This window comes from Trifolium pratense, linkage group LG2 (assembly GCF_020283565.1).
Source record: "Trifolium pratense cultivar HEN17-A07 linkage group LG2, ARS_RC_1.1, whole genome shotgun sequence".
In the NCBI taxonomy this organism is placed as follows: domain Eukaryota; kingdom Viridiplantae; phylum Streptophyta; class Magnoliopsida; order Fabales; family Fabaceae; genus Trifolium; species Trifolium pratense.
Window position 1 is genome coordinate 29,401,805 of NC_060060.1, and position 72,089 is coordinate 29,473,893.

General features: G+C 35.5%; 5 protein-coding genes, 1 long non-coding RNA gene and 1 other non-coding gene across 9 annotated transcripts; 3 read left to right on the plus strand and 4 right to left on the minus strand.

Moving 5' to 3' along the window:
* The first annotated feature begins 6,143 nt into the window (after window positions 1-6,143).
* On the plus strand, window positions 6,144-12,807 carry LOC123907143 (callose synthase 11). 2 transcript variants are annotated; one of them, XM_045957260.1, is made up of 5 exons: window positions 6,144-8,183; window positions 8,280-11,650; window positions 11,931-12,013; window positions 12,113-12,280; window positions 12,498-12,807. In XM_045957260.1, the coding sequence occupies exons 1-2, from the start codon at window positions 6,307-6,309 to the stop codon at window positions 11,635-11,637; spliced, it is 5,235 nt and encodes a 1,744-aa protein (XP_045813216.1). In that variant the 5' UTR covers window positions 6,144-6,306; the 3' UTR covers window positions 11,638-11,650; window positions 11,931-12,013; window positions 12,113-12,280; window positions 12,498-12,807. The 2 variants fall into 2 exon arrangements, with proteins under 2 accessions (XP_045813216.1, XP_045813215.1); XM_045957259.1 differs by having other exon boundaries at window positions 6,144-11,650.
* On the plus strand, window positions 9,275-9,357 carry LOC123912033. The gene has a single exon (XR_006810890.1). It is a non-coding gene; the product is annotated as a small nucleolar RNA J33 (small nucleolar RNA).
* A 540-nt stretch (window positions 12,808-13,347) lies between the features above and the next one.
* Window positions 13,348-16,847, minus strand: LOC123908263. The gene has a single exon (XM_045958846.1). The coding sequence runs from the start codon at window positions 16,642-16,644 to the stop codon at window positions 13,879-13,881; it is 2,766 nt and encodes a 921-aa protein (XP_045814802.1). The 5' UTR covers window positions 16,645-16,847; the 3' UTR covers window positions 13,348-13,878.
* Window positions 16,848-18,588: 1,741 nt separating this feature from the next.
* LOC123908015 (probable ubiquitin-conjugating enzyme E2 24) lies at window positions 18,589-24,990 on the minus strand. Of its 2 annotated transcripts, XM_045958516.1 has the most exons (9): window positions 24,406-24,990; window positions 22,738-23,574; window positions 20,885-22,372; window positions 20,650-20,787; window positions 20,092-20,526; window positions 19,939-20,002; window positions 19,588-19,727; window positions 19,169-19,480; window positions 18,589-19,051 (listed from the first exon to the last, which is right to left on the minus strand). In XM_045958516.1, exons 3-9 carry the CDS (start codon window positions 22,343-22,345, stop codon window positions 18,818-18,820), a joined length of 2,784 nt encoding a protein of 927 aa, XP_045814472.1. In that variant the 5' UTR covers window positions 22,346-22,372; window positions 22,738-23,574; window positions 24,406-24,990; the 3' UTR covers window positions 18,589-18,817. The 2 variants fall into 2 exon arrangements, with proteins under 2 accessions (XP_045814472.1, XP_045814470.1); XM_045958514.1 differs by having other exon boundaries at window positions 20,885-23,574; window positions 24,406-24,884.
* A 6,339-nt stretch (window positions 24,991-31,329) lies between these two features.
* Window positions 31,330-34,654, plus strand: LOC123908883. The gene is made up of 3 exons (XR_006809778.1): window positions 31,330-31,727; window positions 32,296-32,748; window positions 34,427-34,654. It is a non-coding gene; the product is annotated as an uncharacterized LOC123908883 (long non-coding RNA).
* A 13,540-nt stretch (window positions 34,655-48,194) lies between these two features.
* On the minus strand, window positions 48,195-49,006 carry LOC123910974. The gene has a single exon (XM_045962270.1). The coding sequence runs from the start codon at window positions 48,838-48,840 to the stop codon at window positions 48,403-48,405; it is 438 nt and encodes a 145-aa protein (XP_045818226.1). The 5' UTR covers window positions 48,841-49,006; the 3' UTR covers window positions 48,195-48,402.
* A 2,771-nt stretch (window positions 49,007-51,777) lies between these two features.
* On the minus strand, window positions 51,778-56,842 carry LOC123907317 (probable hexosyltransferase MUCI70). The gene is made up of 9 exons (XM_045957519.1): window positions 56,017-56,842; window positions 55,336-55,575; window positions 54,902-55,115; window positions 54,621-54,730; window positions 54,344-54,543; window positions 53,903-54,006; window positions 52,707-52,894; window positions 52,418-52,617; window positions 51,778-52,270 (listed from the first exon to the last, which is right to left on the minus strand). The coding sequence occupies exons 1-9, from the start codon at window positions 56,246-56,248 to the stop codon at window positions 52,034-52,036; spliced, it is 1,725 nt and encodes a 574-aa protein (XP_045813475.1). The 5' UTR covers window positions 56,249-56,842; the 3' UTR covers window positions 51,778-52,033.
* Between the last annotated feature and the right edge of the window lie 15,247 nt (window positions 56,843-72,089).

A 72,089-nucleotide genomic window follows, 5' to 3' on the forward strand; every position in this document is an offset into this window, starting at 1 on the left:
CTCGAACTTTCTTTTTACTGAGCCGAGGGTGATCTTGTTGAGCCCTCCCCCTGTTATCACCAGTGCTTTTGGGAAGTTTTCCCATGAGCCATTCAGATGGGCGTTGAAATGCCTCATGAGCGCTCCCTCGTCCGATCCCGAGGATGGGAGTGGAATTTCAGGTGCTGAGATGGCAAGTGCCTGAGGGACGATGCCTCTGCTTTCCTGCTCGGGAACATCAATGGCCATTGCGACCTCTTGAGGCTCCCGCCGTTGTTGTTGTTGTCCTTGTTCGTCGTTCTGAACATATCTTCGAGCATAGCCCTTTTGAATCAGAATCTCGATGGCGTCTTTTAAGTGGACACAGTCCTCAGTAACGTGTCCATGGCTTTTATGATAGCGACAAAATTTCGTCCTATCAGTATTTGCCTTCATGGGTTGCTGTCTCGGGAAGTGGATCCCAGCCTTTTTGAAGTCCGCAGCGGAGACTTCGGCGAAAATGCGATCTCTTGACGCATTTAGTGGAGTGTATGTTGTAAACTTTCCTCGAGGAGGTTTGGAATCTTTAATCCTTTCCTCCTTCCCTTTTTCATTACCTCTTCGCGAGGTTCCAGCTTCATCTTTTTCGTGGTTCCTGGTTTTTTCTTGATTTTTAGGCCTCCTCAAATCTATGGCCTTCTGCTTCTCCTCGTAGGCGATGTACTTTTTTGCCTTTTCGAAGAATGCATCCAGCGTCTTCGGTTCTTCGATCCCGACAGCTTTAGCAAAGTCGCTGTCCCGATGTAGTCCCCTGTCGAGGAGATACAGCTTCATGCTCTCTTCGACCTTTACTTCTACGGCTGCTTTGTTGAACCGTTCGAGGTAGGACCTTAGAGGCTCGTTTTCGCCTTGAATGATGGCCTCGAGGGTTGCTTCAGTCTTTGGATGACGCCTCGAGGAGGTGAAATGAGCTCGGAAGCGGGCGCATAGGTCCGACCAGGAGTCTACGGATCCTGGTGCCAAGCTCTTGTACCAAGCCATAGCGCCTTTCCTCAGAGTCGTGGGAAAGAGCTTACACTTGATAGAGCCTCGTACATTTCTGTACTCGAGGAGAGCTTCTAGATTTTCGATGTGCTCGTCTGGGTCTGTCGAGCCATCGTAGGTATCCATTGCCGGTGGTTTCTCGAGTCCGACCGGTAGGGGGAGTTCGCGTATCCTTCGGGAGAGGGGGCCTTGGTGGCTGTCCCTTTCTTCCGGGGATCGGTTCCTTTGGCGGCGAGGAGGGTTGTCCCTTCTAGGGGAATGCCTCCTCGGTGGGGTGGAGTTTCGAGATATTGCCTCGTTTCTCCTTGGGCTCGACCTTCTCTCGCTCCTATGGCGAGGTGGTGATCGTGACCTGGAGTAGGTTCTGCTCCTCACAAGTGTGGGTGAACGGCGAGCTGGGCGAGCTTGCGCCGTTACCCTTGATTCAGCAATTGCGTCGATGCGACGGCTTTGTTGTTCGAGCCTTTGACTTTGCTGCTCGAATCGCTGGTTCTGCTGTAGGATGAGGTCTGACTGGCGATTGATTGCGTTCACCAGCGCAGCCATGATGTCCTGAACGGCAGCACCCGGGGGAACGACCATTGCCGGAGTCGCCTGTGGCGGGGTAGCCACAGGGATCTGCGGTTCTTCTGGATTGTAGGGCTCGTCATGCACGTTTTGCCCCTCTTGGCCATCTTCCGTTACGGAGGCGAACTGGCCGTCCAACGGGTGGTACGACGCGTAGTCCATTGGTTGAGCGTTGTTCTCCGCCACGTGCTCCGGGATTTGATGGTTGTTAACGCCAGCCATTGGTCGTGAAGAAGGTGTTTTGAAGGAAGTTTAGTTTTTGGTTTGGTTAAACAGGGAAACTATCGTCCCCACAGTCGGCGCCACTGATCGTGTTGACCAGAATGAAGCGACCTCGCCGGCGTTTGCGGTGGTTGAGAGCGTTTGAGACCCCTGTTGAAGCGGAGGGGGGTTGTGTACCTGCAGGCACTCCGACGCTCAAGTCAGTTTGTGTGTAAGGTTTTCTTGGCTAAAATAATGCGTACCTTGCAAATGAAGTGGAGTCACATATATATAGCCCCCAGCGCAGGGCCAAGGCTCTTGATGGCATTAATGGCCATCAAGTGGCTGCCGGAAAACGGCTAAGGAGCCATGATGTGCAGTTAATGCTCATCATTCCGGCTTACGGCCGTTATAATACGTAAGAGTATCAGACCGTTGGAGTCTTGCTCGGATCGTGTATGTTCGACACCTTCTGATGCTCGAGCTCGATGCTCGGCCCAGAACAGTACTCAACTGCAAGTTTGAACATTTAATTTAACTTTGAACAAATTTAAATTAAAATCATTACTCTTTTCGGTCATTAGTATAGTCAAAAAATCATAATATCTTTATATTCCAACTTAATAGTACTACCTTTATTAGTCATTACCAACCTAAACGTCCATTAAAGGCAATACCTTTATTTTGAAGTCTGATGAAGACCAAAACTTGTGTAAGTAGTACAGGATAAGCACAAGTGGAAGTACAAAAAAACAATAACACAACACTACTGTGTCTCTGTGATGAGGTAAACTAGTATTATGGATACGGCCATTTGGGACACGTGCTACACGTGCCAGTGTAGTAGTGTACAACAACAAACCATTTACATAAATACTGTAGTACAACTTTACTACCCATCATCGTCCTACGTAGTAGTGAAAGTGATCATCAATTAATTCTAAAATATTCCAGGCAGAGATTCCCTCATCCCTCTTTTTCTGTTCATTTTTTTAGAGAAATGATATTCTAACATCTAATTTTTTGACAACATTTGACAACAATAATAAAAAAGTATTATTTTCACATGACAACAGGTTAATTTTGTAATTTTTGTATGTTGGCAAGGGTAACTTGATAATTTCAAGGACAAAATATTCTCTCTCTCTTATTTCTTCACAACCCATCGTCTTCCTCCTTCTTTTCTTCACCATTGTCGCACTGCTCTCTCTCATTCCATAAAAATCGGACACACATCAATATTGAAGAAACTGACTGTGAACATGATATATCCGACCATGTTCTGTTTTGTTGAAGACGACAACGATGACAGTGGCGGCCGGAAGAGAATGTATGTTTCACAACGGCGACCGACGGGGGCTTCGGTGACGGTGATGCTCTGATCTGAATGAGAGGGAAACAAAACCCATTGTTCTTCAACAACAACAATCCAGAGATGTGTTTCCTCAATCATAGTACAAATTTTGATGGGGCTTATTTCAATATTTCAATTGAAGAGTAAGTGAATTTGGGAGGAGTCATTATGCTTTCAATGTTGCTCACTGCTATTGTTATATTCTTTTGTGTTGGTGTTGGGTTGTGTTTTAATTTTGTTGAATCTTGCTTATTTGGATGTCATTATGCAGGTTCACTTGGGAAATGGAAGAACAATGACATTTGTCAAAGGAAAGTATTAGTATGTGCATCATAAGTGAAGAATGTTTGGATTGGTTTTGATTCACATAGCTTGATAATCTTCTGCATAATTTTTAACAGACCAAGATTTCACAAGACAAAAGAGATATGCTTTGACACCACTATGAAGAATTTGAAGTTCTTTCATTGGCAAAGGACAAATACACCACTATGGAGCATTTGAAGTTTTCCCATTGGCAAATGACAAATTTTGAAATTAGTTCATTGTGTTTAAGATTGTTAGGGAAGCAAGATAAATATATGGCAGGAACCATGGCTAAGACATTGACACAAATACAATGATTCATATACAATACTAACCTCTTGCATCAAAGTTACACTTCAAGTCTTCAACATCTTCAATATGCTAACATCAACTGAGATTTTTCACTGAACATAGTTCTTCACTAAAAGCTATAGGTGAATAGAGTGGAACATAGTTGACAGATCTATGAGAGATGAGTTAAATGAGAGAGCAAAGAGCTGATTAGGAAAGGGGAAAAATGGGTGAGCGGGAACAAAGAGAGGGAATGCTTAACACATTGGGATTTTTTTACTTAAAGAAAATGAAAACTCAAACAAAAAAATGAGAGAGAAAATAATATTTTTTATTATTGTTGTCCAATGTTGTTCAAAAAATGTTGTCCATATATCATTTCTCTTTTTTTATGTTTCAAGATCAAATATGCCTTTAATACAAGAGTAAACCGTCAAATACTTCTGAAATTTTAAAATTTATTAAATACTCCTGAAATTTGGAAATTGGCAAATACCCCTCTGAAATTTTAAAAAGTCAATTAAATTGTCTCCTGACACTGCCAGTCTTGATTGACTTTTAGAAAATTCTCATGTCGGGAGGCAATTTGACCTTTAGAGTGGTGGTTCATAGTAACAAAAGTACTACAAAACAGTTACGTTCTGACATTCAAGTTGGTATGTGATTAAGGTGAGATGAAAGACGAAAAAAATGAATCATACCTTTGCGCGAAAGCCTCCACGCTTATATAAAAGGAACAATTGTAGCCATCAAGCCTCCACGCTTATATAAGAGGAACAATTGTAATCGTCAACTTGATACTCGACGTGGAGTGTGGAGAGTTGTTGGGATCAATCTAGCAGTCTACATGAACCGTGAGGAACGTATTTCGACGTACTGCATAAGTGACATGTGTACCACACCATTGATGCAGTGTGGATATAGACTAAAAATATCAAACCCATTTTTTAGGAAAATGTTAACATGTGCACCAAAGGCACATGTTAAGGAAGTAAAAGTAGAAATAATATATTGAAATTTGTGCATTTAATTTCTTAAACATTAAATTAGTTTTCTAACATTAAATGCAAATTTATATATTTAAAACCTTAACATATGTCTTTGATGTACATGCTAACCTGACCCAATATTTTAAGTGAAAATTTTACCTGAAATCAAATTATTAATCTCTATAATTGTGCGCGATGACATTAATAAGTTCACAACAAAAATAGAATAAAACTAAAACCAACACGACGTCGTTTGGTAGAATCAAACCGTTGCATTGATTACAAGAAGATTTTTAATTAATGGTGTTATTGGTGGGTCCCGCCACTAGGAGCGTGTCTCTCAACCCACCTAACAGCGCGTGGTGTTGAAACTGAACATTGAAATAAAAGTTTCAGTTCTTTTTTCGTGTACTTTTCTACTTCTTCAAACTTCACTCTATTATTCTATTTTCTTCCGCCATAGCTAACAGTGAGAAGAAACTAAGTCTATGTTTGGTTACGCGTTTCCACTCCTCAAACTCACGTTTTGACCGCTAAACGTGATTCTTGTCTTTTGCCAACATGTTTGGTTTTGTCTTCAACAATTGATTCTAACTTCTAAACGCGAGTCTACCAGAAGCCAGGAATCCTAGCTTTCACGGTGACTCAAAATCAATTCTTGATTTGTTGTTGGGTTACAGAGTCATAATTTTTATTATTCCATCACTACCCTTAACCACTATCATCAGTTACTCAACACATATTCACAACAACACAAATCCTGATGATGTTACCTTTCCTCTCTGAAATTCACAGCAACACATATTCATCTCCCAAATATAGAAACGGTGATGATGGTCCTATTAAAAGCGAGCAAAGACGAGCACAAATCCTGGATCTTGAAATTAGAGAATTGTGAAAGTGAAAATGGTGACTTATTGAGAAATATCATTCATTGATTTGGAAGAGAGATTGAGGGTTTGTATTGAAGGAAAAAGGAGGTGAGAAATGAATATGTTGAAAGCGTATTGAGAGATGAGGGAAGAAGATAATGGAAATGGTAAAGGGAAGGTACTAGAGAAATGGAGATAGTTGGAGTATTTTTTGTTGACAAATTTTTTAAATTGATTTTAATTAATTAGATAAACTCAAAGCGGTTGTCACATTTAATCAAATTAAACATTATATAATTTCGCTTATAAAAAAAAAATTATATAATTTCACTTGGTCTTCATATTTATCTTGATATTGTATATTATACCCTTTTGGTAATTTTCACATCTAAAAGCAATTTTAATTTCAAATTACCAAACAACATTAAAAGTTGAGAATCACTTTTGAATAATATATCCAAACATAAATCAATTCTAACCAACTCACTTTTAACTAAAATCAATTCTGTTAAACTCAATTCTACCAAACTCAATTTTAGCCAACACTAAACCAAACACACCCTAAAACAAAAAACCGAAACACAACAACAACGAGAAACTGAAGAGAAAATGAAAAATCAAAACTAACTCACGAAACAACAAAATGCATTCAATTTCATAAACCGTTTATTTTTAGTAACAAACTCTCAACTTCTCACTTTCTGTTAAACGGTTACTAATCACCATGCATCTCAGACAGCGTCCGACCACCGCGCGTGGCGCCGCCGTGAACCAACCACGTCCACCACCGCTAAACTCCGTCTTCAACATTATACCAGTTCACGACCTCCTCACAGACCATCCTTCTCTCCGGTATCCCGAAGTACGCGCCGCCGCCGCCGCACTTCGCACCGTCGGAGACTTACCGAAGCACCGATTCATGGCGTGGCAACCGGATATGGACCTTCTCGACTGGCTCCGGTTACTGTTCGGTTTTCAAAACGACAACGCAAGGAATCAGAGAGAGCATTTGGTTCTTCACCTTGCAAACGCTCAGATGCGCCTTGAACCTCCTCCGGCTATCGTCGACGCGCTTGACGCCGGAGTTTTGCATCGGTTCCGGAAAAAGCTTCTTCATAATTACACTGCATGGTGTTCTTATCTAGGTTTGAAATCCAGTGTGGTCTTCTCACGCCGCCGCAGTGACCCGTCGGATCTTCGCCGTGAGTTGCTTTACGTTTCGCTTTATCTTCTAATTTGGGGTGAAGCTGGTAACCTTCGTTTTGTTCCTGAATGTCTTTGTTATGTTTATCATTTCATGGCCAAGGAGCTTAATTTGGTTCTTGATGAGTCTATAGACCCTAATACTGGTAGTCCTTTTTTGCCAACAGTTTCTGGTGATTATGGTTTTTTGAAATCTGTTGTTATGCCGATTTATAATACTATTAAGGTTGAAGTTGATAGTAGTAGAAATGGAAAAGCACCACATTCTGCTTGGAGGAATTATGATGATATTAATGAGTATTTTTGGAGTAGGAGGTGTTTGAAGAAACTAAGATGGCCTTTGAATTTTGAGTCTAGTTTTTTTGGGACTACGCCGAAGGATAAGCGTGTAGGGAAAACTGGGTATGTTGAACAGAGGTCATTTTGGAATATCTATAAGAGTTTTGATAGGCTTTGGGTTATGCTGATTTTGTTCATGCAGGGTGCTATTATTGTTGCTTGGGAGGGTACTCAGTATCCATGGCAAGCATTGGAGAGAAAGGATGTTCTAGTCAAATTGTTGACTTTGTTTATCACTTGGGGTGGTTTAAGGATACTTCAATCTGTGCTTGATGCCGGAACTCAATATAGTTTGGTTACTAAAGAGACTGCTTGGCGTGGAGTAAGGATGGTGCTCAAGACTATGGTTGCTATAACATGGACTGTTTTGTTTGGGGTCTTTTATGGATTAATTTGGCTTGAGAAGGGTTCTCGTCGGAATTGGTCTGATGCGGCAAATCAGAGGATTATTACATTTCTTAAGATTGTTTTCTGCTTTCTTATACCAGAAATGTTGTCTTGTGTGTTATTTGTGCTGCCGTGTGTGCAGAACTTCATTGAGGAATCGGACTGGAGTATAGTATACTTGTTGACATGGTGGTTTCATACCCGGATTTTTGTGGGTCGGGGTGTGAGACAAGGGCTTCTAGATAATATGAAGTATACTATTTTCTGGATAGGAGTATTAGCTTCAAAATTTTCATTCAGTTATTTTCTTCAGTTCAAACCTCTAATTGCCCCCACAAAGGCTTTATTGAAACTTAAGGGTGTTAACTATAGATGGCATGAGTTTTTCAATAACACCAACAGAGTGGCAGTTGTTTTGCTATGGTTACCTGTTGTGTTGATATACTTCATGGATTTGCAAATATGGTATTCGATTTTCTCTTCCTTTATTGGTGCGACGATTGGTCTGTTCTCGCATTTGGGTGAAATTCGGAATATCTCACAACTCAGGCTCCGATTCCAGTTCTTTGCCAGTGCAATGCAGTTCAATCTCATGCCAGAGGAGAAGTTGCTAAGCCAGCAAGCTACGATGCTGAAGAAGGTTCGTGATGCCATCCGTCGGTTGAAATTACGGTACGGACTTGGTCAACCCTTCACAAAAATTGAATCAAGCCAAGTGGACGCTACCAGGTTTGCCTTAATATGGAATGAGATTATCATTAATTTCAGGGATGAAGATATAATCAGTGATCGAGAACTAGAGCTCCTGGAACTGCCGCAAAATTGCTGGAACATTAGGGTAATTCGATGGCCGTGTTTCCTTCTCTGCAACGAGCTACTACGTGCTCTTAGTCAGGCAAAAGAGCTGGAAAATGAGTCTGACACGTCACTTTGGTTGAAGATGTGCAAGAATGAGTATCGCCGGTGTGCTGTCATTGAGGCTTATGATAGCATCAAGTACTTATTTCATAAGATTCTTAAAGTTGATAAGGTCGAGTCCTCCATTGTGACTAATATATTCAGGGACATAGACTCCTACATTCAAGCGGGGAAGTTAACAGAAGCGTACAAGATGTCTCTGCTACCAGAGCTACATGTTAAGGTGACTGAACTTGTTAAACTTTCGATACAGCCAAAAAAAGATTTGAATAAGGCTGTAAATTTGTTGCAAGCCTTGTATGAGTTGTGTGTTCGAAGATTTCCAAGGGTTAAGAGGTCCGCCACCCAGCTGGTTGAGGAAGGTCTGGCGCTGGAAGGTCCAACAACTGAAGGGGGACTGCTCTTTGAGAATGCTATTGAGTTTCCTGATGCCGGAGATGAAGTCTTCACTAGGCAGCTCAGAAGGTTGTCTACAATTCTTACTTCAAGAGACTCTATGCATAATGTTCCATTGAATCTTGAGGCTCGACGGCGGATTGCTTTCTTTAGCAATTCTTTGTTTATGAACATGCCCCGTGCTCCCTATGTTGAAAAAATGATGGCTTTCAGTGTTTTGACCCCGTATTATGATGAGGAAGTTTTGTATAGCAAAGAATCTCTTCGAAAGGAGAATGAGGATGGCATTACTACTCTGTTTTATTTGCAGAGGATTTATGAAGATGAATGGAATAACTTTATGGAAAGGATGCATAGAGAGGGCTTGAAAGATGAGGATGATATCTGGACAACAAAATCATTGGACCTCCGCCTTTGGGTGTCTTATAGAGGTCAAACATTGTCCCGCACAGTCAGGGGGATGATGTATTACTATAGCGCCCTTAAGATGCTCTCCTTTCTTGATTCAGCATCTGAGATGGACGTAAGACAGGGATCCGAGCATATTATTTCATCATATGGTTCAACTAATGAAAACAACAATTTGAATACTCTACGCTCAGACGGGCATCCATCTTTACGGAGATTGAGAAGGGCAGATAGCAGTGTGTCATTGTTATTCAAGGGACATGAATATGGTAGTGCGATGATGAAGTTCTCGTATGTAGTGGCATGCCAGATGTATGGACGTCACAAGGCAGAGAAGAATCCCCGAGCTGATGATGTACTGTATTTGATGAAAAATAATGAGGCCCTTCGAGTGGCTTATGTTGATGAGGTTTCTTTGGGGAGGGAAGAGACTGAATACTACTCTGTTCTTGTGAAGTTTGATCAGCAACTGCAGAGCGAGGTTGAGATTTATCGCGTCAGGTTGCCCGGTCCTTTAAAACTTGGGGAAGGGAAACCAGAAAACCAAAATCATGCAATGATCTTTACGCGGGGTGATGCAGTTCAGACAATAGATATGAATCAAGACAATTATTTTGAGGAAGCTCTCAAAATGCGAAATCTGTTGGAGGAGTTCAATGTGTACCATGGTATCAAGAAGCCAACCATTTTGGGTGTTCGAGAGAATATCTTCACAGGATCTGTTTCTTCGCTTGCTTGGTTCATGTCATCACAAGAGACAAGTTTTGTGACACTGGGCCAGCGAGTTCTCGCAAACCCTTTGAAAGTACGGATGCACTATGGTCATCCGGATGTGTTTGACAGATTCTGGTTCTTGTGTCGGGGTGGAGTAAGCAAGGCATCCAGAGTGATCAATATCAGTGAAGATATTTTTGCTGGTTTCAATTGTACATTGCGAGGCGGCAATGTGACACATCATGAATATATACAGGTAGGTAAAGGAAGAGATGTTGGCTTGAATCAGATATCCATGTTTGAGGCCAAGGTCGCAAGTGGCAATGGCGAGCAGGTCTTGAGCAGAGACGTCTACCGGCTAGGTCATAGATTAGACTTCTTTCGCATGCTTTCAGTGTTCTACTCAACTATAGGATTTTACTTTAACTCCATGGTAGTTGTACTGACAGTCTATGCCTATCTTTGGGGCCGCCTTTATATGGCCCTCAGTGGCATTGAAAAGGAAGCCCAGAGAAGTGTTAGCAACAATAAAGCCCTCGGTGCAATCATAGATCAACAGTTTATAATCCAGCTTGGTATTTTCACTGCACTCCCAATGGTTGTTGAAAATACACTTGAGCACGGCTTCCTTCCTGCAGTCTGGGACTTCTTGACAATGCAGTTGGAGCTCGGATCACTATTCTTTACATTCTCTTTGGGCACTCGTACCCATTTCTTTGGCCGGACTATACTTCATGGGGGTGCGAAGTACCGAGCCACAGGTCGCGGTTTTGTGGTGGAGCACAAGAGTTTTGCTGAGAATTATCGGCTATATGCTAGAAGCCACTTTGTTAAGGCTATTGAACTTGGAATTATTTTAATTGTGTATGCTTCTCATAGTCCCTTGCCTAAGGGTACTTTTGTGTACATAGCTATGACAATCTCAAACTGGTTTCTTGTAGTTTCATGGATTATGTCTCCTTTTGTCTTCAATCCCTCTGGGTTTGATTGGTTGAAGACTGTATATGACTTTGAAGACTTTGTGAATTGGATTTGGTATCCGGGCGGGCCATTCAGAAAGGCAGAATACAGCTGGGAAACATGGTGGTATGAGGAGCAAGATCATCTAAAAACAACTGGTATATGGGGAAAGCTGTTGGAAATCATTTTAGACCTTCGGTTTTTCTTTTTTCAGTATGGTATTGTTTATCAGCTGGGTATTGCAAATAAGAATACTAGTATAGCTGTTTACTTGCTGTCTTGGATATTCATGGTTGCTGTTGTTGCGATTTATATCAGCATAGCATATGCTCGGGATAAATATGCTACAAATGAGCACGTATATTATCGACTAGTGCAGCTTCTTGTGACTATGGTCACAGTTCTAGTAATTGTGCTCTTACTGGAGTTCACCCGCTTCAGTTTTGTTGATCTTCTAACAAGCTCGCTTGCATTCGTTCCCACAGGATGGGGAATGATTTTAATAGCCCAGGTGCTTAGGCCTTTTCTGCAATCAACTATAGTGTGGGAAACTGTGGTTTCCTTGGCACGACTCTATGATTTACTGTTTGGGATTATTGTTATGGCCCCCATGGCAGTTTTCTCATGGTTACCTGGATTCCAATCCATGCAAACTAGGCTTCTCTTTAATGAAGCTTTCAGCAGGGGTCTCCAGATATCTCGAATAGTTAGTGGCAAGAAATCTGCTTAAGATGTTATTGGAGGTAATTTATGCTTCATGTTCTTAGCAATATTATATAGTTATTCGTTAATTGAATATGAAAACATCAAGATATCTCTCCTTGCTATGCAATTAATTTGAAGCTGAATTTTACCTAGTAAACTGCAATGAACCATGGTGTATATAGCTAACGGATTTGCTTCTAGAAGCATTTTCCTATCGAGTCAGCTTGGACCGTGCGATTCTGGAATCTTTGTCCAATTTAAATTGTAAATGTGTACTGTGCTTATTTACAATAACATTCTATAATAATTTATGTGCAGGTCTCAAAACAAAAGGTGTTATCATCGAGACATGTTTTTGTATCTTCCCATGTAGGAGTATCAACTTAGTGTACCAGTCCAAGGTACTAATTTTATGCATAACCTTGGTTCAATTTAAATTGTAAATGTGTGCTGTGCTTATTTGCAGTGACATTCTCTAATAATTTGCATTGCATGTGCAGGTCATACCTAAAACAAAGCGCATGTTCATTGACCCGGAGAGAGATATGCGTTTCTGTATTTTCCCATGTAGGAGTATATCAACTTGTTAGTACCACTTGAGGCAAGATCACTTGTGGCAAGTCCTGCCTCGATGTTTTGCCATGGTTAATGGATGCCTACAGATTAATGTATGCACTAATCAGAGCCAAAACATTGTTTTGTTAACTTCATTTCCAAACAATTCTTTTTTTAGCCACAATCTCAAGTATAATGAATCTGTGTACCTCAGTAACCATAAAGATTAATGATATTTTGTAACAACTCACATGCATGTCCTGTTTATATCATATATATGTTTTTATCAGATTTTTTCAATTCTAATTCATACTTGGTACTGATTTTCAGGCTATGACAGTTATGGCTTATGTACTTACATGACAATAAGGGAGGAGGAGGGTGATTGTCATTGTCTCTCATAACAGTAAATTACCATGCTTCCCATTGACGATCTTGTTGTATGTATATATTGTTCATATCTAGTACAATCTTAGATATTAGCTGATAAAGATGAACTCGAGGCAGCTATGCTTTCTAGATAGTTTTCAGTTAGATGGTGTATATCTACATGTTAGTTGTGCACTAGTTATTTGATCACGCTCTCTAAACACATTGTGTATTGTTCCTTAGATGTTAAGAAGGTTCATTCTGCAATTTACTTATTTTTACTTAGATGTTAAGAAGGTTCAGTCTGCAATTTTTTTATTTGATCACGCTCTTCTTATTAGTCTATTTTCACATGATTCCATTGAAAAAGTACTCGGAATGAGCGGTTTGCTACAATTATTTTCATTAAAAAAAATACTTTTTAAAAAAATAGTCACTTTTAAAAGTTTTAATTACTGAGATTAATCACGGTTTGCTACAAATGAGATGTTATTTATATTAGTTTCTAAAAAAAAAAGTTGATTTTTTTAATTACTGATTTTTTTGTTATAAAAGAAAGAAGTAATTTTCATATTGGTAAATAAACACAAAAAAATTTCTATTTTTTTAATTTTATTTTTAGAAAATTCTAAAAATTAATCTCTAAATTATTTAACATCCGTACATGGTGAGTAAAATTGATCCCAACTAAAATTGAAAGTAAAGTGGTTTATTTTATGGTGAAAATAAAGTGGTTTACGTTTGAATATATATATTCATTTAAAAGTGAATTGAACAATAAATATTTAAGTATAAAAATCAATTCTAAAATAAAAAATTGCAATTTCTATTCAAGTAGAATAAATTATGGAGGCAAAAGTAATTTTACTCTAAAAAATTAAACTAGTCAAAATCAATTCAACACCTCTAGAAATAATTTTCTCCACTCTAAAAGTGGAACCAAACATACACAGTTGATTTTATTTTTTCGAAAAAAGCTATATGTGATTGATTTATAACTTGACAAAATTCTTATAAATACAAATACAATGATACTTTGTTAAATGCACCTCAAGTTTTAACTTGCATCAAGTTTTTTAACTTGCCAACTGCTCAAATGAACAGCGTTTTGTCTCATAGCAGGAAACTTTGAGCAAAACTTATATGACCGAAGCAGAAATAACAAGTCCTCATCAACATGTTAGCTTTCTCTTTAAAAATAAAATCAGCAGGAAAAAAAAAAAGATTAAACAAAATCGTGTAAACTCTGTTAGAGTGAACTGTATATCTGTCATTGCAAGAAGTGTCTTCCAATGCTAAAAATAATATCATTTTACAAAATGTAATCAATATTAGGCTATCATCACAAATCATCATTACCAATAACAGGTACTTTCTCATAAGAAGAAGTTTCTCTGAACCTCTTTGGAAGAAAGCAGCGGCTTCCGAATCTTTGCTGAAAGTATACGAGGAAAGCGAACAAAAGAGCAGCAATTGGAATTATGATGTCCCAAACTGTTGAATAAAAATCCTTTCCATGGTCTGCATATATGTATGACATATCAAGGTACCATGAAGAACTGTGAGTTCTATAAAGATCATATGCATGGGGAAGTATACGAACAATGGTTGTTCCAAAATAAAATGAAGATGCTAGAGACTTTTCTCCCGAGTTAGACAATAAGTTGAACAGAATTTGTGGAAGCAGAAAGCCATCCAGGAGTAAACCAGCATAAGATTTGAAGTCTGCCCATAGTGAAGGACCTTGATAAGAATGTTGTCCAACAAGAGGAAACTTGGACCTATGGCGTGAAAGATGGAGCGGTCGAGAACTTTTCTGGCTAGAATTCTTCCATACGTGCCCCAACCAAGCAATCAAGCCACCTCCAATATACAATGGTAGAGTCATATAAAGAACCCTTTTTTCGGAAGCCCACAAGCTTATCTGGCTTTCCTCACCTTGTCTTGAAGACCAGGTCAACTGTACAAGACGCAACTCTAGAAGAAAAGCTACCATTGTCACCATCCTCACAATGACTTCATTCACTTCAAGCCACCCTCCACTCCCAAGAAAAGCATCCGGCACACTATTATGATTCACCTTGAATAAGGCTTCAAAGTTCAGCATCAGGGGAATCATGTGACCTAGAGTAATAACAAGAAGCATCACAATGGAAATGTGAGGAAGTACTTCTGAGTGCTTTTTCACATGGAAGAGTTGCAATCCTACAAACACACAAGAAAGTGTGTTTGATATCAATACCATAATTATCTCAAAGTCCATTCTCCAAATGGATGCATCTACTTGGCTTCGGTAAATAGAATATGAAGACAACTGAAGGGGCTCAAAATAATAGGGGTCTACCTTTTGTCGTGTGCTTTCTATAGTCCCTTTAACAGATTCACCTCCTTTTGAATTCATTGGAGGAAACTGGACATTAACCATGATTTCACAGTCCAGAGAATCGTTCTTTATCAGTATTTTGTCATTTGTTCTCAAATGCCGACATCCTACTAGACACATAACTCCAGTTTTCCTATTGTACAATCCTTCAGCATTAATTTTAATTTTTGTTTCAGAGTCTTGACTACCAAGCTTAAAATGGTTCAAGGTTATTGCATAACTGACATTCAATGAACTGCTGAACTGAAAACTGTGTGCTTTCAAGTTCCCATTTGTCGGCATAAATGGAACCCCATAAGTCTGCCTGTCATATATTTGATCACCAACAAACAGTGGCGACGAGTAACCTTGAGTTACTTGCCCTTTAGTGTTTGTCACAGACAAGCTGAATGCCATATCAGAAGTTAATCCATCTGGATACTTCTTTTCTTTTCCTCTAGCAGTCACCTTTTCTCCACAAGACTTTCTCACTCTGTCAATTTCAGTATACTTGTATTGTAAACCAGGTACAACTCTTGATGCCTTCCAGTTACCCTCAAATCCAATGCTACCAAAGTAGCCTGATTCACCAACAAGTTTATCACTCCATATCCGGCCAAAAACAGTACTCCTGTTTCTCAAAGACAACACAGCAGGAAACCTTAACGTGAGCTTAATCGAGCAATCTCCAACATAAGGAGATCCCGTGAAGTTCAAAATCCGACACACAACTGCACAAAGCTGATTCTCCTTCTCATCCCATACCCCCTCAGATATCAACGTTGTATTTGGATAAAACGGAAACACATATTCATTGTAATCCATGTTAGGAAAACCCAACATCATATGAATCTTCCGCTTCTCCACACACCGAGTAGGATAGAAATGCATGAAACCAGGCAAGTTCTCAAAATCACCACCACCACCAAGTGGACTGCAACTAGCATTATGGCAGTTACTCCCATATTCAAGCCGAAACCTATTCCTATGTCCAGAAAACACACTGCAAGCACCTTGATTCAGATTACTAAGATTCAAACTCTCCCCGGCCGCTCCAGGTACACAACCACTATCATTTTTGTTCTCAATCATTTTAAAGCTATAATTTGGACTCTGAGATAAAGCCAATATTGAAATGGGTTCAATCTTCATATCATCAAAGGTTTCTAGAGTTCCGGTAATCAAACTACTCGAAAGCGAAACATCATTCGGATAACTAAGCTTAAGAACAACATTAACATTATGCCTATTGAACCTACCATAATTTCCAGTTCCAAACATACAAAGCTTACCAGAAGATTGTGACCAAAAACCATTGAGATGAACATTCATCCCCAAAACCCGCCAATGCGAAACCCTACGTCCCGGATAAACCATCGCCAACGACCTGTGACGAGTGCGGTCTACAACTTCTCGATGCCGGAGAACTAGTTGCGCCTGCAATTTGTGAACTCCGTCGGTGGAAGTTTTCCGGACGAAGTTCACGTGAAAGAAGACATGCTTTGCGAGGCTTTCGGCAGTTGATCGGTTGAAAATTGGATCGCCGCCGGAGAAGTAACCGGACTGAAATCGGAGAAATTCGGCCAGACGGGGGGAGGTTTCGGCATTGAACGGAGCTGTTGGTGCAGGGACGACGGTGTTGCAGAGACGATCGTAGGTTGTTTTGAAATATGAATCGGAAGGGTTTGAAGCTACGAAGGAGAAGAAGAAGAAGAAAAGAGTGATAGCAGAATAAGAAAGTTCCATTTTTTTTTTTGGTGAAAGTGTGTGTGTGTGTGTGTGTGTTGTTACATTTGGATTGTGAATTTGAATTTCTAGGGTTTTAGAAATTGGGAATTGAATAGAGTTGAGAAATGGAAGCGTGTGATTGAGGAAGAAGCATTGGAGTGTGAGCCAGCCTGTATTGCAGAAAACCAGTGTTTGTGTTCTTCAGTGGTCACGGGTATGTTTGGTTCGGGGTTTTTGGAGGGGAGGGGAGGGGAAGTGAGGGAATATTTTAAATGTTTTGTGTTTGGTTCAAATTTTATGAGGGGAGAGGAGGGGAGGGGAGGTGAGCAAAATCCCTCCAATGACCAATTTTTACTTCCCCCCAAATTGGGGGGATTTGGAGGGGAGGGGAGGTGAGGAGAGATGAATTATTATAATTTTAATTACATTGACATAATTATCCTCATATTTATTTGAAAATACCAAAACTTTCATTTTAAAATTTATATTAAATCATACTAAGTTATTTGTTTGTTGCCATTTTTTTTACGTTGCTAACATCCTGTGTTTATTTTTTACCTGTACTATTTTTTTTTTTTGTTTTAATATACTTTTTTTACAAGATACTTGTTTTTATTTTTTACCTATCCTACAACATTTTTGGATGAATACTTTTTTTTTTATATATAATAAAATGAACACTTTTTAATTCATTGCACTGTACATATATATATATATATATAAACTATCAACAAGTTTTTTTAGGAAAATTAACTATCAATAAATTGTTTTATACATATTTTCATATTCTACACATTATATTTTAGAAGTGCTCTAATATTTTTGAACATAAAAAATTTTGTTAGAATGTTGCATTTGATTATTTCTGGAGTTTTCGGTTATTGAATTTTCATATTTAATTGTTTATGTAGTGAATACTGAATAATTTTAAAATGTTGAGATTTTGTAAAGATGACAAGGATAAAAAAGTAAATTAATTTTAGAATCCCTCCCCTCCCCTTGTGAACCAAACACATATTTAGTAAAAATTTGTCACCTCCCCTCCCCTCCCCTCCCCCTCTTTTGAACCAAACATAAATATTATCCTCCCCTCCCCTCACTTCCCCTCCCCTCCATTAAAATTCCTCCCCTTCCCTCCCCTCCCCTCCTTCTATTTCGAACCAAACAGACCCACTGGAATTAAGAACTATGCAGAGAATCTTTTTGATCATGACAAGATTTTTTAGTTTTTTTTTCTTCTTCCTTTCACCGCAAATTTAATCTGGTTTTAGGGTAGTTGTTCGGGCATTAAGTGATTCCAGTTCTCTCCGATCGTGATTGTAGGGATCGAACCGTGGTCCTCCCTATCAAGTTCAACCTCAATCACCACTAAACCAACAAACGATTCGTTGATTTTTTGGTTTTTTAATTTCTACTATAATATTTCCTCAAATCCTTTTTATAAGAACACTGATTTTTTTAGGTTAATTGAATAACTACTTTATTTAATCTATAATATAGAAAATATAAAATGTTAATCGTTTCTTATAAGAATATATTACTATTATAAATCAAGGATTAATTTTGGGAGAGCTCAAGCTATTTACCAGTATGGCCAAGGATTCAATGACTAATCACTTATTGAGATTTGAGATTCACTAAAAGGATTGAATTGTCCTTCAACCAATAATAATATTTGATTAGTTGTAATATTTGAACATTAAAATATAATCTGTGTATACGATATAAATAAAATTATTGTGGCAAACTTAAGTAAAAGTTAAAATGTTATTGAACAATGTATTATTACACACATGTTATATCAGTGTAATTTGATGTCATCGGTGTAATATTAAACAAACTGTAATTTCAATCTTGGTCATTGTTGAAGTAGTATTTATTCAGAAATGAAGTATTTGTTGCAACTTAGGAAAAATCAAACAAATCAGTATAAACAAAGCATTCTGTAAAGACAATATAAAATTGTTCACAGAATAAACTGTTTTTATTCTCATCAAATATTTTCACATATGCAAGCCATATGATACATACAAATACAACAAGGTTTTTTATTTTTATTTTTTAGTACAACTTCATTCTTCAAGCATAACTTGATATATTATTATACAGATACATGAAAACAAATTAATATTACACATAATGTTCACACCAGAAACCTTGATGGTTAAGTTAACTCAACTTCGTCGAGCTTTTACTTTTGCGTGTCAACAAACTGAGAGCAATCAATACCCTTTTCAGAAAATGCTTTTACAAGCTTAGGGAAGAGTTTAGCAAGCATAAGTTTAAATCCTGTAGAAGTTCCTTTCTGGTTTTCATGCTCAGTTTTTTCGCCTCCAATAGGACCTCCTTCAAGACATGCCTCACAAGCCATAAGTATATGTTTGGAGCGTTGTCGAAAGTGTTCTTCCACCAATGCCTCGAAATGCTGCAATCGAAATCAGTTTAGTTACAATTCCGTTCAAACTTGTTTCGTATGAAGATTAAGAGAATCATTAAATATCCTCAATGACAGTAAATATAAAAATTTATTTGACTATTTTACCTCCGGAGGATTTCTTAATAGATACAGCATGGATTTGTAGGTGAGAAGGAAAGCATTCTCATTGTAGCTAACTGAGTTTTTCTCTCCTTCGGCTCTGCCAATTTGTTGGTCGTATCCAGCCTCGTTGAAATAAGGCTTCTCATTAAGGACAAGAGCTTGTAAAGAGAGAAGGACTTGAAGAACTGTCGAAGCTCCAGGGTTCCACACTTCAGTCGCGGTACCACTCCATGTGTTTAGGAGACTCAAACACACTTTCCCTGACTCGTATAAATTAGGATTTAATTGTAGCCCGCCAGAAATGTAGTGCACCATCTGCAAGGAGTTTCAAAGGTCACAATGATAGGATGAGAGATCGTTGAAGTACCAAAATATAATTCACAAAGCACACAAATAAAAATAAATTTCATTTGAAAGCTTACAGGTGGTTCATTGGGATACTCGGGAGGGAAACATATATCGAAGAAAAACAAGCCATCCTGATAAGGTGTCCCTGACGCACCAACAATGGCTGCTCGCATGAGATCCATTCTTTCTTCGAAAACACGGACATAAATGGTTTCTGTTTAGGCATATAAAGATTTCATGTCATTTTTAAAGAAACTGTGATGGATATTAACAGCATACAGTACTCCGAGAGATTTCCCTTTCTGGTAAGTAAATCAACTCAGACATATTTATTTACTCCTTCAATATGCTACTTATTTTCAGGTTATTTGCACACTACTTTAACATAAACTTATGGATATATAAATCAAACAGGAAGTATGTACCGGGAAGATTTTTCTCTAGGATGCTCCATTCTTGTTGTACCTTTTTCGACCAACCTTTCTTAACCTACAAAGGAGCAACGGAGAGGAAAAAAATCAGCCGAAATGATTTCAATGTAATTATGTGTCAGTTAAGAGATGTGTCAATTCTGTAACCTGAGATAATGGCAGCCCTTTTCCCTCGTTAAAAAAGTGGTGGTCTGAGCAATTATCAATTACATCAAACTGCTTCAACTGATCTGAACCGTTACTGTCTGAAGAAACCGGAACATCACTCCCCTCATGAATCCTAATGACTTCATCGTATGGAGTTGAGTCTTCAGTAGACTGCAACCTGCTCACAGGATATGAATCAGTGTCATGGCCACAAGTTTCCAAATCTTTCTTGTCGAGAAAATCAGATGTATTTCCCTCTTCAAATGTAGGGACCGAGGAAACAGCTCCATAAAAGGATGTCACGCCAAGTTTTTGGAATATGCCGGCTTTAATGCTGGAGAAAAGTTCAAAGGCAGCTTGAGGAAGGGAAAATGAACTACTCTCTCTGGGATTCTTTTCACATTTATCTTTATCGACATTACAATCTGACAAGCCCTGATCATCAAAGCAAGATTAAGCTTATGATTAGATTAGACAATCCCTATGGTAATCTCAACAACTAATCTCATTGAAAAATGACATTTTTGACAAGTTTATAGGTTCTATTATTTTCCTTACCTTTACTTTCTGGTCAGAAGGTAGATTTCCATATTCAACAATCTCTTGAGCCAACTCCTCAATATTTGTTTCATAAAAAACAGGAGTTGCAGTTGAACCTTCTTGTTTGTCAAACCGGAAAATTTCATAGGGTGGAATCTGTTCATGTACACGGATAAATTTATAACGACTTCTTGACGATGAAGAGATACAAAATAACATAAAATTACAAACAAAATGAAAAGAAATGGCATACCTTGGTTGTTAAACCAGTAGCCCATTTCACCTCCACATGACCATCTTTGAAACCGGTAACATTGCCAATACAGGATAGGTGACAGTTATCTTGCGACTTATTCTGATAACCGATTTGGTCCAGGTTTTTCAGCGGAGCTTCCACATTCAAGTCACTCATTGAATTTGCATTATTTTTCTCAGCTAGGTAACCAAGCTGTTTTTGAGACGCCTTGAACACAATATCACCAAAACAACAGGAAAAATCCGGGTGCTCAATGAGTTCATAGGCACTCACAGTTTCCGTCGTTGTTTCTCCAACCAAATCACCTGGCTCAGATGCAGGAACTGTTCTCCATTGTACGTTTACCGTATGCTCTTTTGCATCAACCGATAGAACGACACCCCATTGTTTATTGCTGCTAGGCTTATCAACATCAGAATCAGAAGTACCTTTTTCCATCACAAACTGATTAGGCCAAAATTCATGAGTGTTTATGACATTGACAGGAACTAAATTCTGTGGATCTGATCCGAAAGTATGTTCACCATTTTGCCAAATAATATCAACTTTGGTCTTTATCCTCCCAATTATAAACAATTCCTCCATGCTAGAGTGAAGGTTTCTTCTCCTATATTCCCTAGCCATACTATGCTTATTACGAAGATAACTATCAGATGAATCTCGAATCATCTTTTCGACTTGTTCCTTTTGGTCTGCAACTGGGAGCATGCACCAATCACCGAGTTGCCAGTTTGCGTGTGAAAAACACGATAACATGGTCAAGTTTTTGGAATCTTGCCAACATGGAGGAGCATTTGCATTCACATTAGAACCTAAAGGAACCGACGCAAGCCAATTAACATACACCAAACCGGCTTCCACAGAACAAACAGTTCCTTCATCATGATTGTCTCTCCAATTGTCACATAGCCATCTAGCTGATTTAGAAGCGGTCGAGGACTTAATCTTCACTCTCTGCCCTGGATAGTATGGATACTGTGAATCTTCAAGAAAATTAGGAGTTTGTGGTAAAATCTTATCTTTTTCCAAGGTAGTGATTTCGTATTTAGTCCCGTCATCGAACAATACGGTTAATCTATCCACTACCCTCTGAACCTGACCAAGCCACGACCCTTTAACTACACAATCACCTTCTGAAATGGAACGAATCTTCAGAAGTTTCTTAGAGTTGACATTTTTTAATATGTTTCCTTGAACATTTTCCAAATCCACCAACACGTCAACACTGACAACCCTCCCCATCTGTCCAGATGGGTCTGACAAGGAGCAGACAACATCGCCATAAGCAAATGTCCTCTCAAACGAGAGAAAATCATCGATCCTACCGATGCTTTCCTCTAAACTCGACAATATGCTCCGAGCTTGCCCTCCATACTGAAAATCAATATCCTCTTGATCCTCACTGCTGCAGCTCTCACTGGAAGACTCCCAGTCTGAATCAGTCATGTGAGCTTCCATCACACTTGGAAAATAACTTCAATATGTCTGTCATAATGTGTTTCATAGTAACATCAATACAATAATTACAAGAAAACAACTTCAAGACACAAAAAATGGAAATAATAGTAATGTTAGTCAATGGACGACAATTATGACGAAACTGATGAATCCGAACTAATCTGCAAACGTCAATATCAAAAGAATTAAGCACAAAACCTAGTAACTAGATGTAGTTTTTTAATAAAAAATATCTGAAGGATCTATATGTATGGAAAACAAATATTTATTGATAATCTCATTTCCATACAAAAGAGATACCTTGGCAGTCAAGTGATTGGTTTGGTCAGCAAAATCGCAACATATACATAAACGAATATTAACAGTAAATAGGGATTCAAGAAGATCCTTACCTTGTTAAGCATTAAGAACCACTGACAGTCTGTATTGCAATCCACGACGAGTTGATTGATATTGACTTAAGAGGTATACAATAGAAAATGTGTTTGATTGATACTGATGCTTGTCACAGATACTAAGCCAGTTTCTGAAAAACAGAATACCTTGACTACAGAAACTAGAAATTTAAATGCCAAAGGAGATTTGCCCGACGGGGATAATTGGAGTCTATCACGACTCCGAAATGCCAAAGGAGATTTGCCCAGGTTTGACTGGAATTTCCACAGAAAGAAACTCAAGAGAGGTTTATGAAACTAGTATCAACGAGCTACAACTACCGGACGGATTTTTTTGTGATTTTTTGAAAGGAAAAGTTAAAGAAGTTGGTGGAAAATAACTAAGATAATCAAAAGATGCCAAAGGAGATTTGTCCTAGTGAAAGTGTGGAATAACTTTAGAATGGTGATACTTTCATAGACGATGACAGATACTATTTCGATATATAATTTTTACTGCTAAGAATCGAAACAAAGAAAATTAAGTAACTTTTGCCAAAGGAGATTTGCCCAACACAGATGAATCTTCAAACATAAGTAATTTCTAGGTAGTAGCTAATAAGTTTACCTCTTCCGAGATTGAAACTCGGAAGCTATAATGCCAAAGGAGATTTGCCCCACGGTGAAGCCAAACACTCTACCAGATCTATCTGGTATAAAGGGAAAGAGATTGATATCCAGAATCAACAAAGTTTTGGAGTTGAAATCAAGAATATCATCAGAAAACCAATTCAAAACACAATTGCCATTACCAAAGTCGAAAGAGCTTTTAATACCAGATCATTTCATTTGAACCTGCAACAAGAAGACTAATGAGTATTTTCTCTAATAAAAGAAAACGAAAACAACGAAATTAGAAGATAGCCATAAACTAAGCTAGCATCCAAATTTTGAAAGATGGCATACAAATTTCCAAACTCATGAAACAAGAGAACAACTTAGAACCTAGATTAAACTATTGAACTTCTTTTTATGAGCTGAAATCCTTATTTGCACATATAAGAACAAAATTTAAAGGAATCGCAATGTTTTCATTAAATTAAACTAGAAAAAACCATTTTAAAAAATTCATAACTAATCACTTTCTTAAGATTCCTATGTGTAAGTCATATGTCAAATTAGCTGCTTCTAGCACTCAACATAAAAGTCAGTTGGTACAGCAGCCACTGCACACCTTGGAAATCAAGAATCATCCACCAAACCATGGAAAAGCAGTAAATATATATAGCTGCTTCTATCACTCAAATCATCAAAGGAGAAGAATAATACTATGTAATTATCATCTACCAAACATAATTTTTTGAATATTATCATCAAATAAACCATGATTTTAACTCTTTTATTTGTAGGAAAAAATAATACTCAATATCAAACCTTCAGAATTCACATGAAAGGACTTAGAACTTAGCGTATGATTGGTATTACGTGGATATGTCAGAATCACGGTGATCCACCGTGATTTTCCAAAAGCTACGCTATGTAGCTTCTACAAAATAACAGTGGATCACCGTAATTCTGGCATAATCACCGTGACACCAAAAGATACACTTAATCATGTTCTATAAAAACAACAACAATGAATTATAAAAGAAGATGACTATGAATTTAGAGAGGAAGAGATTGTACCATTTGGACCACCAAGAAGGTTGGTCCCATAGAAGCTACAATTAGAGTTTATAAAGCCAAGCTAGGAAACCAAGAAACCCCATGATTTCAAACACCAAAAAAGGAACATAACATCACAAGATGAACTATAGTTGCTCCAAAAATTTGATCTTTTTACAGTTTGAAAAAGTGGGTTGTGATGGTAAATTGAGATAGGCTTAGTTCCATGTCAAGTTCCAGCATCATCAACACCAAGACTGAATTTTGGAACCATGTCAGAAACACTCTTTTTTCTCTCTATGTGAAATTGTTGGAGTTTAAGGCTTTGAGAATTGGGAAAGGTATGGATATAGTTGTTATAACTAACAAGAAGAATGAAAAAAGTACATAGAAAACAAAAACAGTAGTAGAATGAATGAATGAGACAGAGATACTGTTGTCTGTTGTTGTAGATGGATAAAGACAGTTAAGCTAAACGTGTTTGATTAGTATTGGAATTGAAACACAAACAAACAGATACTATATGACTCGTTTGGTTTTTTATGCTCGGAAATTTCTGTTATGTTATTTTTACCATAATTAGTCTTCAGATTTAAATAATTTCTTACCATATTAGTCTTGATAGTTAAATTTCTACAAATAACTTTAACATTACATTTACATGTATGTACCCAAAAAAAAAACAAAAACTTTAACATTACATGTTTTTCGGTAATTTAAAACATCTCTAACGAGATTATTGTAAAGAGTACGTATCTTATTTTTTTTATTTTCATTGTAAAAATTTGACGTGACAATTTGGGTTTCATACAATTTAGTGAGGGACCTTAGTTAAGTTACATTGCCGAGGAAAATATTTATTATTATTATTAGGAGAATGTTAACTTGTGCTATTAAGGGCACATGTTAAGAAGATAAATGTGAAAAAAATTTATTGAACTTGTGGTGGTGTATTCAATTATCTAAACATTAAATTCTTTGTATCGTTAAATACTATATTTCTATTTTTAGGTAGATTAACATGTGCTCTTAGGGCACAAGTTAAGATCACCCTTATTATTAATCACATCTACCAATAGGTTGGTTTGGAGGGTAAGAAATTGTTTCATACCCCTAAAAAAAGTGAGTACAACTCTTGCCACGTTGTCAATACTCTATGAGTTTTGAAGTCTGCACTGACCTTAGTTCCACGTCTATATCTCACCGTGCGTCCATGTCCACCTTACCTTCGGACCAAAATTTTTATTTATTCATCGAACTAGGGGTGTACGTGGGCCGGTTTGGGTTGGGTTTGGCCAAAACCAAAATCCGAACCACATAGGCTACTTCGGATTGAGTTCAGTAAAATAACCACTCGTTATAACATTGGGCCGGGTTGGATAAACCTACTAATTTCTGGGTTGGATTGGGTTGGATCATGGGTTACCCAAATTATTTTGCTATATTTTTAATATTAAATATCTAAATGAAAAATCATCATATTTTTTCATAAAAATAACTCACTCATTGTATTTTCCTGAAAAATAGTGTAACTTTATTTCACTATTAAAAATAGTGCAATGAATTGTCATATTTATTTATAAAAATTATTCAATCTTTTTATTTTTAAAAATAGTGTGACGAATTATCATATTTTTTTATAAAAATTATTCAATCTTTTTATTTTCTTAAAAAATAGTATAACTTATTTTAACTATAAAAATATTTAACAATCAAATGACAAAATTTTTAGTATTTTCATAAAAAATATTTCAAAAAACCATAACACTGGTGGGTCAGTGGTTTTTTGGGTTTAGTCCGGTTTTATCCGAAACCCGATTATTTTTATGGGTTTTTCACATTTGAAATCCATATTCACCCAATTGTCCGACCCAACCTAATTTTTTGGATTGAATTAGGTGAGTTTGACCGAGTTAACCGAATTTGCCCAATCTATATATACTCCTACATCGAACGAAGAACCACAAGACTAATGTATGCACCTCTAACAAATATTTAATTATACATCCTTAGGAGTTGATAGATGGACCAAACAAATACTAGTATTTAATTATACATCCTTTGATTTATAGGATACGTAGGGTTTGTCAAAAAAAAAAAAAGGATACGTCTTAGGAAAGTTTGTAGAGACAAAAGTCTTTCTACCTTTAGATTTTTCTATTAATAGATTGAAGATTAACAAGGTCTAGTACCAAATCATTTTGGTTCTATACGTATGAACCGGAGATTTGGTGAAAAGAGAACAAAAGGTATGAACTGAAATACCAAACTAAAAGATTAGAAACTTTCATTTTCAAATTGCAAATGTTGAAACAATGTTGACTAGGCCAAACAGCACTAACACATTTTCTAAATAGAAAGGTTAACTTAACATACCACTAAGTGAAAATGACCAATTCCTAACAACTTTTTCTTAATTCCTAGGACCATTTTAAGTTTTAAACATTTTGCTTTACTCTTTTTGAGTTGAGTAGTGGATATCAAATTATGTGTATGTTTGATTTCATTTTTGAAGGAATTAAAATAATTTTAGAGATGTCTCTGAAATTTATTTTAACGTGAATTTGGACTAAAATTAGTCTAGGTTTATTCATTAGTTTGCGTAATTTTATTTCCTCTCACTTTCTCTCCCTCAAACCAAACGGATGGTTAGTTTATGTGTAATTAAAATAAATTTTTGTCACCGCAAAAGCAAACACTTAACTTTTTTTTCTTTCTTTTTACTTTGTTGTGTATATACCCAAGTTTTGGTTTGAAATTCCAATGCCCCTTTGATGATTATTGGGGACAAAGTAATGGGGCATAAAGTATTCTTTTTTCAATAGACAAGCATTTAAGAAGTACCATTGGTGCCTAAAAAAAAGAAGAAGTACAATTGGTGAAAATGTTAACTTCAATTTTATTGGTTCAAAGGAAGTTCTTATTTTGATATTATCATGAGGAGGGCAAAGTTGCTACCAAATCAAACCACGGGAAGTTGCTTTCAAAAGATCTTCAAACAACAACAATGTTTATGCCATAGAGGTTCTTATTTACCCCAAGTTTCTAATTTTGTTTTGTTTCAAAATTTCTTTGATACCAAGATCTAACTGTTAATTTCATATGCTCTACAATCAATTAACTTAGGGTTATTTGGTAACAATTATATATTCTCTTAATTACAAGCTTTTCATTATTTCTTAGTCGGTTCAATTGCTAATTTTATAAAATATTTCAAATTTAATATCCGATGTTATACGATATTAGCTAACTTATATGATATATGTTACTTTTTACCAAACTTTAGTATTAGTATATCTTAATGCTTGTTTAAGTTTCAATCTCGTGGTGTCAAGTGTCGACACCTAATATGCCGACGGTCTTTTTTTCGTGGAGAGTCACGAAAATGTTGAGAGCAACTATAGACTATATTACTCAAGCATTACAACAAATCAAGATATTATATCTTCACTCAAAACATTATAATATTATGTATAAGAATCACCTCTTTTATATATATTAAGTGGCGGATTCACCGCCCAGCCAACTCAGACACTTGTCCAGACTCTGGTAAAAAATATTGGTATTTTAGGGGTTAATTTATGACAAAACTAAAAAATTTATGGGGGGTTAGTTTAGAGTAAAACTGAGTTTTTTAAAAAAAAATTGAAATTTTTCTGTAAAATTAAGATTTTATCCTGACTTTTGTTAATTTTTTAGCTCCAACACTTTATATATTCAACGTGATACTAACCATTTAAAGTGGGAGAATCACCCTTGAAATGAAGATAACTTCAAGTGAGTGATTAACCATTTAAGAATCTGCATAATTTGATGAGAATATGATGTCAATTTTCAACGAATCTGGTAGACTTTACACAAGAATTTGAGTCACATCATCAGCACTATTATTAATAGATAGATAGATTTAGGAACATTGTTTTTGAAACAAGACTCATAAAAAAGTTAAAATAATAATATTATAATAATTAAATAATTTTGAAATGGGTGAGTACGTGTCCAATATATTAACCGATGAAGGTGGAAATGAAACTATTGAGTGAATCTACCTCCAAAATATTGTAGCACTAGGTGGGGTTTCTCTTTTCACATTTATTTATTTACACTATGATAAACCACTAAAACATATTTTAATATAAAAAATACTAACTCTTGCCTTTAAAATACTAGTTAATTCAGAAAATAAATATAGTAATTTTTAAAAAAATTATAGCTAAACTCTTAAAAGTATAAAAAATGTTGTTTTCAATATAAAATGTATTACTTTTTTTTAGTTTCTTAATTAATTAGTGATTTAAGATACACTAGTTAATATGATCCTTATTAATTATATTGTTTTTTAAAATCGCAGTATTTTGGATAAACAGTATCTTAGAAATGTCTTTCAAAATCATCGGTTCACAAATTTATTCATAAAAGTGACAATACTAATATTGTCACAATTTTGTTTACAAAAATAGAAAGACATAAGCTTGCAGTAGACATTTGGAAAAATAGTGAATCCCGTTTTGATGTGAAATTAAGAAATAATATTTCAACAAAAAATGATATATTTTGCACCTATTTCGATTTATTCGGCTCTAGGATTAGAGTTCGGTCGTAAGTAAAGTCTGAACTAAAATTGTTCATACTAGGATTCGACTTCGGATTCTTTCGAACAATTTATCCTAAAAAAAAATCATTAAACACTTAAAGTCTAATGTATTGGTTTATTAAGAAGATACTATTTCTATTAATATAACCAAAAATAAATTGATCCTAATACTAAAAATTTTAAATTCCTTTAAACTTAGTTAGAAAGCCTCCTTTCAAGATCACAATAGTGATGCAAAAACGCCAAGCTTGGACGTTTATTGCCCATGATATGACTAAAAAGAAAATTGCTAATGTCGGACGTCATGATTGGGGTTCGAATCCCGGTGACTCCACTTTATGTGTGTGAATTTTCAATGACTTATCCATTTCGTTTATCAACCAAAAAAAGAAAATTGTTACTCGTATTAAGAAGATGCTTTTTATTTTTCATTTTTGTGTTAACCGTCTGGTTACTAGAGGAAGCAGTTCCGATAATTCAGAATTTGGTCGTGAGTTAAGTAAAGTCTAGACTAGAATTATTCATATTAGGATTTGAATTCGGATTCTTCCGAACAATTCGTCCTAACAAAAACTTATTAATCATTTGAGTCTAATGTATTGGTTTATTAAAAAGATGCTCTTCTTTTTTGTGTTAACCTAATAGAAGAATACTAGTAATTTAGAGTTCGATCGTAAAATAAATAAATTACAAAAAAAAATTGTTTCAACCAAAAGTTTGGTATTAAGAAGATATTTGATTAGCACTAAAAAGCTACTAGTACAATCTTATTTTATTGAGAGTATATTCTAACATTTAAAACACAAAAGTAGTAGTTATCAAGTTGTGGTGTCTAAATTTTTATAGATTAAATAGAGGGAGATACTCTTAATAAACAATTATAGCTTTATAACAAACATAAATGGTGGCATGATACTTTATCCTAGGAGGAAATTGCATGCATACTAACTTTTTAGTTTCATACCCCCCTTAAATTTCTATTATTTTGAAGGATTCCCATAATCTATTTGTTTAAGCTGGCTCATATAGCATAAAGGTTTTGAATTTCAGTTGAAGGAGCACTATTTGAAGTAAACTTTGATTTGGAGACAACACATGTTTTGTAAACTTTACATTAGACAAGGTGAAAGGACAACTGAGAAAATAGATTAACAATTAATCTCTAGTCATTAATTACTTTGTACAGCTTTTTGTGATTAGTTAGTGGTGCATCCACTCTGACTTGCAATTGAGAAAGGGAAAGATGGCAGCAGGGGAGGAATCCACGATTAATAAAATAATCATTCCATTGAATTATAGAACCACTAGTTAGATAGTGCTTTTTAGTATGAATAAAATAAGAAAAATGTGTTCACCAAAAAATAATAATTTTAAAATGTGTAAAGAGTCATTTTTCCCTTCTTTTATCTAAATAAGTGTTATTTACATAATTATTTTTATGATTTTATCGTCTGAGTGTGGTGTAGTTTGACTTTCTCGTCTCAGTACATTGTAAGTTGGTTTCCTCTCTTATTGCGGTTTTTATTCCGCTTAGATTAATAGATCGGCTCCAACTTATTACAAATTCAACTAATGATAACTTAGACATCAATATTAGAGATTTGAAAACTTACGTCATTTTATACTATTAACTTGAATATTTTGAATATTTATATATAAATTCATCATTTTCAGTCTACACTAAAATAAATTCTAATAATTTTTGTGGAATGTGATTACATTTTGAAATGAAAAAATAAATTAATTTATTCTATTTTAATTGCTCTATTTTTTATTTAATCGACAAAATTTTATTAAACAATTCTATAATAAGGAGTACAAGAAATTGCAAGGAAAACAAGAAAATAAAAACAAAAGTCCTGAGATGAGGTAGACCAACTGAGTTGAAACTCTCACCTCCCTCACTCTCAGTGGGCTGGCGGCGCGTTGACTTGTAGTAAGCAATCAATTTTAAAAACATAAACTAAAACAAATGAAGCATATATATATTACAAGTTTTTTTTTTCTGACTACACTAGTACAAATATAACATATTACACAGCATGTTTACATCTGACGAGCATATGTCAGATGTAAAAGGCTATGTGGAGTAACCTTTTCATCTGGCTTCAATATCCACAGATGTAAAAAATAAATAGACAAGACTTTTTACATCTGACTTCAATGTACCAGAAGCATAACTAAACGCGGTGGCAATCTTGTAATTATGGTGAAAATTATCTAAAATATGTATGTATCTGGCCATATTTAGGCACAGATGTAAAATGTCAGGTTAAATACAAAAAAAAAAAAAATTTTTGGAACGGTAATAGTGTGATATCTCTCTCCCAAGACTTCAGAAAAAACCCTCACCTTCGCAAGAACCGGCGATGCAAACCCTCACCGCCGTCCTCTACCGGCGACAAGATTGAACCCTCCGCAACCTTTAATCAACTCACCACCAGCGCCGTCCTCTCTCTCACTCGCAGTCGTCCTCTCTCTCACGAACCCTAACTCCAAATCGAAGCTTCTCTTTCTTTCTCCGGCCTCTACTCTCACGAATCGAAGCTTGTCGTTCTCTCTCACCCTAGATTCGCGATCGAAGAGATGTCTCTCTAACACTTGTTCTCTCTCGAACCCTAGCCTCCAATCCCTTTCATTGAATCACAAATTCTAATCCCTAATTGAAGAACCAAGGCTTACTGAACCCAAATCGAAGCTCAGTGAAACGAATCAAAGCTCTCTCAGCTCGTTACAGAGTCATAAACTGGTGAGTTCTGACGATTAAGGGTTTTTAGGTTTTAGCATATGTTTATCTTTCATTTTAATCTTTGATTTTGATGATTAAGGGTTTAATCCTGTGTAATTTTTTGTAATCTTCTACTTTTGCTTTTGTATATTGAACCATAAAGTGGGACTTGAATTGTTTTTTGTGAATGTGATTATTGAAAAGATTGATGTTTTGTTTTTATGGTCAATCTGATTATGGAATTTAATTAATGGGCCAGAATTGATGTTTGAAGCATTGTGGTGTCAGCATAAACTGTCGCCGTAATTGGTTTGTGTTAAGTATATTTTAGCTCACAACATATGTTTTATTTTTTATATTCTGAGATGTGATGATCTCTGGAGAGAGCATAAATTGAAAATGGATTATGTGAACATGGATATGACTTTATGGGACACTGCGAATTATATGAAAAATGAGAACTTTGTTGATGGGTTGTAGGATGATGATATTTTGAGCTTTATGAAACTGTGTATGACTTTGATTTACAGTTTTAATAATGTTCATTTTGATGCTAATGCGTTTGTTTGCTTGACTTTCTACATTGAAGTTCCGGGAGAAGACAATGGATGATCAAGAACCTACTGATTTGCTGGTTCATACAGTCGTGGCCTCTGTTGTGCCAGAATTGCTTAGCAAGAAGACTACTTTGAAAAGGGTGACTTGATTTCATCTCAATTTTTATGTATTTGAAACATAATTTATCTTTGTGTTTGATGGTTAACACTTAACAAGGTTCCTCTTTATGGTTGATTTTTATGCCTTTATTATGATTATTAGAATTTAATTTGTTGTTCTGAATTCTGAACAATGGCCATGATCCTTAGCTTAGCTATTAAGTAGAAGGTTTAGGATAAATTGGAAACTCACTCATCTTTCTTCCATGGCCGAACCACACACTCCACCATCACTATACACTCACTCAAAATTCATCTCTCCACCATTTTCATCCTTTCGAAGCTTGTTTGAAAGCTAGGAGTTGTGATGAGCTTCCTCTTCTAAGGTAACTAGAACTTCTTTTCTTCTCCATAGCAGGTCAAGCTCTTAGAGCTTGAAGAATGGTTTTATGTCTTTTTCATATTTATGATTTAGTTAACTCCTAATGGAAGTCTTATAGTAGCTATTATGAAACTAGTGTGTTAAGGGTAGTTAGATGGATTTTCATGGTTGAAACCATGGCTTTCACAATAGTCAGTAGCTAGGCATTTGAGAAAATTCCAATTAATCAAGAACTTAAAGTTTGTCATGGTTTAATTAAAATTAAAACTATTCTATGACTTGTGGTACTTACACTTTTTTTGTGTTTAACTTAAAAGAGAAAAGCCCTAATTTATTTGTGCAAGTCATGTCTTCTTTAAAAGAAAATTTACAATTTATCAAAGACATGGGAGTTGCTTCTGCTGCTTTGAAATTAGACCCTCTGTAGCTTTTGAAAACATGTATTGATGTGGTCTAATTTTGAAGAATAAAAGTGAGGGTTTAAATCTACTTAGCTTAAAATTTTGAGTTACTTTGGAAAAGAAATTTTTAAGTTAAGATAAGCTTTTGATGATTGTTTTATACAAGTAGATTATTGGTTTTGGGAATGAAATGTTTGAACTAGCCATGTTTTATTGAGGGCCGAGGCATGTATAGTACATGTATCATGCTTCTTTTCAAAATTTTCATGCTATTTTAAAAAGAGAATGATCATGGTTTAGAAGAAAACAATTATTTAGTAACTCAATGAAATTTACTTTGTTTGGAGATGAAACTAGAAACTTTTTCATTGCAACATGTATAATTATTTCTCATTGTGATTATTAAGTGATTGTTTACACGAGCCTTTTGATCTTTAATAAGGTTGCTACATGTTAAGTTGACACTGCTTTATGTAAGATTTGCTTCAAGTTTTGGGACTGGTTTATGCAACATATTTGGGGTACAGCCTAACGGCAATGACTGTGGATATTATGTAATGAAGAATATGATTGACATTGTCTCCGCTAGTATTACAAAGAATTGGATGGAGGTATTATATTTTTCTTTATCGACATTATATGTATTTTTCGTTAACCTCTGTTGATGTTTAGCAGACTGCTTATGCTTTTATGGTAAATCTGTATAGGTTTGGTTGGCACTTAATAAGTGAAATTAACAAACAAATAGTGTAGATAGTGGAACCACAAGTTAGATTATGAGACAGAAGTATTGATTGCTGCATTTTTTCTGCATAAAAAGAAGTATTGATTGCTGCATTTTTTCTGCATAAATGAGACTGGTTTTCTGTATATTCATGCATAAGAATGAGACTGTTTTGCTGTAAATTTCTGCATGAAATTGGGACTGGTTTGATGGATTTTTCTGCATAACAACGGCACTGCTTTGCTATAAATTTCTGCATAAAAAGAAGGGCTGGTTTGCTGCATTTTTCTGCATAAAGGGGACTGTTTTCTTTGTTTCTTTTCTGCAGAATTCTGCAGGTTGCATGCTCCCAATTGCGCGGGCGCGCCACACCCTTCGTGGGGCGCTCGAGGCAGCAGCCTTTAGCTCACTTTGTGTTGCATTTTGTTCGATTTTAGATCATGCAGTATGATACTACCTGAATGTATGTTAATTTATATATATGAATAAGTTGATCATGTATACGTAATGAATTTGAGCCATGTATGTATAAGTAAATATATATTTACATATTGTAGGTGTTCGATAATCCCACGACATTAACAGAGGAGGAGCTGTATGAATTGTGAAACCGCTGGGCAACTTGTTTTCTTGACCTATATATATAATCCTGAGGTAGATTATGATGTTGCCGATGAGGCTTAGGAGCTAGCTAGGTTAATTTGTATGATGTTACGATGGATTCATATTAATTATGATGTTTTGAATTGTAATGACATTTGGTATTTTGCTTGAATGTTGAATTGTATGACATTTTGGATGAATGTTGAATTGTATGACATTTGGTATTTTGGATGAATGTTGAATTTTAATGACATTTGATTATATTTTGCAACTGTATTTTGGTTGAATGTTAAATTGTAGTGGTATTTTAGTTTTTTTAATTATAAAAAAGGATTTAAAATATAAAAAAGAAAACGCAGGGTTTTGAAAAAAAATAATTAAATAAAGATACTATTTTACATCTGGTGGACTTGGTCAGATGTAAAAGGTCCAATTTAATTAAAAAAAAAAATTGGTCAGCTGAAACTTGAGAACAGAGGTAAAAGGGGATACTTTTACATCTGGCGAATGTCAGATGTAAAAAGCATAAACTTACTACTTCTCGTACGTCTACCTCTGACTTGGGCCAGATGTAAAAGGGGGTTTTGGCCAGATGTAAAAAGTGTTTTCTGTACTAGTGCTAAATATATATTACAAGTTACATTTTGTCAAAAAAAAAAAAACATGAATTATAAGGAGTACAAAGAACACTTAACCCTTACGATTTACAGAAACACTAATAATAAAAAAGGAAAATGATAACCGGTGCCCCCGGGGCACTGGTTAAGGTAACTAAAGATAGTAATATTTTCTTGAAACTTATGAAGTCAACATCTTAAAAGTTTAAATTTTTGTTTTTTCAATGCAATTTTTTTCTTTTCTTTCCCTGTTTAGTTCCTTAACTAGTGCCCCGGGGACACTGGTTAGCATGACCCAATAAAAAATAAGTCGGTGCATTTTCCAGCCAACCCCAGTAGTAATACCTTGTTGTATCATTTGCATGTGATTTGATGTAGTAGCATGCAATTCACTTTCTTGTTTAGTGTTGGCTAAACAATGGGTAGCAAGTGATAATTGAGCCTTTAAAAGTAACAAAAAGGTGTTTTTTATGTTGTTTAATCTATTCTATTTTTTTAGCAGATTAATCTGATTGAATGAGTTTGAATTAATGAATTGTATGGTTCAAAACTTTTAACTTGCAAGGTCTAAAATAGTGGGTTAAACTAAAAAAAAAGACTCAAAAACTCAAATGCCCTTTTATTAAAAGATAATAATAGGAGTATTTTTTTATAAATATAGGAGTATTTTTTATGTACAAAAAAAATAGAAGTATTTCTTTAATTCCCTTCTTCCATTTGCTTAGATTTTGATTGGGATCACCTCCCTTGAATCTACTTGAATGTCCGATATATAATAAAACACACAAGTTTAAACCATTTCACTTGTCACACTCTTTAGGGTTGTTTGTTTCCGGATTACAAAGTGAATTTCTAAAAATATAACACTGGAAATATTTATCATAAAAAGAAATTGAAAATATTTATTATCATGTTTGGTTAAAGGGATTCAAAAATCATTTCCAACAATAATTATTCCTAAGAAGTATATATATTATATACCCATGTTTATGGGAATGTTATTCTCGAGCAAAGAAGGTTGGAATATAATATTTCAGATAGATGGTTATAATACATTAGCATGGTGGTATTGCGAATTTTTCCACCATCATATGATATATGGTTTTTTTATTATTTAAAAAATAAATAAAAAATATTCCCAAGCATTTTTAATTGTTAACCAAACAATTTTTTTTGTAAAATTCCAAGGAAAAGAGTTTCCATTATTATGTATTGGGAAACCTAATTTCAGGATAAATTTTTGCATCAATGGATATGACCATCAAGAATTCACTTTGTAATCAGGAAACAAACCTAATTAGGAAATCCAGAGATAAATTTTCAGAAATTCCCGGGTTTAATTCCTAGGGGTTTAAAACCAAACACACTTTAATTAAACCCCTAGGGTCTCACCAACTATATATGACCATCTTAAAGGTTTTACCAGGCCCGGTTTTGGGCCAGGGCAAGCAGGGCCCCAGCCCAGGGCCCCTAAAAAATTGGGGCCCAATTTTTTTTGTAAGCCCATCATCTTGATAATAGAATAAGTAGCTGATGAAGATAAAATATAACAAGAATTTCAATTTGGCGCAGTGGCTAGCACTCTGTTCCTGCACACAAGTGGTTCTGTGTTCGAGTAGGAGCAGTGATACCTTTTTTTGTTTTGTTTTCTTTTATTTTATGAGAATAGAAATAGTGATGAAGGGAATTGAGAGCCCACTACCACCAACAAATAATTGTATCCATTCATATTAAACTTTACATAAATTATTTAAAAAATTGTGTTTTTTTTTTATACAATTGTGTTTCTTTTTATAAAATAATAAGTTTTTTTTTTCTATAAATACAATCACTCTATAATCCATAGATAATTTTACTACTTTATTTTTCTTAAACTATATTTTGTTATTTCTTTTAAAATAAAGAATTAATTTCTAAAATTATGTTGCAATTTTTATTAAAAACAATATCAATTTTTAATGATATTAGTTTGAAAATATATTTTGTTATTATTGATTAGAATATAACTATTTTATATTATTGATGTTATTTATATTTTAAATAAATGATGTTCTTTTTTTTAAAAAAATTATATAATCTTTTTATTAGGGGTCTATTTTTTTTATTTGCCCTGGACCTCCAAAATCTCGGAACCGGCCCTGGGTTTTACACTATAATATATTTTGCTTATAAAAAAAAATCATAAAGGTTTTACACATTTTTTCCATGCTTACATATGTACAATTTTTTCTTACTTTAATATTGCCCGAAATGTCTAGGAGTTTTATCTTTTACTTAAAACCGTGAGTTTTCAATGCCAAAAAAAATAAAACCGTGAGTTTTTTTTTCTCAACCCTTTTATTTTTTTATATCAATGATTGTTTCAGTTTGATTTTAAATTCGAATACTTTTAATTGATTTGACTTTCACTTAAGTTTATGAATCACATGAGCTGTATCATTTGGTTCTTTAAGACAAAATTAAAAAATTTCAGTTATATTTTCTAACAAAAGAAATAAATGAAAACCTATACTCCGTAGATTCCTTATGTTGACCAACTAATAGTAGACTCACATAAAAAATATTGAGAAATGTATACAAGAATAGTCAAAATCCACCATATATATGCTCCAACAATTTCAAAGAAAACTACATATATAAAGGACTTAGTGTAAATAAAATTATTAGGCCATATTAATTACTCAAATGTATCCTCAAGTTCATATATATTACAAATCTCAACTTATAATAGTAAATCGGATAAGTATAAACATAATATAAAGTAAAGTGTATATATGTGTGGTGGAAAAGTTGACAAGAAGTGGGAGTAGCTGTTGCATGCAACAACAAATTCTTTAATCATAATCATAACTTAAATCAAGTGGAAGCTACAGAAGTGCTTTACAGTATGCTAAGTCCTTGTATACAAATTTAGAGAAGATTTATCATCATGATGACTTACAAAAAAGCCACTTAATCCATGAAAAAACACACGAAAGACAAATTGGATGATAGAAACTAAATAATTTTTTTAACAAAACACACTTTTTATCACGGTCGATTCACGTGTAAGGGAGTCAGAAAATTAAGTAAGTGGTTAGAAATTTGATATCTAATTTTTGTATGTAAAGAAAACTTAAATAGAAGAAAGAAGTTACTTGTATACATGTTCAATGAATTTCCCAATGAAAATCAATCATTATTAAAACTGTGATGTATCGATTAGAGTATGTTTAAAGGAGTGTATTAGAGAATGTGACTCTAACACTCCTCCATATCCATATATCATGGTTATAAAATGTAATGGGTGTTTTGTCAACAAAAAAATCAAATGAGTGTCAAATCTAAATTTTATATTGAATGACAATCAAATTATTCAAGCATATATTTATCAAAGAATCCATACTAGTTTTTTTTTTTTTTTTTGGTACAAATCCATACTAGTTTTTTATATGGTTTTGCTATATGTAATTTACATCTTATCATTTTAATTTACATTCATAGGAGTATATAGGAGTAATTTACATTCTATATCTCAGGTTCTCCTTTGTCATGTAGTCGTTTTTTATATTTTAGTTATATTAAAATCTAATAAAAAACTGTATAAAATAAGATTTACAAAATCATGAAATAGAATAAGCAAATTAACAGGTAATTTATTTGTTGGAAATATATAGTTTACATATTGAGTGAATTTCCTTTTTGTTCAAAATAGGATGACTATATTAATTTATAAAGAGTAATAACTATTTATAGAATGATATACTCCATACTTTTGAAGTTTTGACAATGTAGAATGGCATATTTGATACTTTAAAGTTCTTAAGAGGGGTCCATAGAGAGATAGTCACGAATATAAGCAAGGATATGGTATATAGCTAATGAGAAAGTGGTAGGGAATAAAGAGTTTAGGTTGTCTCCATTTATTATTCCTCCATTTATTCTCTATTTGAAGAGAGATAGACATATTAAAAATTAATGGGACTCATTAAAAGTGGGTCCCATTAATTTGTGGACTCCACTAATTTTTTCTTGTGTCTATCTCACTCTAAATGGAGAATAAATGGAGAGATAATAAATGGAGGGAACCTGAACTCGAGAATAAAGGGCCAAATGGTATTATGACCCAATGGAAAATGCTCAGCGCCTCAGCCTAATCAAGTTTGAAGTCAACCTTGGTGACATGTATAAGTGTTATTTACATAGTTTTTTTTTTTTTTTTACAAAAGAATGGCAAATCGCCAACGTGTTATTTACATAGTTATCTTTATCATTTTACGGCTCGTTTGGTGCGCAGGATAGGATAGCGATAGGATAGGATAAGAAGCTGGATAAGAATAGGATAGGATAGTGACAGGATAAGCACATATTCTATCATGTGTTTGGTGCACAAAGGATAATAAAGATGATATCATTATTTTATCATATCCTGTGTTTGTTGAAGACTTGATATTGATGTGATATGATTAAATGAAAAATTTATTCTCGTAAAACAAATACATTTTTTGTTAAAAAATATATTTTTAATTAACATAAAATAAATTAAAAAAATTTTGCAGAAATTGAAATTGTATCAAATTAACATACTAAAAATTCTCCCCTTAATCCTTCTCTATCAACCGGTTGTTGTCTAATGCAATTATTTTCACAAAACCACATTGAAGAATGACTCACTAAGATTAAAATTGTAAAACAAAGATCAATCATCTCTAAAAATGATTGCTGCAAAATTTGATATAGCATCAAATTTTGTTGTCTCTGTAAATCATCCATATTACCTATAAAACAGAACAAGTGTTTTGAAACTTGATATTTTCTCTCAATCAAACACAGTATCCCAAAACAGAAAAAAAAACACAGGCAGTAGCAAAGAAAACAAAAACATAGCAGTAGCAGAACAGCAGCAAAGAAAACACAGGCAGTAGCAATATCCACATGTAGCAAATCGATGGGTTATAATCATAATAATAGGCAATAGTATTAGGTAGATATAAAGACTATGCAATAACAGCACAGCAACAAAGAACCAAAACCTGTCAATCCCAAATCGATGAGTTATAAAATAGTAATAAAATCATTGATCATTGATTCATAAAAGCACAAGAAGTGCTATTCAATAAGGAATATACAGAGATACTAAAAAACAACAAGTTCCTCTTCATAGACAACATTAAAAACGCAAATCATAGGGGAAAAAAACTGCAGTGTACTATTCATAGCTATATAAAGCAGAATCGATTGATAACAAAAGAGAAATAATAATAATGATAGTTGATGAATAAAAAACAATTCATAGCTATATAAAACAATGATAATAATAGGACCTCTGAGATGAGAAACGGCAACAGTGGCTATAAAACAATTCATTAGCTATAAAATAATTATCGGTGTATACCTAAGAGATGAGAAACGGCAACAGTAGGAGAAGAGAGTAGCGTGAAAAAAAGCAAAAAGCTACCGGTGAGAATCGAAGAGTGAAAAAGCGCTAGGTTAATATAATCCTATCAGGTTGCTAACCCAACCCAAAATAAGGATTAGAATAACAAAGAGTCAATAGGATAGGATTAGTAATAGGTTAAATTTATCCTTTCCAATTGGTGCACCAAATATCGGATAGGAACAGGATAGGTTAATTTTATCATATCCTGTCTCCTTATCCTGTGCACCAAACGGGCCCTTATCGTTTGAGTTCGGTGTAATATGGTTTTCTCATCTTGGTATGTCATAAGTTGATTTTTCCCTCTTGTAATAATGTAGAATAACTTTATAAATAATAAGAGTCATTAGATTAAAATGAAATAGAGGGTAGAGATTTGGAGTAACTATTTTAAATTACTCCAGTTCAAATCTCTAAAACTATTTTTTTTTAACCAAAATAAATAAAACTATATATATATAAAGCTTGCATATTTGCATTATTTTTGTTTCCTTTTGCATTATTTTCATTACTAAGGCATTATATCTTTAAAGTTTAACATTGTGAGTGAAGTGGATAACTATTTAATTTTTTGTTTTTTTCTTTTTTGCAGTCATGCCTTAGTGTCCACTCAAAAATCTCATATTTGTAAACATTTCACCTGATTCGTCTTCAACAAGAGAGTCACCCTGCTCTCTACATTTTGCTACCGGAGTAAATAGCTACGAGATTGGTATTCCACAACACAACTAGATATCTACAATTTAAAAGACTAAATACAAAACAGGGAATTCTTGTCTCTTTAACGCACGGCGAAAATCATTCTAAACTGAAGATCAGTATGACTGATCTTCAAAATTTTTTTTGGTAGAAAATGACTGATCTTCAATTTAATTTGCATAAAAATGACTTTTATCGTGCATCAAAGAGACAAAAATTCTTTGTTTTTGTGTTTTGTCTTTGAATTGTATATGTCTGGTTGCACCGTGGAATACCAGCTATTTACTTCAGCGGCAAAACGTAGAGAGCACTCTTCTTATTGAATACCAATCTGACGAAATGTTAACGAACATGAGAGATTTTGAGTCTCCACCAAGGCATGGCGGCAAAAAGAAAAAAAAAACAAAAAATTAAAGCATTTTTAAAAAGTTATTCACTTCAATCACACAATGTTCAAATTTAAAGATTCAATGCATTAAAGATACGATGTGTCAAAGATGAGTTTGAGTTTCCTCCATTTGTTATCCCACTATTTATTCTTCATTTAGAGAGAGATATACACGAGTGAAGATTAGTGGGGTCCACAAATTAGTGGGAACCGGGTCCATAAATTAGTGGACCCATAGGGGCCAAATCCCAAAATGATATTGCATGGAGGAACTAAATAAAAAAAAAAATGAAATTTAACCCAAAAACATAGTTTTCTTCTTGTTTCTCTAAACCTAGAAATTGACTCATATTTCTATAAGCCCATAAATTTGTGTTGAAGGTGCTAATCGAAAGACGAATACTTTGAACATGGCCGAGATGGGAATCTTCGCGTTCCGCATTCGAGAAAGCGTTGGGTGTCTGTCCAATTTTTTTATTTTTCGATCGATTATACTCTTAATGTTTATTTTTATTGAAATAAATTTAGTGCCCTTTGAAAGCACAAAAAAAAAAAAGTTGCTATCTTCATTAAAAAGGGAGGTTATTTCTGTACATCAAATTAATCACATCAAATAATACGATGTTTTCTCTCCCGACCCCCCGTGATTCTTTTATACCCCCAATATTCCAATTTTGCCCTTGCAGAAAAATTCGGTTCGTAGAAACCGAATTTTTTCTAGTGCAAATTCGGAGTAAATTTCAGTTTTTAGAAACCGAAATTTGTTTTCAAGGCAAAAAAAACTTTAATTTCTACAAACCGAAGTTTTTTCGAGGGTAAAATTGGAAATTCAGGGGGTATAAAAGAAACACGGGGGGTCGAGTGAGAAAACATCAAATAATACTTATGTTGTTTTTTTATAGTAGATATTTAAGAGCCTTGGGCTTAGAGCCCTTAATGCAAGCAATGCCCATAAAAGTAGATAAAAAAAAAACGCAATTAAAAAGGGGAAAAACAGATGGCATTAGAGAGTGATAGAGAAAGAGGAGCAACCGTGAGAGAGGGAGAGGTGATGAGTGGCGGGCGTGTGACGGTGGCTGGCCGGACGGAATCCTTCCCTCACTATTCTTTAATTCTGTTTCCGTTCATCTTGCTCTGCTTCTTTCTTTTTTGTTCTGTTTGTGATTATTCTTGTTGCTGTTTCTTGTTATGGATATGGGTGGTTTAAGATGGTGGTGGTTATTGTGAGATTGGTAGAGATGGTGGTTGTGTTGTGTTATTGATGCTTGAAGTAGTGGAAGGTTTGTTGAAGATGGTGAGTTCTAATGGTGGTGTTGGTGATGAAAGAGGTGAGGTTGGAGATGATGATATTGGAAGTTGAAAATGGTAGTGATATGAGGAAGATATAGTGATGATATGATTTTGTTACTGATTTTTATTCTCTCCCTCTGATTTTTGTTCTCAGTTCTGATTTGTCAATTATAGTAGTCCCTGAATTACAAAAAATATTTTAATGTCCCTGATTTGACTATTCGTTAGTCAAAGTGGTCCTTAACGTTAAACTGACGTTAATTCTGATGACGTGTCCTCTTTTTTTGCCACATCACATGCTTATGTGTTACTTTCTTGCTTATATGTGAATTACATGGTGCTTAAGGACTAAAACGAATACAATGTGTCTTCTTCAACCCAAAAACTTATCCAAAACCCAGAAAACTATTTCCCCTCTTAAAACCCATTGAGGACAAACTCATTTCACCATAAACAATGGAATCAACCTTAAAATCCATTGAGGACAAACCCATTTCACCATATGATTAAACTTCTCACTCTTAGTTCATAAACAATGTATGCCTCAGATCCAAATGCATAAAGAATTGGCTAGTGAAGTTCACAACTAGCTTAACGAGTTAAACCACCAGTAGAAACAACAACACAACAATCAAACAACAGAAAAATACCAAAAAAAATAAAAATAAAATTAAACACAACATTAAGCACTAAAATAATAACCTTTAATTGAGCTTAATTTCATATTATAATAAATAAAGGTTTCAAAAAATTATACAATGGAGATTGAAGTTTTGCTCAATTTGACACAAAATCAGAATTGAGACCAAATCAAAATAAAACTAATAATATGAAAATTTCAAATAAAAAATAGTCTCTAAATCTATTAATTTTGAAACACACTATGCAAGGTGATAGTTTTCAGATTTAACAATGGAATTAAAATTTAGGGTTTTCAACAAAAATTAGGGATTTTTTTATTTTGAAGCATGAATTGAACAAAATAAAGCAATAGAAGATTTGATTGGAAGTAGAAAATGGAAGAAGATGATGATGTGATGATGGGTTGGTGAGGGAGAGTGTAGAAAGAGGATGAAGATTTGTGTATAATGTTTTGATGGAGGTTTGTGAGGGAGATTGGAGAAAGAGGATGAAAGAATTGTGTTTATTCATTTTTTCCAGGAAGATGATATCATGATTTTATTCATTTTGGTCCCTAACTGTACTTCACCTTCATTTTGGTCCTTGCCTAGGTGTGCTTAGTTTTTGAATCAGATTTGCCAAGTCATGATCCAATTAGTCAACAATTAGTACAGGTCATGAAAAACAAACGGTTTTGTGACGGTAGGGACTACTTTGACAAACGGAGGTTCGAATCAAGGACTTAAAAATGTTTTTTCGTGATTCAGGAACTACTTTGACAACAAGTGACACTTTCAGGGACGAAAATGACTGTTTACTCCTCCATTTTCTTCTCCCTCAATTATGGCTTGAATTTATACCCAAGGAAATTAGGGTTTGGTGTACAAGAGAGGAAAGATAGACAGAACCTTTTGCTCTTGGTGAATGATTGGTTTGATTTAGGAAAAGGTTAAAAAAATTAGTTTGAAAAATGGTGAGGAAGGGGGTGAAAGCAATACAGCATGTGCTGCTGTTGTTCTGTGTTGTTATTTTTTTTCCATTATTTTATTATTATAACATAATAATAAAATGCATGCAATATTAATATTAATTATAACGTGCTTATAAAAAAATAAAATATTAATTATAACATAACTCAAGACTAAATGGTAGATAAATAAACTCTCATTTTATAGTTCCCTTTATAAAAATAACATAATAAACAATAAAAACTAAATATTATATAACACAAAACAGACAAGAGAAGAAGAAAAAGAACATGAGAAGGATTAAATTGTGAGTAAGGGTGTATAAATTTTCTAGCACAAGTGTGGTGCAATGAAGTTATCAATGAGGGCATGTTGATCATGGAAATGCAAGTTGGGGGGCCATATTCTCCACCTACTTCACCATAATAATATTAATTAACATCACATGGATTGCTTCAGTCCAGCACTCAGCAGAGAATTATGGACAGTACCCCCTCCGTGGGTAGGTATGAACCAATGAAGGATGATATAGAGTACAAAGAATTTATGGAGGACCCAGAATAATACTTGTTGACTTCCTTGCCGAATTTGTTTCAATACAGAGCAGAGAAAGGAATTTTCTGATAGGGTTGGTGCCCTGAAATCATAGAGGCATTCTACAAGTTTTCCATGGATCTAAAGACCATAGAAAAGATTGAGAAGTGAAATAGAGACCCAAAACAAAGAACTAGATTTGATGCTGGAATCTCAGCATATGAGCTACTCATAACTAACTCAGGTCCTGGAGTTACTTGTAGAGAGGGGCGCCTAAAGTTGACCTAACTCGGGTCCTGGAGTTACTTGTAGACATGGGCACCTAAATTTGACTCTCAATAACACATTAACAACGGATTCACAGTGTAGGGCAAAACTTTGAATGCTAGTAACATTAATGGTAGCCCTAATCTAACAGTGGAATTAGGCAGCATTCTATAGACATAATGAGAACTAGAAGTTTGTATTATGTATTTGTATACAACAGTTGCAATAACTGTGTGAAATCCAAAACCTATTATTATTTAGCCCTTTCCTAGCCAATACGGGATTCTTTTGTTGACCACTTTCATGGTTTCCAGTTATAATTGTAAAAGTTTATTGAATAAAAATATATTACTAAAGGTTGCAAAATATAATCTTGAATGTTGCTAGTCGCCTATAATAACAGCTGGAGCTCAAACAAAAGATTGTATTCATTTTTTTACTGTTCAACCCCAAATATATGCATACAAGTAAACTCATTGGATCATTTATAAACAGAGGACAGAGATTATATTATATAGTGCAGTTGAAAATTTCTTGTTCTCAAAATTCGTGATATATTTTGTAAAAACTAACATAGACAAACATAAAATTTAAGGACAAAACGTAGGTGCATTCCTTAGGTGCTGTTTGTGATGTTCTTCACTTAAAATATATTTTTGTGGTTATAACAAACTTAAAAAAAAAACTTATGGATTTGAGGAGATTATGGGTAGTAGTTATGAATATTTTAAGTGAAGAACAACACCTAAAGCACATAAGGAAATCCATCTAAGTTTTGTACAAATTTTAATTCTATTGAGCATAGATGCAGCTAGTAATTGAACAATGATAAACAGTATAGCATATAAAAGCTGTTAACTAGGAAGACAAACTTTTGCTTGCAAGTTAAGAGCAGATAAAATGATAAATACCTTCTCAAGACCCAATTCTGTTGAAATTGCTTAACTTCCAACTGGTACAAGAAGAAATCAGGGAATCTCTGCTTAAGGTTGAATCAGCCATGTAAATTAAAATCCAAGCTTTACATACAAACCCTGCCTAAAGAGAGAAATATATGAATTTTTGGCACATGAGGAGCCAGAGGAGGGACAATCTAGTAGCAGGCAGTCAATGTCTGGTTGCAGCGATGGGGCCTGTGGCAAGACTCATTGAGAGAGAGGAATGGAGAGAAAAGGAAGGTGAAAGAGATAGGACTTGAGGAAACATTCAAAAATTAAGAATCTCTGACAATTAGTGCAATATCTAAAACAAATAATCTTAATGAAATTGGAACTGTCGAGCAGCATCACTGCTATAAATAAAACAACAACATTGATACAGAGTTCCTCCACATTTGCGCTCTATTCAATAGCCAATGCCTGAGGATAGTTATTCATAGTGGCTCTTATCTTGCAGGAAAATGATAATTGTAAAGTTTAATCTTTCTTGATAACTGGACTTCATCCCAGAGAACCAAACAAAACAATCCCAAACATCTCACAAAAATAACTACATAATAACGCAAATCATATCTTATTTGGTCTTAGACTGATGAAGTGACACTTGTGCATCAAATTAGAAGATATCAATGGCTAATTGTATCCCTAACTCAAAATATATATGGAATGAATTGGGGAAGATGGAAAAATGAGAGGAGAAGTAAGATATGAGTACGCTATCACCCACATGTAATTGCATTTACAATATTGATGATGAGATATTGACTGACATATACTATATTATAGCAGGTAGGAAAAATAAGGGAAATGGGTTGAGTACCGTCGATTAGGGTGCAGTCAAGCGGCAGTCAGGTCCGTGATTGGAGTTGCAAGGTCAAGATCAAATGGCTTCAATTGTAATGCAATTTTGATTTATTAAAAATACAAAAATTCTGACTGTTATATTTGAACCAGCCAATCTCGATCAAACGATCCCAACCTTACTGACTGCATGCAATCATGGAAAGCCGACTGAACCCAATCCGCATCCAAAAATAAGACCATGAACATAAAGTATAAAGAAAATACTATAAATTATCTGAATATCAGACACAAATCTGTTCAATGAGCTCAGTGATGTAGCTTGATTTGGATATTCAGTAACAGAGCATGTATTAAATTAAATTGTGGACATTATATAGAATATCTGTTATAATCACAGGCAAATGTAATGAATTTTAAATTTAATTATTCCTTAACAAGTAAAACTCTTTGCATAAATTTTCAATTTCATATTCATCTGAGGGTCATTTATTTGTTTTCATATGCAGATATCATAAGGTTGTATGCATTAGCAGGGAAATTTAATTTCACCAACAGAACAACACTTCATCCATCTGCTGCCCCCATGCCACTCAACCATACTTTTCATGATTATATATAATATAACTTAATTAAATGAAATTTTTAACTTAAATTCCCAAATACCTTCATCCAGATAAAATACCTTCATCCAGATAAATTCTTAACAAACAAATAACACAATGGATTTTTATTCGCACAAAGCCACAACAACAAACAACCTACCTTACCATCAATGTCCATACCTTCTCATCAATATACACTTAACAGCGATCAAAATAAAAATCAAGGTAAATCTATGAAGCATGGACACTTCCTGGATTAGGCATGTCCCAATGTCAGACACTTCCCACATTTAATTGCATGGAATTATGTCATCTTTTCAAATTATTATCAGTGTCTAACTGTCTGTGTGTGCTTGTCGTTCTGGTGTCACACCGACACATGATTACATTGAATTACATCATCTTTCCAAGTTATTACCAATGTCAACCTGTCTGTGTCTGTGTGTGCTTGTTGTTCCGGTGTCGGTGTTCGTGCTTCGTAGAGGTAAATTACACAACTTTCATAGTATTTCAATAAAAATCCAGTTAAATTTCAACTCAAAATTACAAAGGAAACAATCACAAATCCACAAAAATCATGATAACAATTGAATGAACAATTCAAACTTGACTGAAGTTACAAAGTCACAAACAATCATGTATGATACTCACAATAACAAATCAAAGTAATTCACAACTTATAATGTACCATTTAAATACCGATTTGATAAGAAATCATATGATTTCGTCTGATTTTTACAGAGTAAATTAAAAACAGAAAATTCATAATCATAAGAAAAATAAAAACTAATCATACTTCTCTCTCCAAGAGTAAATAAGAAAGAAAACCCAAGAAAGTGATAAGAGAATATCACCAACAGTTTGTCTAAGCCAATCCCAAGCAAGATCTTCAACTTTCCTTTCAAAATAGATCCTCCACAAAGCCATAAAAACATGTAACAAAATACAACCCTTAGCAAAAAAGTGTTGAAAATCACGATCCTTAACAAACGAAACCATGAAGAGAAGAAAACCAATAGCAATAAGGAGTAAACCGGAGAACGAATCGGAGGTTTTGATTAGAAGTTGATCGTGCGGTGTAGATCCAAGAAGCTTTGTTGCCGTTTGAACGCCGTGACCGAAAGTGTAAACTTCTTTCATGTAAAACATCATTAGAGCTCCTGAAGTTATTGCGATTATTGAGTGAAGAATGCAGATGACGAAAAACGCCGATGAGGTTGACATTGATCGCCGGTGACAGATTCCGATTGAATTTTTTATGGATTAAACATTGGGAATTTGTAAAACCCTAATTCACGAAAGGAAAAATACAACTTTGTTTGTTGTTGTGATGTGATGTGATACTAATACTACTAATAAAGAGAGTAAATGTTTGTTTGTTTTTTTGTTACCAAAAGATAGTTAATGTTGTTATTAAGTTTTGTTTAGATAATTAGATTAGATTAACTGTTAAAAAAAGTTTTGTTTAGATTAATTAATTATCTTTTTAATGAAAATACGAATGAGATTCGGAAAGTGGTTAAGGGGGAGAGAGAGAGAGATTCTAATTCTAATCTAAAGTTGGAAGATAAGGATTCAGTGGGACCCAGTTAACACGTGGAAGTGCAGTGAGAAGAGTTGTTCACGGCGGAAATTGGAAATTTCAAATCTCTCGTTGTCATCTCATCTCATCTCATCTCATGAACGTCGGCAAGGACTAGAAAGGGAAGATTAGTGTTGTACAACTTGTACTACTACTCTATCTATTTTTGTTCTTGTTCCGATTCCAAAATCAATTTTTTATGCTTGTAGAAAGAAAATTCTGAGAGTGAATTGTCAAATATCCTGAAATTTTAAAATTCGTTAAATATTTCATAAAATTTGGAAATAGGCAAATTGTTATGTTTCGTTTATTCCGTCTATTTTGATATGTGACGGTTAATTTTGATGTTTTTTTTTTGTTGTCATTTGAACAAGTTGAACCAAGGTTGTCGGAATCTAATTTTTACGTCAACTTATCATAGCTAAATGGAATTGAAAAGTAGATTCAACTCATAAATTCGTAGAGTTTACCTCCTATTAAAATAAACATATATATACTAATATATATTCTAGCTTATTTTATTTTGAACATACTATTTTAAGATAATAATTTTATTTTTAATTTAAAAATTTAAGTGTTATAAATACTATTTAACGAAAATATTAAAAAATTAATATATTATTAATTTTAAATTAAAAATAAATTTTAAATATTAGATAATTCACACTTCATTCATTTTCTCTCACTCTCATTAGTTAAACATGACTACAAGCATGTATTTTAGTAACAAATAACACAACAACTATATGTTTATCAATATATCTTGTAAAAATATAGTATCTCTCATTTTTTTCACGTATTAAATACGACTCTTTGAATCATGCATGTCTTGTGAATTTGAATATTATATATTATTGAAATACAAAATGATTATATATTTTAACCCATCATGTATTTATTTTACAATATTTATGTATCTATTCTTTATCAAATAACTTATTATATTTAAATGTCCACAAATTTTAACTCAACTAACAACAAAATGTCAAAATTATTAGGTCGGCCGTCATTTCGTTTATCTACTGGGAAAAAATTATTATATTTAAATAATTACATAAAATTGTATTAATTTGTTTTTCTAAAATACATATGTTTTCCCACAATTTATTCGTATGTCAAAGGGTGAGAATCTTATATTCCCATCGAAGTAAAAGTTATATTTTTATTCCTATGACCATATCGCCCTACTTTCACCTTGTTCTATTTTTTTAAAAAAATATTTATGAATTCATTTAGTTTTGAATTGAAATTTTTTAAAAGCATTCTTACTTCTTAGAAATGATAAATATTTACCAAATATCTTTATTAGGAATAATGTTAGTGGTATAATCCCTCCGTCCTAAAATATAAGAAAAAATGATCACTAAAAGTGAATGTATTTGATCCAAATATTTAACCAATTACATCAAATTTCTTTGACTCATTTTTACTTATATTTTAGAACGACAGAATATATTATCAGGGAAAACATTCCCAAGAATATAATCATATGCCTGTCTCCCCTTTATATGCTCTAAGCATGCACTAACAATAGGAGCTAGTAGATGGATTGGAGTTAAAATAAAGCAAAATTTTCACCAAAAACAAAACACTATTAATAATGTCATAAAACCTTTTGAACTATAAGATTATGCAATAAGCATGAAGTGCTAAATAATTTATTAGACAAACCGTGTTTGATGGTTTTATCTTAGGTTTTGATCTAATCTAAAATAGTTGATGATTATGAATAATTTCATAAATCTCTGCAGCTCACGGTCACCGTTGTTGGGCTTCTTGTTGGATATCTTGTAATGACAATTTTGTCAAAAAATAAAATAAAATAAAGCAATACATGAGTAATGATGCATCTTTCAAATTGGGGCACTGTCTATTATTGTGAGGATTGTCATCCCGTTTCGATAATTAACTTAAAATTTAAATTCTGTTTGGATTTTACTTATGTTTTGCTTATATGGAACAATTAATCGATACTTCTGGATGAAGGTATTTTAGAAATTATGTTAAAAATTTCATTTAATTAAGTTATATAATCATGAAAAGTACATTTGAGTGGCATGGGGGCAGCAGATGGATGAAGTGTTGTCCTGTTGGTGAAATTAAATTTCCCTGCTAATGCATACAACCTTCTGATATCTGCATATAAAAACAAATAAATGACCCTCAGATGAAGAAAACTCGTCTAGTATGTTTTAGTGATATTTGTCATTTGACAAAAAAAAATTGACTTCAATGCCAACCGGAGGTGGGCTGACTGGAGTGTCGAACTCCAGCTAGTTTTTCTTTCATGGTGTTCACCTCTTTACCTTCTTGCTCGAGGAGTTTCGGGGTGTGTTTCTGGAATCTATATGGTATTTGAGTGTCTCTCGCCTTAGTACCCTGAACTTTGTGTTGTTTTCTTTACTCTTAAATTAGCAACCGCACTTCATTCATGCAAATTTCTGACGCTAGTCTCTCTTAAGTTAACTCACAAAACAAGGAACATATTCATAGTGAATATATCTTTCAATAATGTAGTAAAATTGCAAGAACTATTCTTTTCATTGTAATAATGAAAAAACATGCTTGGAATTTGGTCACAAGTAGCAACAATTAAGATAATTATTGAAAATTTTACTTTATATATACAACAAAAAAAAATCAACAACGATGGACAATTGCACAAAGTAAAAAGAATATGAGTGTCCGTGTGGAAGTGGAAACAATACAACATTTATATCTTCTAGTTCCACATTTTCCCTCCAGCTCAGTAATGAATGATTCTCGTAAGGTAGAAGAATGCCAAAAGAAAAACAACAAAAAAAATTATGATATAATCACCCAAAACAAAACTTTTTAATTTGCTTCAATGTCTCTATTTCCAGCCACAACTTTGCGGTGGCGTTTTGAACCCGCTCTTCTATCTCTTCCACGTCTTCCAGGACCTTTCCTAGCTATTGGAATAGCAATTTTTTCTTGTGTAGTTTCAAGTATAGGCAATGGAGGAGGAGGAGACGAGGGAGGTGGTGGCGGCGGAACGTGAGCAACAATCACCGGTGCAGCTAGGCGCTCCAATACATCCCTATGGTATTTCTGTAAGCAGACAAAAATATTTAAATACAGTTAAGTACGTAACTTTGTATTTATTTTACTTTTTGTTTTAAGCTACAAAAGTTTCCTTAATCCTTGCAAAGCTAGAATTGTCCCTTCTGAGATATTCTATACGAATAAAATAATTACCTGAACTACGAAGTTGCGTCTTTCACAATCCAAGAACATATGAAAATGAAAATCCACTCTCGACAAAAATTTGTCCCGGACAGTTGAGAAACTAATCTGGTCCCTAGAAGTAAATCGGTCAACTTCATTGAACCAAAGACAAGTAAAGAGGTTGCTAATAGGAACATGTTCGCGTATTATTACACATCCTTCAGGAACATCTGCAATAGAGCACTATCAAGGTTGAGAAAAACAGTCAAAGTTGAACCAGGTGAATCTCGTCCAAGAAGGAAATAGAAGTTTGGCTTACCACTTATAAGAGGAAGTTTGGCCTCCGTGTACGGAGTCAGTCCTTCGTTCTTGTAAAACTCAATCTGGAAGTCAATAGAGGCGTTATCATATTTTGCTGCAGCTTTATTTGCCTCAGCCTCAACAAATACATCAAAGCGTCTATAATGTTTGGATATCGCAAAAGTTGCATTGTTCCTCCACAGAAACCTAATTGAGGATGAGAGTAATTTAGGCGCCCAAATATGCATTCCATAAAGATAGAGCAATTAAACTTTGCAGTCTCAAAATGATAGTTCTATATGCTAAAGAAGGCATTGGACAAGACATATCAGAAACATATCAAAGTTCCTAAAAGGTGATGATTGATAACTTCATTTATGCTAGCTCATGATTAGTTTCAATTTCAATGTTGGTGAAAGCCAATATCACAATTCACATGGAGATACTTAATTATTCTAATTTACAATAAGAACAAGCTGAGATCAAAATTTCTGATCCATTCTTATCTGCAGCATGTATTGATGACCAAGCCAGTACTCTTGGACTTGGGCTTCTACTCTTTATGAGCTCAATTGAGAAACTTTTCTTTGTAAGTTGTTGGGGGATTAATAGAAACCCAGATAAGAATAAGGTGTATTAAGTATTAACTATTAAGTTTATGATTTAAGCGATCTCACAATTGCTATGCCTATGTATTGGTGTGCAGGGTTTCAGAATTAGAAGGCCATTCATTAGATTTTTAACATTAAACAACGTTAGAAGGCCATTCATTAGATCTCACAATTGCTATGCCTATGTATTGGTGAGCCAGTGTGTTGGACTTTTCAAAATTTTCAACGTCTAGCATTAATTTGGACTTTTCAAAATTTTCAATGCTATTGCTATGCAATGACAGAAAGAATTGGAAAGATATCTAAGCTGGATGAAGAATACACAAATAACTACCATATAAACAGTTGCAAATTGTAAGATTTTACGATTCAAGTCGGGATTTTAACTACCATATATGTAGAATAAAACGTGGAAATTGTACCCAAAGAAAAACAGAATAAAACGTGGAATTTAAAACATTGAGTTTATTCTGCACAAGCAGTGGATGGTATCAATTTCAAGCAGAATTAAACAGAAAGGTGAACCTCATATCAGATGATGTACAAATGAAGGAGTGAAATGGAATCTTCTCATAATTTTCACATGAACAACACTGAAATATACCTTTCAAGGATCTGATATGGATCAACAACAAGCTCAAGCTTTCCATCAAGCCATATAGAGTAGCGTGCATTTGGAGCTATTCTATGCAATAGAAGCTTTGGAATCTGTGGAAAGATTAGTAAGTCACAAGTACTTAAAAGTAGTAAAGTAAGACTTGGTGAACAGTTAAAAACAAAAGTGAGTGATAGATTGTTATTTCAATTCATACCAAAAAGCTAAAACAATATTTCGAATTAAATAAATCATTATAATGCTCAGACAAGAAGATCTAGCCAATATTACATCTATTGATCTAAGCCTTTATTCCCCTTCCCCCTTCCTTTCTGTTTCTGTATATAAGGGTCACTCGGTATAGCATACTGAAAAGTCCAACGTAGATTACAGAAAGACAACAATGATCAGATCATATCATTAAAAAATTCAACAACATGTAATTCTAACCTTCCCTGAACGCCTGGCATCTGTATAAGGAAGATTACGGGCGACAATAATTCTCCATAAACCAATCTTCTTGCTGGCTCCCAGCCTGCCAGAACTCCTCAAATATTTTTCTGTTACTTCATCTACAAACATAAGGAAGCATACAGTCTGCTTTGAATACTCGCTTATATTCTTTGGCTCATTTATCTCATCAAAATTTCCTGAACAAGAGATGTAACTCATCAGCAAAGTGCAAGATTAAACAATTAAATAAACGCAGAAACCACATAATACATACCAAATACGGCTGACGCAACAACTATGCCACGGCATTGCTCCATATAAAGTAGATCGTCTTCATCCATGTCAAATCCTGTGTTGCGTCCAGGTTTAGTTCCTCTAACAAATCTGAACGATGTATATATGCATCATTGAAGATGCAGAATGGACAGATGTGAGTAAACGGGGAGGAGAAACATCCTACATTACTGGGACATATAAATTATAACCGCAAAAAATATCTTCAATGCATAAAATAAAGATAGGGAAATGTATAATCCAACAATAACTAACACATACCCACAGTGCACATTCATTGACTCCCGTATATCAAAAGAATCATTTCTCTGCCTCAAAGTGGGATATCCACCAAAATCCGAACCGCCAAATTCTCCATCTCTGCTTAGATTTTCCTCATAGGTAAATGTTAAATTCGTAAGCACTGGAGACGGTGAGGGAAACTTTGGCATAAGTCCAATGGCTTCATCCACAGGAAGGTAACATACTGGACATGCTGAAAAAGCAAACAAGGCAATATATTCAAAACCAAGACCATTAACATTAAGTAATCTAAAAACATCTCGTAACCCTTCAACGCCATTATGAACTATCCAAATTTGAGGAACCAATTGATCTCCACAGGGATGAAGGATACTGTTGTGAAATACTATGCATAAAAAACCTAATACAATATATCTGAGGCATCAATTAGTTTAAAAAAAACTAGAACTTACGCCGTGGCCCAGTACGCTTTTTATCTGCTGGTGGTGGAGGGAGTGTAAAACTATTACACGGATGCCCTGGAGGAAGAGTATAACCCAGAAAATAACTTGTCGGAGATAGGGGTAGTACCAAATTAGTAGCAAACCCCGCGATCTTTGCCGCAGAGATTAAAGATGGAGGAGAATCACTTATAGATATACTCTCATTCACATTAATGTTTTGCACACCGTTCCCTGCCTGTGTATCTTCACCTGAAAGGAAGCCATGTCACATAAATCCAAAGTTTAAAATCACATGAATCCAATATTGTTAATTAGCGGCTATAGTGGTGCTATAAATTTGAGCAAATTGCTCTTGTTCCATGCTGTGACACAAAAATAAAAGCTATAGCTCTGTTGAGTAGCAGAATTTAAACTAATTATTTTCCAAGATCCGCAATTGACAACAATGCACGAATGACAAAAAAACAAGTTATCTAAATCTTCCTTATTCACCTTCAAGAAAGCACTTCTAAATTGATGGTTAAAGGATAAATCCGATAAGGAATCACATTAAAAACTACTTAAGAAGTACTACAAAATTAGAAAAAGTAACAGAATCACATAAAGGCTAAAAGCAACTATACTACAAACTACAAAATAATCAAAGTTAGATCAAATAAAAATAGTACAAAGTTATAGAAATTATTAAACCTTTTCCAACGTACAAAACCCAGACGAAAACCGCAGCAGAGATAACACAAAGAAACAACATTCCAACCTTCTTACGGCCAGCGAATTTGCAGATCCAATGAAACAATCTTTCTTTCTCTTTAAGCATCTTAGAAGGTTTACGTCCTGTTTGAATAGGTGATAATCCATTCTGAAATTGTTTCTCCAAAGATCCATAACTACCCGAACGAATACCCAATGACCCACCACTCATTTTATCACTAAAACCTCACGATCATAACTTCCTCTCATTGCCCTTTACACCCTCTCATCAAAATTTTCATCATTTCAACTTTTTCCAGCACAAAACCCACTTCACCAATTGCCCCTAAACTTAAAGGGTACCCTTACAATTACAATTACAATTACAATCACAATTGCAAATACTAATCAAATTCAACTATTATCAAAAATTGAACTTTAGCAATGCCACACTAAGTTTCAACTCAATAAGGAAAATCAATATTGAAAATTCTATGCATGAGTATTGAAATAGAAACGAAAGGAAAAAATAGATGTAATATCAGAGTAGAAGAAGAAACAAAATCAAAATCGAATTAAACGTGTGCTTTTGGAAAACCCGAGTGAAATTCGATTATACGACACTCAATCAAAAAATGGGTCCCAAGAAAAATTGCACCTTTCTTAGAAACAAACAAGGGGATGAATGAATCTAGGGTTCTAAAATTGAGGTTTGTAGGGTTTTTTAGCAGAGAAGAAAGAAATTAGGGATCAGAAAATTATTTTTTAATATTTTTGCTGCTGAGTTTGAAAACTAAGCAGTGTTGATCTCAGAAGAAAATGTTCATGGAAATGGAATATTTATATTTATTTATATACAAAATTATGTGGAAAAATAAATATTTATTTATTTATTTATTTTTCCTTTCAGACAGTATTTATTAAATCAGCAGCGTGACATGACAGAGAAACATACGGTGCTACCCTAGCTAAATTGTTCACATTTGGCATCTTAATAAATTTAAAGATATGGTCAATTTTTATTTTTTTTATCAAAAGATATGGTCAATTACTATTTATTAAATACATGGAGTAGTATTTTTTTTACTATATAAATCCGGTACTTAGTTGATTAATCTCGGACAGCATGTCCTGATTAGTGTTGTCCTATTTTTACTATTATTTTATTTTACATTACACAATATAATAATTTATTTACAAATTCTTATAATAAACATCAAGGTTCGTTTGGTTGAGTGAAAAGAAAGTAGAAGAAAAAAAATTTACGAAAATCGATGGATGAACTTGGACTAGAATTAGTCCAAATTCATTCATCGATTTTCGTAATTTTCCTTTCTTCCATTTCCTTTCCTTCAAACTAAACAAAGCTCAAAAGTCGGTTTAGTTGGAAGGTAGAAAAAATATGAAGCAATGAAAACACAAAAATCGAAAAATGAATTTGGACTGAGATTTAGTTTAACTTCATTCATCGATTTTCGTTTTTTTTCCGCACTTTCTTCCATTTCATCCAAACAAACCATAAGTATAAGCAAAGAATTTGGTAGAATACTTGTTATGTTGGGTCAAAATATGACCTAACAAGCCAAAACTTGTTATGTCTACTTTTATTAAGTAAAGCTCATAACTAATTTAATAAACTTATTTTACTTGACTTAAAAAGTGTTTTATGCATTAATTAGTATAGTCCGATCAACTTAGGGTTATGCAATTTTGACGTAGAATATTCTTTGCATTTTTTTTCCAATGTTCTGACAATTGTAAAATTTGGAGAAGAACAATCTATTATCTGATACGAACAGTTTCATTTAATGAAAACGAAGTTGTTTGTAGTAATTTTTAAATTATGCGGTTGATATATAAAATGGATGCATCCACATTTGCCTCTATTATTGTATTTTTTGTGTTAGAGAAGGGTTTGGTTTATTATCGACACTCGAATAGGTCCATGAGAAAAAAAAAGAGTTTTTTTTTTTGACGGCGAGAAAAAACGAGTTAATTGTTGATAATTTCACCTCTTCCTACGATGATTTTCACATATGTTAGTGACATTGCGTGTATTGTAAAAACTTATTTTCAATTTATTATGAACACTCTAGTGTTAAGTGCGTAAGGAGAAACATTCACACTCTAACTACTTTCCAAATCATGGCATAGATACGTGAGTGTATTGAACTCATTTTGATTAATATAATGGTTGGATTTTAATTAATTTTCTCCTAAGGCTGCTACTTCGTTTAAAAAATTGTTAATTTTAATTAATAATGGTTCAATTTCATGAATATTATTACTCCAAAAATACCATTTGAAGTTACTTCATATCATTCTTATATTTTTTAATGAAATGTATAATATTGGTATTTTGGAGTAAAAATAAACCTCAAATTCAAGTAACAAAAAACTAATTGTACTGTTTTGATAAAAAAAAAATTATAATGTAAAAGTTAAATAAGTTTTTTTTTTCTCTAATAGTGTATTTTGCTTTTAGTCCCTATAAATAAAAATATGATGTTTTCGTCCAATAAAAAAATTTAGGTTTATTTGGTTCATAATGATCAATTTATATTCATGTTAATGGTAATATTATGACTTTTTATGTTCAATACGTGTTTATGTTATTTCCTTCTATTATGTCAACAGTCAAGTCTCTATATGTTCATATTATGTTAAAAAACATATCAAAGTCTATGTCTATTATGGACTAAAAATGAAACAGAAAATTTTAAGAGGATGAAAACATCATATATTTGAGTTCAAAACCAAAAGTCAGTTATTTTTAGGGACACAAAATTTATTTAACACTTAATGTAATATTATATTGTATGATTATTATTATTATTATTATTTTGTATTTGTTTTGTAAAGAATAATATTAATCTAATTATTAAGTGATTATTCTCAAATAGTTAATGAGTACCTTTTAAAGACGAATCATTTAAAAGAATCTAATTTTAATTTTTAAAAGAAATAATTTTTAATTAAATTTTCCTAATAATTTTATCTTCCAATTAAACTTCTAATTGCCAGAGCTAAGCTCTTTTCTTTCCTCTAAGAACAGAAGGGATAAAAAAAATTGCAAGTAATCTTCACTATCTCTTATAACCACAAAAATGTGTAGTATCTCTTAATTACCAAACCGACACTAATGTGATGATGAGAACGTTTTATATTTTGCCGTTTATTGAAAAGAAATGAAAACATTTAAAGATTGCTAATAGAGTGTAGTTTTCTAATTTGGTGATACTTTTTGTCAATATTGTTGCTTCCTTATGTTATGAAAATTAAAATGGTTTTATTGTCATGTCCTTTTCCTTTCCAGTTTCCATCTAAACATCATCATCATTAATTAAAATGAGAAAAGATAACATTTTCTACTACATACATTGTATTGGAAATTATATTATGTTTTCACATAAACTTGAACGTGTGCATAAAAATTAGAGGAATTATCATATGGGCATTTTCGTAAAAAAAAAATCATATGGCCATTGTTTAATTATGCATGGAGGTTTATGATAATTTTGATGAATGAAATAATTTTAAAAGGTATTAGTATATAAATTTGATTATGTAACCAAAAAATATAAATTTCGTTAAATCTTATCAAATTTAAAAGATTTTTGCACGTAGGATGCATGATTAGGATTTAGGGGTCGGAAATTTTTTAGATTCTCTAATTTTGAGTAGAATTTAATATCTTGATTGATAAAATTGGTGTGACCTGGGGGTGATGGATAATGGATTACCAAATAAGAAAATTACACACTATTAGGGCCGAACCAACATTAAATAAGGTCTAAAGCGAATTACAAAGTGAAGTTAAAAATACTATAGTCTTACTTGATTTTTTTTTTTTTTGAACGTAATAGTCTTGCTTGAATTTTGAAGAATTATAAAGTTGTTGTCTCATTTTTATAATTTGTATTTTTAGAGTATTTAATGTTTTTCTCTGAGGCCTTTTTGTACCATAAACTAATGAGTTTATGATTTATAAAAAGTTTTTTTTTCCTTTTTTTTTCTTCTTTTTGGGGGTCTAAAATCCTTACTTGAATTGTCTTACCCTTAGGTCGGGCTTGCACACTGTAAGTTTTTTTAGCAAAATTATTGTTGAAAAGAGTATAAGGGGTACTCAAAATCCATTACGACAAGATACATCAAATGCTTTGAAGACATGATAACATTTTTAGCTGGTGTTTGATACAAGAGAAATACAAAAGAGAGAGACATCAAAGAGAGAAAGAGCAGAGAAACTACCACTTTCTCTTCACAACATTGAAGAAAGACGGGAGAAGTTGCTTACTTCATTATTTTTCCTTTTAAGCCCTTCAATTTGTGAGGCAACAACAACACATATTTTAGCTTAATTGAATGATAATGTTTTAGTAAAGGGTGTTTTTGTCCTTCCAAAAAATAAAGACACTCCTCTCTCTCCCTCTCCTTTTTGAAATATTAGATCTGTATTTTTGTCCACTTCGGTTTTATATCATATCATATATAATATACTCCACCCGTCCCGAAATATAAGGGAAAATGAGTTAACAAAAATTGATGTATTTAGTTAAAAATTTGGACGGAGGGAATAAAGACAGAGACAAAATTGCATTCACAAAAGAGAAGTTCTTCACAACCATCAATTGTTTGATACGATTTCGCAACTTATGATAACTTATTGGCTTTGTTCGGCACTTGTGCATATATTCAGAAAGTTGTTTTCTATGGGTTGTCTGATTTTTTGTAAGATACGAACAAATTGCATAATGTCATTATTGAAATTAGACAATCAAGAATCCAAGATTATGACACCATCTTACATTTTGTGTACTATATATGATGAATATGATAAATTTTCCAAGATTCTTTTTTTGAATTTGTAGATAGGTGAATTATTTTCATATATAGGAAGGAATTAGAAATTAAACTTCAGATCAATATTATTTAAAGAGTTCAAAATTCTCACCATTTAAATTAATTTATTGATAAAAATACTACTAACATGTTATCTATAAAAGAAGACAAATATGAGATTGTATAATAAAATCAACGAACTATATGGACTCTAGTGAGTCGGTAAAATCTATTCGTTCAATGTTTATTTTTGGTTCGAAAAACTAAAACATGAATTTCAATAGTTTCTTTTGGTGTCTCATGTACTTCTCGTGTGCCATTTTAATTTTCTATTTTATCCTTTTACTACTTAAGTAACATACGTTATTAAAATGAGAAATTTGAGAAAAAAAACATATCCTAATATGAAAGGTACACGAAAATACTAAGGGGAAGCAAAAAGAAGCTCTCGGATTTCAAAAAGATTTTTGTATCTAGTCCCCACCCGAAGATTTTTTTTCCCCTCCAAAAAGATTTTTTTCCAATGCATAAAAAGTTCGGAAAATATTTTCTGTACTTTTTCTAGTGTAAAATATTATTTTCAAAGGCAAATTAAACAAAGTTCGGAAAATATGTTATGAACTTTTTTAAGGAGGTATATGTTTCTTGGATAATAAATTTATTCCAATAAATGTGACTTTAGGAATCATTAATTCCTATGTTTATTTCAAGTTTTTATGTCTAGGAATTTTTTATTTCTGATAATTAATGTTCCAGGGAATAATATTTCAAGGATTATAATTTTAATCCCCGAAACAAACACACGATAAAAAAGAGTCCTTGGGGGTGGCCCGGATGGCGAAGAGAATTCTTCTTCTTTACAACGAAAACATTTTGGGCCTGTATTTTGAAGCCCAGTAACCCCGCTTGGACTTTGGACAAGCAAATTTGAAACCCAGTTTGGTTCATAACTCAACATTATTGAACGCCTTAAAATATTTATACTACCTCTATACAATATAATTAAAATTTATTGATATAATTTGGATTAGGATGAGAATAAGTACAGGTTCCATTAATGCCATATATATTCTACTTTGGATTAGGGATGGCAATGGGCGCTAGAGCTGTAAAAAGGGCCTTAAGGGGCCGGCCCTTTAAGGGGCGGACCCACTTATTCCTGATTATTAATTTTATTTAAATTTTAAACACAGTTTTTTTAGGGTGCCGATCGTGGACAGTGCTGATTGAAGAAAAAGAGAATAAGTTCACGACACTAGAAAAATTGTTTAAAATTTAAATAAAATTAATAATCAGGAATAAGTGGGTCCGCCCCTTAAAGGGCCGACCCCTTAAGGCCCTTTTTACAGCTCTAATGGGCGCCCACGGGTGCGGGTTTGAGTGATACCAAACCCACACCCGAAATCAACACCCAAACCCAAACCCAAACCCAAATCTGTTCGGGTGGCAAAACCACACCCACGCCCACACCCATTGGGTTCGGGTTTTTTACACCCAAACCCAAACCCACAACACATTTTGTACTACTTTGCAAATTTAAGCAAAACAAGGTAAATTTAAGCAAAAACAATGGAATTTAAACATATTGTCAATCACTTAGCAAAAACATAGGTTTAAAATTACAAGGGAATTTAAAATTACAAAATAATCTTTCAAGAAATTAAATTACAACTAAACCAAAATTAAGTTCTTCCAACTTTCAAGCAAAATTCAAACACAATTTTGGTTTGTGGTTTGTGAAAAACCTAATTTTACTTTTACACTTATATATATATGTGGGGGTATTTAGGTAATTTTAACATGTTTCGGGTGGGTGTATGGGTTTCGGGTGTGGGTTTGAGTGATACCAAACCCACACCCATATTTTCGGGTGTCACCCAAACCCAAACCCAAACCCAGTCAATTCGGGTTTCGCCCGTTGACTTGGGTTTGGGTTCGGGTGGGTCTCACGGGTTTGGGTTTTTCTGCCATCCCTACTTTGGATTATATCAAATTTTCTAATTGAGCAATGCTATATGCTACGAAACATGTGTAGAAGAATCGCAAGAATTTTATACTTGCATCATTTAAAAAAAAAAAAGGACGGTTATATATGCCTTTGGTGGAAATCAGGCCGCATATGTTTTGCAAATCAATGGCCACAATCATTCTTGTGTTTCGTTGCTTAGTACTCTCGTACTAAATAACATTTTCCTTTCTAATTAGTCTGTAACTCTATCATTTCAAGATGATTTACAACACTAGCTGGTCTTTTCTTTTTCAAATGGAAAATAACTTTATTGCTTGTGCATGATTAAAGTAACAATACATATTTGTTTCCGTCAAAATAATTCAGTTGGTAGATACGTAGATGTTAAATATGATTAGATCTCATCTCAAAAGTTAGCTCAAAGGGTGAGGTTGCCGACAAAAACCTAAGTAATGCGGGATTTAAAACAACAACCAACAACACAACTACATATTCCAACAGAAGAGATTGGAGTTTGAATTCAATATCTCTCAATTATTCATTTTAAGAAGTGAACTTCTAACCATTAAACTATTTAAAAAAAAATGACAATACATTCATTTCAGTCTGCTATAAACTTTCTTAATATAAGAGTGTTACTACCCTTACGTGAGACACTCATTATTATTAATTGAATAAGATAAGATAAAATGATGATATATGTGTCTATGCATCATATTCTCCTCAATGTTATCCGTTAAACTAACTCTACAACAATAAGATGGGCACGAGTAGTAATCACTATGAGTCTATATTCGAGTCTACTTCAGATTTAGATTAGACTATTCTTCAATAGACAAGAGTAAGATTTTTAGATAAAAATATCTTTCAAAAAGCTTAGATTCGGATCATATTCTCCATAATATACTTTCAAAAAGTTTAGATTTAAATTAAAAACAAGGTTATAACAGATAACAAGTCAGATTTAAACTTGAATATTTTAACTAGATTAAACTCAAAATTTTCAAATCCTAACTCAAAGTAAAGATTATATTTTGAGTTTGTATCTTATAAGTACGAAATTTTCATTGTCATTTTCCCATGAATTTTTCCTTTCTAAAAAAGTATCCAAAAAAAAATTATTCGAAAGAGCCCGAGTTCAATTTTTCGTAGGAACAATTATTGTCATACTTTATGTTCTGGACTAGACTAATGCTAGTCCACCTAGACCCTCACAAAGTCCACATGGCTTGCCCAACCACCTCCATGTCAGCATAGCACAACCTCTCCACCAAGATAGGGTAAAATTACTACTCTACCCACCATCTAAGGGTGATATCTTGGCAGTCCCTCTTAATGGGCCTTGGCTATAAATACTCTCCCTCATGGGAGAGCAAGGTAGACACTATTCATTATTGCAATTACTCTCTCTCTCTGACTTCTCTCTAGTATCTCTTTTGCTCTCTACCCTTACTGACTTAGGCATCGGAGCACCTGCAGGTACAACCCCCCCCTCCGTGGATCATCTGCTCGGACTTGTTGCCTACCACCTGCTCAACGGACTTCCAGCTGGCCTTCCACCTGTTCTGATCAACAGTTAAGATCAGTGGCGCCGACTGTGGGGATCTGAGTTCTCCCCTTCTTTGTTTCGAGCAAGAAAACCAAAGAACAAAACCAATCAATCACTTTTTCATCATGGCCAGTTCATCTCATTTCAACAATGACGTTGAGGACGCTGCTCCTCCATCTTCTCCCCGTCTGTCTCCTGCTCTCATCACTGACCTCCAGGCCCTCCCCGAGTCTGACCCTAGAGACGGGCAGGAAACTTCCTGGACCTCCGAGGATGGCGACTTGGTCGTCTTGACTGAGAAGCAGGCAGGGAAGCGCCCTCAGTCCGAGCAGGGCAAATCAGCAGAGACCGACTTGTCCACTGCTTCAGTTACCAATGCCGAACTAGCAGCACTCATAGCTGCCCTAAAACAAACCACCGAAGCTCTCCAAGGCCAGAATCGCCGAATGGACGAGCAGAATCTGAGACTAGATCGCTTGGAAAGGAAGCAGCGATTCTCAAGGAACAACTCTCCACCGAGGAGAACTCCTACTTCTCAATCCCCTCCTCGTCAGGAAACTGTCAGACAACGACGACCTGCCCTTGAGAGGATTGAGCAACCTGGCAAGAAAAGAGACCACGTCTCCCCTCCCCGCGAGGGTGTATCTTCTCCAAATGTGAAAAAAGGAAAAATCGTGGACCGAACACCTCCTCGTCGTCATTCTCCCCAGGGACTCAGCTTGATGACCAAACAAGGGCAGCCAGCTAGCCGCAGCCATCACACCGACCAATTCTCCAGGAGCCCAACTCGTGATCGTGAGGGCTCACCTCCCCTAAACTCACAAGAGAGTGACGAGGATGATCCCCGCTGCCCTTTATCTCACGACATACTTCAAGCACCCGTTCCAAAGGGATGTGAGCGACCACCTCCTCTCCCAGCTTATGATGGACTTTCTGACCCAGATGAACACATCGCATCAGTCAATGCTACCCTGAACTTCTTGAGGGTCAGTGGAGCAATTAGATGCAGAATATTTCCAACTACTCTGAGAAAGGGAGCTATGGCTTGGTACCACAGCCTAGCTCCTCGCTCCATAACCTCATGGATGGATCTGTCCGACCAATTCCGCAGGCACTTCACTGCTTCCCGCAAGCAACCAAAGACCGAAGCAGTCCTGGACGCCATCTTCTAAGCTGATAATGAATCTCTCCGCAGTTTCATAGAGAGGTTCAACAAAGAAGCCGTCCAGGTAGAAACAACTGATGATATGAAGAAATACCTGCTCCAGAGGGGCCTTAGGCCAAACAGTGACTTTGCAAAAGCGTTGGAATCGAAAAACCGCGCACCTTTAGCAACCTCCTTCTCAAATCTCAACCCTACATCCAATATGAAGAGCAACAAGCTGCAGATGCTGCCCGTTATGGGCGAACAGGAAACAGTCAACCTGCTCCTCGTTCAAATGCTGAACAGTCCAGCCGAGGAGGAGGAAGACGAAGAGGCGAAAGGCCTAGGGAACCCCGTGGACCTCTTAGCACGTTCAGCAACTATACTCCCCTTAGCAAAACCCAGGAAGAAATTTGGAAAGAGTGCAACTCAGCTGAGTTCACTAAAGCAGGAATTAAATTTCCAAGACAACAACCCACAAAGCCTGGCCAAGACAAGAGCAGGTACTGCAAGTACCACAAAGGTTACGGCCATCTGACTGACGACTGCATCCAATTAAAAGACGCCATTGAAATTCTGATTAGAAATGGGCAAATCAAACAATACGTGAAGAGGGGCAATGCTCCCCGGGCAGAAGCTGCTGAGACCAGCAACACTGAAGAAGCTGCACCAGAAAAATCCGGGCACAAGCCAGTTGCCCTTGCCATCTCCAGAACTGAAGACTTCTTTGTCCCTGACTACTTGGACGACACCTATGTTGCTCCCACGCTGAGCAAATGGGACGCACTTGCCCACGCTATGGTTATCTCTGGTGGTGGTTTTGACAAACAGACTGTGGGATCCATCAAGAGAAAATTTGAAGAATTGATAGATGGCTCCTCCAACCTGAGCGCAACTCTAGATAAACCGAAAGGGCAATCAAAGCCCTTAGCCTTCTACATGGAAGAGCTACCCGGTGGAACTGCAAACTCCCAGATACCCCTGCTCATCAGAGTGGACATGGCAAACATGGACGTCCGCAGGGTACTGGTCGACCAAGGAAGCTCCTGTGATATCATGTATTCCCAACTTTTCAAGACTCTGCAACTAGATGAAACCTACCTCACTCCTTATTTTGGATCTGATCTCTCCGGATTTAATGGAGCAACAACTAAGCCATGGGGCTATGTAGACCTGCTAGTCACCGTTGGCTCTGAAGAAACCGCAAAAACTATCAAAGTGAAATTCCTGGTAGTAGACTGCCCTTCTCTCTACCAGTGCATCCTGGGCCGAACAGCTATTGCTGACTTAATGGCTGTCCCTTCAACCGCCCACCTCAAGATGAAGTATTATACTCATAAAGGCCAAGTTGCGACACTGCATGGAGACATTGAAGCTGCAAGGAGAGTCTTCAATGCGTCCTCCAAAGGAAATGAATATATCGGGCAGCTCCCCGAGTCCAAGAAGTCCAAGGCAACAACTTCCCTGCCCTTGCCAGAAATCAGCTCCATCGACCTCGACAGCCGCTTTTCCAAACAGGAAAACAAAGATGAGAAGAAGCTCCGCAAGGAGAAGAAGGAAGACGACGAGGCAAGCCAAGAGCACCGTCGTCCGGTTCCTGACGGGGAGTTCGAGCTGATGCCCTTCGGAGAAGACCCGAGCAGGGCAGTGAAGATTGGGACTGGGCTCCCCGAACTTGCTAGGAAGCAACTTGAAGCCTGCTTGAAGGAAAATGCTGATCTGTTCGCCTGGCACGCCTCCGAGATGCCCGGCTTGGACCCCAACATAGCATGTCACCAGCTGACTATTGATCCCACTGCACTTCCCATTGTACAACGTAGGCGTAGGCAGTCTCCTGAGAAATCGGAGGCTGCAGAAAAATGTGTAAAAGACCTCCTAGAGGCAAATTTTATTTCGGAGGCCAGGTATACAACCTGGCTGTCCAACGTTGTACTCGTCAAAAAATCTAATGGAAAGTGGAGGATGTGTTGCGACTATACCGATCTTAACAGGGCTTGCCCTAAAGACTCTTATCCCTTACCTTGCATTGATAGACTTGTTGATAATTCTTCTGGCTTTAAATTATTGTCTTTTATGGATGCTTATTCAGGTTATAACCAAATTCCAATGGCAGTAGCAGATAGAGAAAAAACAGCTTTCATGACTGAGTCGGGCAACTATTACTACAACGTAATGCCCTTCGGTCTCAAAAATGCAGGAGCTACATACCAGCGAATGATGAACAAAGTCTTCCGAGGACAAATAGGAGACATGCTCGAGGTATACATGGACGACATGATCGTAAAATCCCCCGAGGAACTCGACCATGTCGTGCACCTTCGAAAGGTGTTCGAGCAGGCCAGGAAATACAACATGAGATTCAACCCAGAGAAGTGCACCTTCGGGGTCCGAGCAGGTAAATTCCTGGGATTTTACCTAACCGAACGAGGAATTGAAGCCAACCCTGACAAGTGCAGAGCTTTTGCCGAGCTCCCCACTCCGAGCGATAAGAAGTCCATACAAACTCTTAATGGAATGCTAACATCGCTTTCCAGATTTGTATCCAAATCAGCACAACATGCACTCCCCTTTTTCAAACTACTAAAGAAAGAAGCAGTCTTCGAATGGACAGATGAATGCGAGCAAGCTCTCCAACATCTGAAAAAGGCCTTGTCAGAGCCACCTGTCCTATCACGACCAAGTGACGAGGAGGTATTATACCTGTACCTTTCCGTCGCCTCAGAGGCTGTAAGTGCAGCTCTTATTCGTGAGACAAACGAAGGGCAGAAACCAGTATACTTTACGAGTAAAGCCTTGCAGGGTCCTGAACTAAGATACCAACAAATTGAAAAAATAGCCCTTGCACTAGTTTATGCTGCGAGGAGACTAAGACATTATTTCTTGGCCCATACAATTGTGGTCCGAACAGACCAACCAATCAAGTCTTTGCTTGGCCGACCAGATATGGCGGGCAGGATGCTCAAATGGTCCCTCGAACTCTCAGAATTCGACATTCGTTACGAAAGCAGAAAAGCCCTAAAAGCCCAAGTCTTAGCTGACTTCGTCGCAGAGATGACAAGCTCCTCCCCTACAGTGGACGGAGCAGATAAATGGACAATCTTTGTGGATGGAGCATCAAGCGCCACAGGAGCAGGTGCAGGTATCATTCTTGAAAATGAGAATGGCTTACTAATCGAGGTGTCCCTAGCACTATCCTTCCCAACTTCAAACAACCAAGCAGAATATGAAGCATTCCTCGCTGGACTACGTTTGGCCGAGGACCTGCAGGCCAAGGAGATAAAAATCTACACAGATTCACAACTAGTCGCCTCGCAGGTGCTAGGAGAGTATCAAACCAAAAATGATAACCTCTCTGAATACCTAGTGCTAGTAAAGGAAAAGATCACAAAGTTCAACTCTGTTGAAATATTACATGTTCCCCGCGAACACAACAAAAGGGCAGATATCCTGTCCAAGTTGGCAAGCACAAAAAGGAAGGGCGGAAACAAATCTGTCATTCAAGAGATACTCCCTCGTCCAAGCATAGAAAAACCAAGCAGGGTTGTGGACATAAATGTCATTGGCGACAAGGACTGCTGGATGACTCCAGTATACAACTTCCTCGAGCACGGAACTCTCCCTGACGACCAGAAACAAGCAACTATAGTCAGACGAAGAGCCTGCTCCTATGTCATCCTTGATGGAAAATTATACAGGAGAGGATTTTCCATTCCTCTCCTAAAATGTGTGGACGAGGACACAGCAGATTACATCCTGCGCGAAGTCCATGAGGGCATTAACGCCCAGCACCTGGGAGGAAGGTCACTTGCCAGGAAAGCTTTACGAGCAGGGTACTATTGGCCTACTATGCAACAGGACGCCAAAGACCACGTAAAAAAATGTGACAAATGCCAAAGGCATGGGGATATGCACTTAGCTCCCCCTCGAGAACTAAAATCTTTGTCTTCCCCCTGGCCCTTCGCCTGGTGGGGCATGGACTTACTTGGACCTTTTACCAAAGGACTTTATCAAAATCGTTACTTAATAGTAGCAGTGGACTACTTCACAAAGTGGGTGGAAGCCGAACCCCTCTCCGACATAACGTCGCTCAGAATCCTGCGCTTCTTCAAAAGAAACGTGCTAGCTAGATTCGGAATACCACAGGTGGTAGTCACAGACAACGGAACACAGTTTACAGACAAAGATTTTCAAGCATTCCTTGTTGCCCTGGGCACCAAGCAGCACTTCACATCGGTCGAGCACCCCCAAACCAACGGGCAAGCTGAAGCAGCCAACAGAGTAATCCTAAGAGGGTTACGAAGAAGACTTGACCAAAACAAAAAGAAATGGGTCGAAGAGCTTGACAATGTACTCTGGGCCTATCGAACAACCCCACACTCCACAACTGGAGAAACCCCCTTCCGAATGGTATATGGAGCGGAGGCAGTTATCCCCGTAGAGATTGGGGAACCATCTCGTCGGACTGAGCAGCCTCTTGACGAGGAGCAAAATGACGAAGCACTTCGAGAGGAGCTTGACCTCGTCGAAGAAATTCGAACAGGAGCTTCTTTAAAGGAAGCCACCCTGAAGCAGAAAATAGCTGCCCGTCATGACACCAAAGTCATCAAAAGGGAATTCGAGGTGGGCAGCCTCGTCCTAAGACGCAACGCAGACTCCCAGGATGGCAAACTTGCACCCAATTGGGAAGGACCATACCGCGTCATTGATAAAACAGAAAATGGTGCATACTATCTCGAGGACCTTCGAGGAAACAAACTTCCTCGACCTTGGAATGCCCAGAAATTGAAACAATATTACAGCTAAGTTATTGCCACACTAAAAGGCTGCTCGCACTTCAGAACACAACGAATCGAGCACCTTAAACAACGGAGGGCACCATGGCACACGTGCTCATCTAAAACCATAGCAGGGGAACTAATTCACCATAAGGGAAATGGAACTCCTGCTAGACGAGGATAACTCTCGAAACGAGCCCATCGTCCCCGTGCCACGACCTAGCACCCAGCTCGCGATGGGAGGTTCAGGTTGCGAAGAAGGGTACACTAGCGTGCTTGTATTCGCGTAACTTAGAAACAACTCTAAGTGCTTATACAGTTCCCTAAACTGTTTAAGTCAAAACAGAGGAGACTACCCTCAATAAAACATGCTCAGTATCAAGCAGGGGAAATCTCCCCGGCAAAATAACAACGAGCGCAGCATTCATACATGCAAAAATATGATAAGTATACAAAACAGGCATAAAAATAAACAGGCAAAACTTAGCACACCAACTTGCTCGAATGAGCATACCAGCATGCCCAGACGAGCACCTCAATAACGGGGAGGTAAGATCCCCGGCACGAAGTTTAAACAACAAAATTCGTTAAGTTAAAAATGGGGACAAGCTCCCCGGCTCAGATTTTGTCTAAGTTAAAGACGGGGAGGCTCCCCGAATGAAATTTTAAACAACGAAATTTCTCCAAAAATTTTCTAAGTTAAAAAGACGGGGAGGCTCCCCGGTTGAAATTTTAGACAACGAAAATTCTCCAAAATTTTCCAAGTTAAAAAGACGGGGAGGCTCCCCGGTTGAAATTTTAGACAACGAAAATTCTCCAAAATTTTCCAAGTTAAAAAGACGGGGAGGCTCCCCGGTTGAAATCTTAGACAACGAAATTTCTCCAAAAATTTTCAAAGTTAAAAAGGGAGGAAACATACATGCGAGCAGATATAGACGAGCAGTTATAAACAAGCATAGATAAATAAAACGGGCACTTGCCCAGAATTGTCATAAAAATCATACGGGGACAAAAGCCCACTTGTTCCAATATTACAAACCATGGCTCAAAGGCCCCAAAATTCAAAAAGACAAAATAAATTACAATAGAAAGGCCGGGGACATCTACTCCTCGCACCTATCCTCCTGCTCGTGCCCGTCGCCTTGCTCATCTTCTTGACCCTCCTCGAACGCCACGTCAACATCATCCTCCTCTTCATCAGAGTCGGCCAGGCCAGCCGGGATAACAATCTGGCCATCCTTGACCTGCCCGTTCACATGCATTCCTCGGGTCACCAGCTCCACGTCAGGATTAAGGCACTTGATTTGCTGCACGGCATTTTCAAAGGCGTACTCAGTGCCCTCTACAAGGTCATGGGACAGCTGAGCTATCACCTTGACCAAGTCTGCTCGGCTGGTCAACCCTTCGGCAGCCTTGTGCTCGTTCTCGCCCGGCGCCATAGCAGCAGTGAGCCTTTCAATCTCAACCCGAGCAGCTTCCAACTCCTCTCCCCTTTTACGGTGCTCATCCAGCTGGTCACCCCAGTGTTGTTGCTTCTCCTTGAGGTCATCCACAACAATTTTGAGCTGGTTGATCCGACCTTTGGCCCGCTCGTGCCTGGCCTGGGCAGTGTTCAGTTGCTCGACTAAGGATTCCCGCTCGTCACCAAGGACAAGGGAGCTCGAAATCATCCGCACCATAGCAGCCATGTCACGAGCATGCTGCTGCTTACGGACCTCAGGCTCTTGGTTGAGAATAGCAGCCCTTTCAGATTCAAAGACCTCCGGAGGATACTTCTCAAAAAATTTGTCCACG

Bases quoted from the DNA above. Each gene is read 5' to 3' on its own strand.
- LOC123907317 (XM_045957519.1), bottom strand. From the start codon at position 56,248: ATGAGTGGTGGGTCATTGGGTATTCGTTCGGGTAGTTATGGATCTTTG. The intron at 55,116-55,335 runs GTAAGTTCTAGT...TTGCTTTTTCAG, and splicing joins AAAGCGTACTGGGCCACGGC to CATGTCCAGTATGTTACCTT. The intron at 52,618-52,706 runs GTAAGCCAAACT...GCTCTATTGCAG, and splicing joins CAAACTTCCTCTTATAAGTG to ATGTTCCTGAAGGATGTGTA.
- LOC123908263 (XM_045958846.1), bottom strand. From the start codon at position 16,644: ATGGAACTTTCTTATTCTGCTATCACTCTTTTCTTCTTCTTCTTCTCC.
- LOC123908015 (XM_045958516.1), bottom strand. From the start codon at position 22,345: ATGGAAGCTCACATGACTGATTCAGACTGGGAGTCTTCCAGTGAGAGC. The intron at 20,788-20,884 runs GTATGCCATTTC...GTACATGAACAG, and splicing joins CTACTGGTTTAACAACCAAG to ATTCCACCCTATGAAATTTT. The intron at 20,003-20,091 runs GTTACAGAATTG...GCTCCTTTGTAG, and splicing joins AAGGGCTGCCATTATCTCAG to GTTAAGAAAGGTTGGTCGAA.
- LOC123910974 (XM_045962270.1), bottom strand. From the start codon at position 48,840: ATGTCAACCTCATCGGCGTTTTTCGTCATCTGCATTCTTCACTCAATA.
- LOC123907143 (XM_045957259.1), top strand. From the start codon at position 6,307: ATGCATCTCAGACAGCGTCCGACCACCGCGCGTGGCGCCGCCGTGAAC.